This window comes from Dioscorea cayenensis, chromosome 2, assembly GCF_009730915.1.
Source record: "Dioscorea cayenensis subsp. rotundata cultivar TDr96_F1 chromosome 2, TDr96_F1_v2_PseudoChromosome.rev07_lg8_w22 25.fasta, whole genome shotgun sequence".
NCBI classification, from domain to species: Eukaryota; Viridiplantae; Streptophyta; class Magnoliopsida; order Dioscoreales; family Dioscoreaceae; genus Dioscorea; species Dioscorea cayenensis.
Window position 1 is genome coordinate 22,776,372 of NC_052472.1, and position 62,519 is coordinate 22,838,890.

At 36.6% G+C, this 62,519-nt stretch overlaps 7 protein-coding genes across 12 annotated transcripts; all 7 read left to right on the forward strand.

Moving 5' to 3' along the window:
- The first annotated feature begins 1,873 nt into the window (after positions 1-1,873).
- LOC120271267 (probable leucine-rich repeat receptor-like protein kinase At1g35710) lies at positions 1,874-5,401 on the forward strand. Its single transcript, XM_039278106.1, has 2 exons — positions 1,874-4,955; positions 5,122-5,401. The coding sequence occupies exon 1, from the start codon at positions 1,910-1,912 to the stop codon at positions 4,439-4,441; it is 2,532 nt and encodes an 843-aa protein (XP_039134040.1). The 5' UTR covers positions 1,874-1,909; the 3' UTR covers positions 4,442-4,955; positions 5,122-5,401.
- On the forward strand, positions 4,553-5,495 carry LOC120275175 (MDIS1-interacting receptor like kinase 2-like). Its single transcript, XM_039281698.1, has 2 exons — positions 4,553-4,955; positions 5,122-5,495. Exons 1-2 carry the CDS (start codon positions 4,553-4,555, stop codon positions 5,493-5,495), a joined length of 777 nt encoding a protein of 258 aa, XP_039137632.1.
- A 5,725-nt stretch (positions 5,496-11,220) lies between these two features.
- LOC120275924 (MDIS1-interacting receptor like kinase 2-like) lies at positions 11,221-17,217 on the forward strand. Of its 5 annotated transcripts, none has more exons than XR_005541178.1 (4): positions 11,221-14,439; positions 14,596-15,013; positions 16,169-16,309; positions 16,608-17,217. XR_005541178.1 is itself a non-coding variant. In XM_039282669.1 (3 exons), the coding sequence occupies exons 1-2, from the start codon at positions 11,460-11,462 to the stop codon at positions 14,979-14,981; spliced, it is 3,366 nt and encodes a 1,121-aa protein (XP_039138603.1). In that variant the 5' UTR covers positions 11,221-11,459; the 3' UTR covers positions 14,982-14,992; positions 15,349-15,408. The 5 variants fall into 5 exon arrangements, 1 of the variants encoding a protein (XP_039138603.1); XR_005541180.1 differs by having other exon boundaries at positions 16,172-16,309; XR_005541179.1 differs by having other exon boundaries at positions 14,596-14,992.
- Positions 17,218-22,618: 5,401 nt separating this feature from the next.
- Positions 22,619-25,565, forward strand: LOC120275959 (probable leucine-rich repeat receptor-like protein kinase At1g35710). Its single transcript, XM_039282701.1, has 2 exons — positions 22,619-23,779; positions 25,384-25,565. Exons 1-2 carry the CDS (start codon positions 22,650-22,652, stop codon positions 25,544-25,546), a joined length of 1,293 nt encoding a protein of 430 aa, XP_039138635.1. The 5' UTR covers positions 22,619-22,649; the 3' UTR covers positions 25,547-25,565.
- A 426-nt stretch (positions 25,566-25,991) lies between these two features.
- LOC120275945 (MDIS1-interacting receptor like kinase 2-like) lies at positions 25,992-28,183 on the forward strand. Of its 2 annotated transcripts, XM_039282691.1 has the most exons (4): positions 26,193-26,268; positions 26,379-27,006; positions 27,173-27,569; positions 27,937-28,183. In XM_039282691.1, the coding sequence occupies exons 1-3, from the start codon at positions 26,227-26,229 to the stop codon at positions 27,526-27,528; spliced, it is 1,026 nt and encodes a 341-aa protein (XP_039138625.1). In that variant the 5' UTR covers positions 26,193-26,226; the 3' UTR covers positions 27,529-27,569; positions 27,937-28,183. The 2 variants fall into 2 exon arrangements, with proteins under 2 accessions (XP_039138616.1, XP_039138625.1); XM_039282682.1 differs by having other exon boundaries at positions 25,992-27,006.
- A 9,076-nt stretch (positions 28,184-37,259) lies between these two features.
- On the forward strand, positions 37,260-40,339 carry LOC120275192 (MDIS1-interacting receptor like kinase 2-like). Its single transcript, XM_039281717.1, has 3 exons — positions 37,260-38,941; positions 39,644-39,804; positions 39,954-40,339. The coding sequence occupies exons 1-3, from the start codon at positions 37,260-37,262 to the stop codon at positions 40,337-40,339; spliced, it is 2,229 nt and encodes a 742-aa protein (XP_039137651.1).
- Positions 40,340-48,595: 8,256 nt separating this feature from the next.
- LOC120275201 (MDIS1-interacting receptor like kinase 2-like) lies at positions 48,596-49,973 on the forward strand. The gene is made up of 2 exons (XM_039281728.1): positions 48,596-49,568; positions 49,702-49,973. Exons 1-2 carry the CDS (start codon positions 48,596-48,598, stop codon positions 49,971-49,973), a joined length of 1,245 nt encoding a protein of 414 aa, XP_039137662.1.
- Positions 49,974-62,519: the final 12,546 nt, after the last annotated feature.

Here is a 62,519-nt window from a genome sequence, read left to right on the forward strand (position 1 = left end):
TAGCAGTCAACATGCAATGACATTGTGATCAATGGTGAATATAAAGAATTATTATCATTGAAGCTTTCAAGAGAGACATTAATTGAATATCTACATCTATCACTTCATTCATGGTACTCCAATTATATGTTTTTTGATGGATGTATTAACAATATGATGATGATGATTATTATTTCATGAGGTCCTGCTGTTACATGTCTCTTTTGTATATTTGTATATCATTGCCTCTGGGTTTGTAAGAAACGGTGGCAACTACTATTTTGTTGGCTTGAATTGTCACATTGAAAGTAAAAATAATTATTTGGATAATAGACGTAACTTATTATTATTATTATTATTATTAGGATAAATTATTTGAATAGTCACCTAATTATTCGTTTACTCCTATTTGAGTGATTAAATTATAAAAAATCTCAATTTGGTACCTTAACATTAGATTCACATTCAATTGGTTCTCTTGAGCCGACTCTGTTAACAGTGTGCTATTGTAGCATGTCACGTCATGCCCTTTTCTCGTATTAACATGTCACATGGACAAAAAAATCAAATTAAGTAAAAGACATTGCTGCAATCTATTGATAGGGGACGTAAATGTAAGTGCCGATGAAGTAGTAACAGTGTGCTATTGTAGCATGTCACGTCATGCCCTTTTCTCGTATTAACATGTCACATGGACAAAAAAATCAAATTAAGTAAAAGACATTGCTGCAATCTATTGATAGGGGACGTAAATGTGAAGTCTGCGTAAGTAGTAACGATGATAGCATAGCTGACAGGTATCGATTCACAGGGAAGATCGAAAATACTAGTACTAATTTTAAGCCTGAAAATTAGCTTAAATGAAAGTAGTGATGCATATGAACAAACTCAAAGGATTTGAACTTCTCACAACTCATGTGCCTTTTGTAGTGGAGGATCACAATTGTAACCTCAAGCCTGTCTCTCTGATTAATTTATGAAAAAAAAATATTACCGATAAAATGTAGTATTTTAATTGAAAATATTCTGCATAAATATGAACGTTTGACTTGGAAGTCTATGGTGATTGTGACTATTATGGCATGTTATTGTTGATCGCATTTCTGATTCTCATTCAAGCGAGAATATTCTACATAAATACGAACAATATGTGACCTGTAAATCTGTGGATGATTGTGACTACTGTGGCATGTTATTGTTGATCTCATCTATATAATTCTTATTCAAGGTCTTGATGCATTTTACACCGCATATATGACAATACAATTGAAGTCAAAATAATCTTTAATTCTTAATTAGCTAGATGTACAAACACTTATGAGTCTATGGATAAGTATCATCCGGTGAGTGACAAAGCGTCAACCAATGTAAGATATGGCTACAAAGAATTTTTATTTTCTTCCAACCTGGAACCTTGTCTTCCCTCAAAATCTTTTCTTACTGTGGCCGCTCTTCACAATCTTTAATTATTATGTTGTTTAATTTCATGGTAAAGCTTGTAAATTGAATCTCAAGGGGTTTTTTTAATTTATTTTTATTTTATTAACACTAGTGATAAACACTTCATTTACAGTTTATAGTCAAAGATCGATATATGTGCACTAATATGAAGTGCATCTGTATGCTCAACAATATTGTGGTCCTATCTTATATAGGTTTTGATCTTAGGTCTCTCCGAAATGAAAACCAGCCCCTTGAGAAATTAAAAATTAAAAATTAATCAATTCTGTTAACAACAATGTGACGGTGTCTAACACTGTGATTGAATGCTAACGATAATTAATGCTTATTTTTAAAATGATATTAATTATTATGTGAATTATCTTTCATTCTGTGATGCTATAAAAATTAAGGTGCTCAAGGCCCTATCTGCTAACAAAACCACAAGAAAATGTCTAGAGGCTTTCTAGGAATAACATATAGTTTCAAAATGGAATCACTGCTTCCCACAAAGTTCGCCACCTTCCCAACATTGATGATGATGGTGTTGCTTTCTTTGTTAGTACTACTCTTCTCCAATCTTTGTTTCCCTGTTTTCAACATGGCAGCAGCTTCAAAGATTGAATCCGAAGGGAAAGCTCTTCTTCAATGGAAGGCCACTCTTGAAATACAAGAACTTATTAACACCTGGACATCAAAGACCAGTCCATGCAATTGGACTGGAATCACATGCAGAAATGATGGCCATGGCAATGCAACAACCATCATCAGGGTCCAACTGGGACAGTTGGGACTAGAAGGGAAGCTGGAGTCTCTTGACTTCTCAGCTCTGCCATCACTCAGAGTTCTTGACCTCATTGACAACCATATGTACGGATTTATCCCTGCAGCCATTTCAGCTTTGTCCAAGCTCACCATCCTTGATCTCGGTAACAACAGTCTCACAGGCATCATCCCATCAGAGCTCGGTAATTTGACGAGGCTCAAGACCTTGTCTCTCCGTTATAATCAGATAAGTGGCTCTGTACCTCCTTCTTTTGGAAAGCTTCTGAACTTGCAATCAATTGACATCTCTGTAAATTTCTTAGTTGGTTCTATCCCTCTAGTGTTTGGAAACTTGACCAAACTCAATGCTTTATCCTTAGCAAAAAATAACCTCACTGGTTCCATTCCTCCAAACATAGGAAACCTAAGTGAACTTAACAAGTTAATCCTTTTTGAGAACCAATTGTACGGATCTATACCACGTTATATAGGAAATCTGATCAAACTTGAAAATGTTGCCCTCTCTGTGAATAACATAAATGGCCCCATTCCTACTGAAATTGGAAATCTAATGAACTTGAGAGTCTTTATGATATATAACAACCAAATAACTGGTCCCATCCCATATAGTTTTAAAAACTTAACAAAACTCGAATTATTTTTCCTAAGTGAAAACAACCTCAATGGCTCCATTCCTTACGAGATTGGGAATCTAGTAAACTTGATAAACCTTGACATATCTGTAAACCAAATAACTGGTCCCATCCCTCATGGAATTGGAAATCTAACAAAGCTTGATTCTTGTTACCTGTATAGTAATAACATAAATGGCTTCATTCCTAGTGAGATTGGGAATCTAATGAACTTGAAAAATTTTCAAATATCTGACAACCAAGTAACTGGTCCAATCCCACACAACATTGGAAATCTGACTAATCTTCAAACTTTTCACCTAGATAATAATAACATAAATGGCATCATTCACCCATCTCTTGGAAATTTGAAGGGTCTTACTGAAATGAAATTATTTAACAATCATCTCTTTGGTATAGTGCCTAATGAATTTGAGAACCTTACAAACTTAATTATCATTGACGTATTTAACAATAGCCTTTTTGGTAATCTACCGCCAAATTTGGCTAAAGGGGGTTTGCTTCAGCATCTTGCTTTAGGATATAACAATTTCCAAGGTCCCATTCCAATAAGTTTGAAAAAAGCAATAAACTTAGTTAGGGTCCGGCTTGAAAGAAACCAATTCACTGGAGATGTCTCTCAAAGCTTTGGTATTCATCCATATTTATATTATATTGATCTAAGCTTTAACAGATTGTCCGGCACTTTGTCACCGTCTTGGGGAGAATGCCTTAACTTGACAAGCCTTAAAATATCAGGAAATAGAATCAGTGGACAAATACCACTAGAAATCGTTCAATTGCCAAAGCTGCACCTACTTGACATCTCTTCTAATAATTTTGTGGGAAATATCCCGAAGGAGTTTGGTAAATCACCTTACATATTTCAGTTGAACATGTGCAACTATCATCTCACAGGAACCATACCACCAGAATTTGGGGGTCTATCTTTATTAGAAGTTCTAGATCTGTCAAGCAACAATCTGAGAGGAGAAATACCAATCCATTTGGAGAATTGCATTAAATTGAACTCACTCAACTTGAGTGATAATCAACTAAGTGGAGTGATCCCTTTTCAACTTGGTAATTTGAACTTGCATGATGTTCTAGACTTGAGCCACAATTTATTCATAGGAGAAATACCACAACAATTAAGCAAGTTAATGGAGTTGCGAGAGTTGAACTTATCACATAATGAATTGGTCGGTCCAATTCCATCTTCTTTCCAATCAATGATAGGCTTAATATCATTGGATTTGTCTTATAATTATTTGGAAGGTCCGGTTCCAGAGAGCCATTTCTTTCAAGCAGCTCCCCTTGAGTGGTTTACCCACAATAAAGGTTTATGTGGCCAAGTGCATGGTTTACCTCCGTGTCATCAATCTTGGTCAGCAAGTAAAGGTGATGAAGAGAAACAACATAAAATCATTATCTTAGTTGTTCCTTTGATATGTGGCATTTTACTTGTCTTATTTTTGATAATTGGAATATGCACATTGCTTTATTGTAAGAAAAAAAGATCCACTGTGAATGACACAAGTGAAGAATTTGATGGACATTTCTTCTCCATTTGGAGAGTTAGTCATGGCAAGGAAGCATATAAAGAGATCATTAGAGCAAAATAAAATTTTGATGAAAAGTATCAGATTGGTACCGGAGCTTGTAGTATAGTCTATAAAGCCACACTTTCATCAGGATTGACACTTGCTATCAAGAAAATTCAAAAAGAAGTCCAAATGAATGAGGAAGCTTTCCGAAATGAAATACAAGCATTAACTGAAATCCGGCATCGGAATATTGTGAGGTTTTATGGTTTCTGCTCTACAAATAAATTCAACTTTCTGGCATATGAATATATGGAGAGAGGAAGCCTGGGCACTAATCTAAGATCTGAACAAGGAGCAATGGATTTGGATTGGATCAAGAGAGTCAGCATTGTACGAGACATTGCTCAAGCTTTATCTTACTTGCATCATGCTTGTAATCCATCTATTGTTCATCGACATATAACGAGCAACAACATTCTTTTGGATGAAGAGTACAAGGCTTGTGTTGCGGACTTTGGTATTTCTCGATTACTAAAATCTAATTCTTCACATTGGAGTTTGCTTGCAGGCACATGTGGGTACATGGCACCAGGTATGTATGCATCTCTGAATCAATGTTATTGCTTTTTCTTTTCGAACTCTCTCATAATTAGGCCAATTGATTACTCAAGTGACTTGCTAGATTTATTAACCTTGTACATGAACAAATGATGGAGTGAACTAAACTATTACTATTTTTACTTGATGTCCATTTGCAGAGCTTGCCTATACAACGAGAGTGACTGGAAAATGTGACGTATATAGTTTCGGAATTGTAGCACTTGAAGTGATACATGGAACACATCCTGGGGATCTCCTAAGCAACTTATCATTAAGTATGCTAGTGAAAGATATGCTAGATTCACGTCTTCCCATTCATATTACTGATCAAGTGACCACAAACCAAGTGCTTTTGGTGATTTTGATAGCAATGCAGTGCATTGACACTGTTCCACAGGCTCGCCCTACAATGCAACAAGTATCTCAAAGGTTGTCTTCTCTAAAGTCTTTGCCAGCATGTGACAACTATTCTTTTCAAGCACTTACACTTGGTCACCTCATAAACTGTCACGCCCCGAACCTGGTGTGCTGACAAACGGCCGCAGACACACAGGACGGGGCTCAGTGAACCTACAAGGCCTCAAAACCTAACACAGACTAGGAGTAGAAATAAACTGACAGAATAACAAATAAGAGTACAACTTAAGGTTTACAACCAAACTCAAATACAAGGTAAATAAAAAAATACGACATGACCTACAAGGAGGTTCTTAACCAATAATACAAAGCGATGCAAAGACATAAGCATTAAGACATAAATCCCAAAGAAGACATCTCTGGAAGCCTTCTAAGATCCACGGGTCTCATCGCTCCTCGATCCGAAAGAGATTTAAATAAATCCATGAGCTCACTAGCCCGATAAGTAATCCAAAACAACTGAAAGCAAAGTTCAGGTTTGAAATTTGCACAAAAATGCAATAGCACAAAATAGTGTAAACAAAATCAAAAGGTAAAACAATAAATACAATATCCAAAGTATGTCTCCAAATTCACTGAAAGTGCCAAAGGTTATTTGTTTACCCTCGTGTGGCACTGAGCCGAAATAAGCGAAATCATTTATTTACCCTCGGTGACCCGAGACCCGAATAACAGTGGTCGTTGATTATTTCACCGAGCAGGACACGAGTGCGAAACTGTAGTCTCATTTTCCAAAATTACTTGTCGACAAGGTCAGGGTTTAACCCCCCACTGACAGGGTTGCATATTGTTCATTTGGAGACCAAAAATTCAGATACATTTCCAAGCCAAGAATACAGAATATACACAAGTATTTTCCAAAAATTCATCTAATAAAATAAAGTAGATAAATAAATAATGTAAAAGAAAATACTCACTTTTCCAAGCCTAAGCATGGTTCTCATTTTGGAGAAATAATAATAACATTTCACAAATATTTTCCTAAAATTTAAGAAAATAAAAGATTTACCAACAAAATAAAATACCACAAGTATAAATAATAGTGAAACCAATAAATAATTATCCAACCAAACTCAAGGATGAAATGCATGATTATTAATACAATAAAATACTAAAATTTGTAAAAATTCACGGTCTAATGTATCTCATCAATTGAAGAAAAATGATCCACCTAATTCCAAGATAACTAGAAAAATAATTTCAAGGGAAAGATTGACTAAAACAAGGATGCTAAAAATTTTAGGAAGAAGATAGGCAAGGACATAAAGGTAAGTGGATATTTAAGGGATAAATGTATAACCAAATAATAGATAGGTAATCCAAATTGATGTTAGGTGGACCAAGGATTCAAGCACTTAATAAATCTTAAGTTTTTTTTTTGTTATTGGGAATAAACAAGGTTACAAAAAGGATAATTACTTTGCCAAATATTTGGAAGTAACAAGGAAATAACATGTATAAGTTTTGGCAAATAAAAGCACTATGGTTCCAACTAAGTATAGAAACTTCTCTTCCTCTAAAAACACAAGACATAAATAGATGGCATTCTCACAATAATTTTTAAAGAATAAATGCAAATAAAATTTCAGAAATTTTACATGAAAATAAATCAAAACCACAAAATTTAAATACAAGAGTTTAAGGGATTACTTACTTGGTGATCTCCTAAATTCAAAAGAAATCCAAGATTATAGCTCAAGGTGATCCTATAATCCAAGGAAAACCAACCAAAATACATGAATACATATACACATGGAAACATACACAATATCATGGTTTTTAAATAGCATGCTAGTTCTACCCTCAAATATGGTCCAAAAAAAATCTCCACCATGCTTGGGTGAGCAAGAACTAAGCAACTTAACATTCATTAAACTAATGCCAAGGCCAAACCTTTCTCCAAACAAGGATGGTTAAGCACAAGCCTTTGAGCTAACACTAAGCTCCAAGGGTTTCAACAACAATTTTGAGCTATGAACTAAGAGAACAACAAGCATGAACAACTCCGAATTTAGTCATCAACAAGCCAAGGTTTCTAAATAAAAAGAGCTAACATGATAATCAACAAAACATGACAAGCTAATCAAAAGATAGATAAAAGTCATGGCTTTAGTTACCAAAAAACAACACTACCAAAAGAGTTTAACCAAGAAGGGCTAGGGCTTACTATGATGGCCGGAAAAGAGAGTGTTGAGAAGATAGCCAAGCTTCAAAAACCTTCCGTCTAGCAACCTCTCTTACAAGACAAAGGAATGAAGAAGAAGCACAAGAGGAGAAGAAAAACAATGAAGTTAAAAGGTTCAAATATCAAAGGCATAGATGTGATGGAACCCAAAAAATCCTCCGGGAATTCCTCATTCTAACAAAATTTTAATAGCAAGATGACAAGGAGAAGAAGGATTAAGGGAAAAAGAAAACAAATGATTAGCATCCTAAGCAAGGTTTAATGCATGGGCGGGGTCCACATCATTATCACTAGATTTGAGAGCAACTTGACAAAAGGATAGGGAATAAGTGGGGTAAACAATACTTTTTTTTTTTTTAAACTAATCAAGCTTTGGGCGGGGTCCACATAAACAATGCACAAGTGCATATTGATGATCAAGCCCAGGAATAATGGGAACTTAGGTACGATTAAGTCTCATCCTGCTAAGTTTCTTTAATTAGATGCACATCCCTACTTAATATCCAATATGACTAGCACCGTGTATTTATACTTCTTGTTTGATTGAAATTTTAGTATAGTTGCAAATATTTCAGTATCTGGTTGAACTTTAGCCATGCTTAACACTTAAAAAAAAAGTGCTTATATTTTAATCAACCTTTTGCTTTCGTCATGAGTGAAAAATTTCTCAAGCAAATCACATGAGTCAAAATATATCTTAGCTTGAATAACATCATGTAGACATACTTTTCCAATATAAATTTGCTTGTCTAAGTGTATAATAAGGTGAGAACTAATATTATATATTCTTGGTTTAATGCAGCTCATATTACTAGCGTCCCAAACATGGATATTGAATCTCTGTGCTTCACCTTTACCATTAAAAAGGCACAATCCTAGTTACTCAAGGGAGGGTAATCTGACCTTGAGTCTTCAAAGTAGTTCACTTTTGTGTTTGTTTGTCTTGGTCCTCCTCATCCTTGTTAGTTTGTGATGTTGTAATGAACTCTCCTTTTTATCTCCATTATCTTCTTCTACTGTAATTAACTCCCTTTTTATTTTAATAAAGCGGTTGTTCTATTTTAAAGAAAACATACATGTGAAGATTTTGTTTTTTTTTTGTTTTGTTTTGTTTTTGTTTGTTTTTTTTTTTGTTTTACATGTTAGTAGGGTTGTAAACTAGTAAACAAGTCAAGCTTGATCCTACTAGGTCCAATTCAAGATCTACTTGAAATTTTGAGATGAGTTTAAGCTTTATAGAGCCAAATAAGAGCAGCTTGATTGATTGATAATCCTAGCTAGCTATTTAGTTGACTATTCTACATTTCTCTTAATTCATCTCTTGCAGTTTCCTTCTGTTTTTGGAAAAAAATAAAAAAGAGATCCATGCCTTTATCCATTTAACTCGGAAGAAGTATGTTGTCTCTTTAAGTTTAAGTTTTCATTGGAAATCTTTTCTATTGAAGGTAACCTTCTTACAAATAATGCAAACCCTTACATGCTGTACATATTGAATTTAGCATGCTTTGCATTCATATTTTCCTTTGCATTTATATTTCCACTTAATGTACAAAGTGCCAGGAATTGTCAAGATTGTGGTTAACTATGCTGGCTAATTTAACTCTGAAACCATGCAAAGTTCATAATAAGAATTGTTGCCTTGAATTAACATTTTGAAAATAAAAATATTTATTTGGGAAATAGACTTGACTCTATTCAAATTTTCCAAATGATTCCTTATTCCTTTTTATTTTATTTTCTTTTCAGAAAATAAAAGAAACTTGTTTAGATTTCTTCAAACTATTTATTCAAATATATATATAAAAAAACTTGTTCAACTAATGGCTAATACTTCAGTGCTAGCTTTTATTTTGAACTATCATTACCTTGATAATGCACATCCAAGATTAGTGTTGCTCTTACCAATTTGCTTTGGTTCTAACTGTTGGGACGCAGTGGCTTAGGACCATAGTCCCACATCGCCTGTGGGAGACGCTTCCCTCTAGTTGATATACTACCACCAACCCTTCCCTGTAACTGCGGTTATGGAGAAGTTAGGGTGGTGGGTCCCTGTCTTAACACTAACAATCTCTAGGAGAGCTGTTTAACATGTTATTTGCTTGGAAATTTCTAAATTTCTTACTTCAGGTGGTACTGGGAGTTGAATTGCTTGGCCTTTCGAAGGTTTTGTCTTGGTTTGATTTACTACCAATTTATGTACAAGAGATGGAATAGTAGGTATATGTTAAAAGATAATGGCGAAATAAATTTTCTACCTATGTTATGACATATGGCATCCATAAAACTACCCCAAGTCCTGTGAGTAGTACTTTCTTCACATGTGCTATGTGTTAGTAAAGCATGAAATGTGTTGTGTATTTATTCATTACTTTGCTGTTTTGTGGCCTAGGTCTGCTGCCTGATTCATCCTGTTACCCTCTCTTTGTTTTTTATTTTCAATAAAGCATGGTTCATCCACTTTAATTTGTCCCCCCAAAAAAAAATGCTGCCTGAATCAAGATGCAAGTGGTGTTTTTTTGAGTTAAAATTTCTTAGCTTATGACTTGTATGTTTATATAGCTTCAAGCTAAGCAGTTCATTGGTGTGTTTATTCGTAATTACTTATAACCATTCGGAGGTTACCAAACTATTAATTACTATGAAGTTCATTGACTACAATTGCATCTGGCCACTCTGTGTGAACTAGAATTTGGGACTGATTTGCCAATCTTAGTGAAATTGTACAACCCCACTGTGATTAAAATCATATCTTAGAACACCACTTACATTGGCTAGGCTTAAGACAGAAAAATCCACTGAAAGAGAAATCCCGTCAATCAATAAGCTATCCAAGTTCTTCCCAAAATACAATTTAATATTTTATTCAGTACTTACAATGAAATGAAGAAGGCTAAGGAAGCTAGTTCTAGTGTGAAAATATAGCGTAAACACACAAATATTTTCTTTTATGAAAGATTAATTTGAAATGGATCTCAACATTTTATATATACATATATCATTCTCATAGGAGAGCTTGAGCATTGACATTTACCCCTTCATTCACGGCACTTAAGGGAATCGGCTTTTTCTATGCATTCAATGTTTGGGATTAACAACTAATATGATGACTGAATAAATTATTCAATATGAGATGAGATGAGATGTTGAAAGTATGTTTATACTATGCTGCTGCATGTTCTCTTGCATATTTTTATATCCTTACCTCTTGCTTTGCAACGACATATTCTTCATTTGAAAAAAAAAAAAAATGGTGGTGGCCACCACTGGTTGTTGTAGTGAATTGACAATTTGAAAATAAAACTATTATTTGGAAAATGATAGACTTGAATTGACAATTTGAATTGGCAGACTTTACTGAACAAATACTATAGACATGCTATGATCTACTCTACATATACACCTTTTGAAACTTGCTTTTTCTCTATTTATAGAGAAGTGAAAGTTCATGAATAATGACTATCACTGTGGCCTGTCATTTTGAACTTATCTCAAACTATGAAAGTCATGATCCATTTTATCCAAAATTGTTTATTTATCTATTTCCACCTGGATTGAGAAAACAAGAGAGAGAAAGAGAGAGGGGGAAAAATAATTAGTAAAACTAGTTGTCAACGATTTGGTTGTTATATATGTCTATCACTGTGTTTGAATGCTTCAATGCTTATCATTTCATGTCAGGCAATATATTTTAAGGATGGTGCAGACTAAATATGCTTCCATCTTTTAATATTAATAACTAAGGGAATTATCATTTATGCTACGATGATATAAAAGAGGTCCTTAAGCCCCTCCCAATAAAACCACAAGCACTTGTCTAGTGGCTTTCTAGGAATATATATAATTTCAACATGGAAATCATGGCTTCCCTCAAAGCTCACCACCATCCCAACATTGATGTTGTTAGTACTACTCTTCTCCAATCTTTGTTTTCCTGTATTCAATGTGGCAACAGCTTCAAAGATTGAATTCCAAGGGAGAGCTCTTCTTCAATGGAAGGCCACCCTTAAGACACAAGAACTTCTTAACACCTGGACAACAAAGATCAGTCCATGCAATTGGACTGGAATCACTTGCAGAAATGATGGCCATCTCATGCCAACCATCATTAAGCTCCAACTGAGAGATTTTTCACTAAAAGGGAAGCTGGAGACTCTCAACTTCACAGCTCTGCTATCACTCAGAGTTCTCGACCTTAATGGCAACCGTCTCCATGGATTTATTCCTGCAGCCATTTCAGTTCTCTCCAAGCTCATCATCCTTGATCTTGCTAACAACGGTCTCACAGGCATCATCCCATTAGAGCTTGGTAATTTGACAAGGCTCAAGACCTTGTGGCTCGCTACAAATCAGATAAGTGGTTCCATACCTCTTTCTTTTGGAAACTTGTTGAACCTGAATCGGTTAGCCATCTCCACAAATTCATTGGTTGGTTCCATTCCTTTAGAGTTTGGAAACTTGACCAAACTCAATATTTTATACTTATGGAGCAATAACTTCACTGGCTTCATCCCTCCTGAGATTGGATATATGGTGAATCTTAAGGAATTTGATATCTCTGGCAACAATATAACAGGCTCCATCCCTCCAAACATAGGAAACTTGACTAAGCTTGAAACTTTTAAGTTAGATATTAATAACATAAATGGCTTCATTCCTTTTGAGATCGGGAATCTAGTGAATTTGAAAATATTTGATATATCTTACAATCAAATAACTGGTCCCATCCCATATAGCACTAAAAACTTAACCAAGCTTGGAAGGTTTTACCTGCATGACAATAACATAAATGGCTCCATTCATGAGATTGGGAATCTAGTGAATTTAGGAAATTTTGACGTTTCTAATAACCAAATAATTGATTCTATCCCACCTAGCATTGGAAATCTAACAAATCTTGAATTGCTTTACCTATATGGCAATAACATTAGTGGCTTCATTCCTAGTGAGATTGGGAACCTAATAAACTTGATAGTACTCCAAATATCTGACAATCAATTAAGTGGTCCCATCCCACATGGCATTGGAAACTTGACCAGGCTTAAAATCTTTACCTTATATAACAATGAGATAAATGGCAAGATTCCTCTTTCTCTTGGAAGTTTGAAAAGTCTTGACCAATTAATATTACTTAACAATAATCTTTCTGGCTTATTACCCATTGAAATGGCTAATCTCACAAACTTAACTTATCTTCAATTATCCAACAACAACCTTTTTGGTAATCTACCACCAGATCTAGCCAAAGGAGGTTTACTTCAAGCTCTTGGTTTGAGTGACAATAATTTCCAAGGTCCCATTTCGATCAGTTTGAAAAATTCAACAAACTTAGTAAGGGTCCGGCTTGATAAGAATCAATTCACAGGAGATGTTTCTCAAAGCTTTGGAGTTCATCCATATTTGGTTTATATTGATTTAAGCTTTAACAAATTGTCTGGCACTTTATCACCATTTTGGGGAGCATGCCTCAACTTGACAAGCTTTAAAATATCAAGCAATAGAATCAGCGGACAAATACCACGGGAAATCGTTCAATTGCCAATGTTACAGATGCTTGACATCTCTTCCAACAATTTAGTGGGAAAAATTCCAAGGGGGTTGGGTAAGTCATCTTATATGTTTCACTTGAACATAAGCAATAATCAACTCATAGGAGCCATACCACCAGAATTTGGGGATCTATCTTCATTAGAAGTTCTAGATTTGTCAAGCAATAATTTGATTGGAGAAATACCAATACGGTTGGAGAATTGCATTAAATTGAGCACACTCAAGTTGAGCAATAATCTACTGAATGGCACCATCCCTTCACAATTTGGTAATTTAAATTTGCATGATGATCTAGACTTAAGTGACAATTTATTCACGGGAGAAATACCACCACAACTTAGCAAGCTAACGGAGTTGCAAGAGTTGAATCTATCACACAATCAGTTGGTTGGACACATTCCTTCTTCCTTTCTGTCAATGAGAAGCTTAACATTGTTGGATTTATCTTATAATTCTTTGGAAGGTCCGGTCCCAAAGAACCATTTCTTTCAAACAGCTCCCATTAAGTGGTTTACCCACAATAAGGGCTTATGTGGTCAAGTGCAAGGTTTGCCACTATGTGCTCAATCCCAGTCAACAAGTAGAGATGATGCAAAGAAACAACATAAAGTCAATATCTTGATTATTGTTTTGGCACTTGGCACTTTATTTATCTTATTTGTAATAAGTGGAATATTCACAGTGCGTTGTTATAAGAGAAAGAGATCCATTATAAATGACACAAGGGAAGAATTTGATGGCCATTTCTTCTCTATTTGGAGAGTCAATCAAGGAAAGGAAGCATACAAAGAGATCATTAGAGCGACAGAAAATTTCAGTGAAAAGTATCAGATCGGTACCGGAGCATCTAGCATAGTATACAAAGCATCACTATCATCAGGATTGACACTTGCTATTAAGAAAATTCAAGAAGAAGAAGCTCAAGTGAATGAGCAAGCTTTCCAAAATGAAATACAAGCATTAACTGAAATTCGGCATCGGAATATTGTGAGGTTTTATGGTTTCTGCTCTACAAATAAATTCAACTTCCTTGCATATGAGTATATGGAGAGAGGAAGCTTGAGTGCCACTTTGAGATCTGAAGAGAGGGCAATGGACCTGGATTGGATCAAGAGAGTCAGCATTATACAAGACATTGCTCAAGCTTTATCATATTTGCATCATGATTGTGCTCCACCTATCATTCATCGAGACATAACGAGCAACAACATTCTTCTCAATGAGGAGTACAAGGCTTGTATTTCAGACTTTGGTATTTCGAGATTGTTAAAACCTAGCTCATCACATTGGAGTTTACTTGCAGGCACCTATGGGTACATGGCACCAGGTATGTATGTATCTCTTGATTATTTTAATTATTTCTTCTATTCATATTCTCTTGTAATTAGATTTATTAGATTTACCAATGTTGAACATGAACATTAATGATGGAATATTGAACTGAACTATGACTAAACTTGACTTATTTTATTGCTATTTGCAGAGCTTGCCTATGTAATGAGAGTAACTGAAAAATGTGATGTATATAGTTTTGGGATTGTAGCACTTGAAGTGATACATGGGACACATCCTGGTGATCTCCTAAGCAACTTTTCATTGTGTATGTTGGTGAAAGATACCCTCGATCCACGCCTTCCACTTCATATAGCTGATCAAGTGATCACAAACCAAGTGCTTTCAGTGATTTTAGTAGCAATGCAGTGCATTAACAATGATCCACAGGCTCGCCCTACAATGCAACAAGTATCTCAAAGGTTGTCTTCTCCAAAGTTTTTGCCAGCAATTGACAACTATTCTTTTCAAGCACTTACACTTGATCACCTCATAAACTTTGTACAAGTGCATATTGATGATCAAGTGCATGAATAATGGGAACTTAGGTACGATTAAGTCTCATTCCGGTAAGTTTGTTTAATAAGATGCATATTCTTGCTCAATATCCAATATGACTATTACTGTGCATTATATTTCTTGTTTTTTAGAAATTTTAGTATAGTTGCAAATATTTCAGTATCTGGTAGAACTTTAGCCATGCTTATCACTAAAAGAAAAAAAAAGTGCTTATATTTTAATCAACCTTTTGCATTCGTCATGAGAGAAAAATTTCTCATGCAAATCACATTAGTTAAGATAAATCTTAGCTTGAACAACATTATATAGACTTCCAATATAAATTTGCTTGTCTAAGTATATAATAAGATGAGAACTAATATTATATATTCTTAGTTTAATGCAGCTCATATTACTAAGTGTCCCAAACATGGATGCTGAATCTCTGTGCTTCACCTTTACCAATGAAAAGGCACAATCCTAGTTACTCAGGGGATGATGATCTAACCTTGAGTTTTCAAAGCAGTCCATTTTTGTGTTTGTTTGTCTAGGTCCTCCTTGTCTTTGTTAGTTTGTGATGCTGTAATGAACTCTCCTTTTCATATTCATCATCTTGTACTGTTGTAATTAACTCCCTTTTTATTTTAATAATGTCAGGAAGAAGGGTCAAGTGATTTCTTTGAGGGTAATAACATCTCTTGTTCTACATCCCTAATGAGATCAGAAATCTTGAGCATCTAAACTACACTCATCACACAAACAATAGTATAGAAAGCTCTAGTCTTTCTAGCCTAGGTAACTTAAGCATGCTCTCTATGGGTTGTGGTTGTGCCTTTTCAGCAATGACATTTCTTGGCACATAGCTAATGAGATAGGATATCTTGTAATGTAATCTTTGTACAACTGTATGTAGATGAGAATTAAATAATAGTGTATGTAACATACCTCATGGCTTTGAAAATTTGATATCTCAGAAAGATTTGCACTTATCGAGCAATCCATTGTCGGTTTGGTTCTGCACACTTAACCAATAATAGTCATTCTGGTAACTTACCAACAGATTAGTTCAAGGGCAGATTGCTTGAATATCTTGCACCAGTGTATGATGATTCCCAGGATTCCCATTCTAAGAAGTTTGAAAACTCTACAAACTTAATCAGAATCCAATTTACTGTTCATTGATATAAGCCTTAACAGAATTTCTGGTATCTTATCGTTATCTGCAGCAGAATGTCTTGATTTGGCAAGTATCAAGTTCCCATGGAACTACATCTTCTGAGTTCAGACAATTACTAAAACTCCAACTACAACGGCTAGAACCCTCTTTCTATCCACTTGGTCAGCAAGATCACAAGGGAATTGATCAGGTTATCTTTCATTTCTTCTATCAACATTCAAGATAAATATTGCAAGAATTCCGGGATTTATTTTCATAGATCTGTCTCACAATCTTATACAAGATCCAATATATACCTGAAAGCTCTGTTTGCATGGTTCAATAACAAGAGAGGCCTTTGTGGTTGAATACACTGTATGATTTTCCGCTCTGATTAATAGCAATGTTTCAAACAAGCACCACAAAATCATTATCTTAGTTATCATCCTGACTACAAGCATTTTTTTTTTCTTTACTGCTAATTGTTGCATTCTCTGCTTCATTGCCAGAGGAAGAAACACACTTCAGTTGAAGTTGGTCAAGAGGTTAATAATGCAAGAGTCTTCTCAATATGGAACTTTGATGGAAAAGAAGCATCCAAAGAAAACATAAAATCAAGCAACAGAGAATTTTATTGAAAAATACTGCTATCTGTGTTGGATCTAGTGCTACTGTCTACAAATTGACATTTGCAGTGAAGAAAATTCAGAAAACACAAGACCAGGAAAATGAGCAAAAGCTTTCACAAATGAAATTCAAACATTAACTCAAATGTAAATTGTAAGGCTCATTGGTTTCTGCTCAACTATTGAGTTCAACTATATCATATACGTGTATATAGAGATTAGAGAGAGCAAGTGTAGGTGCCACTCTTAGGCCGGAAGGAGGTTTTGAGTTAAATTGGATGTAGAAAGTGAACCTTGTCAGAGACATTGATTAAGCTTTATCCTACTTGCATCATAATAGTTCTCCACCCATTTTTCACGGAGGCATCACAAGCAATGACATTCAGATTCTGCCATTTCTAAATGACTATAACCTGATTAATCTCATTGGAGAATGCTGGCAGGTGCACTTGGATACATGGCGCCAGTAATATCCATGGCCATTCTTCATTAACCCTATGCGGGGTATTGCTACGAGAAATTTCTTCTTCTTCTGTTTTTTTTTTATTTTTTTTATTTTATAAATATGACAAGCACTGCCTCAGAAGAGATTGTTAAAAAATGAACGGGTATTGTGGTGTACCAGTTACAGTGGCTTATCAATCACCTAGAAATTTATCAATCAAATAGTGTTACATGGGGTGATAAAAATTTGCCACATACACACACAGAAGATTTTTTTTTTTATATAAAAGTGGATAAACCACAAATTTATTGAAAATGAAACACAGCAAAGAAGTACAGTACAGATAGAAAGGGAAGTACAGAAACTCTCACCAGAGATGAGGCACAAGTACTACAAGATGCATAACAAGAAAAACAAAGAACGATAAGATAAAACAGCTATATATGAAGATGAAAGCCACCAACAAGGGGTACAGGTCAACAAAGCTGACAGTGGAGAACTCTACTCCAGAGCAGGATTAGGATCTGAATCGCCAGAAATGTTGGATTCCCTTGTGCTGATGAAGTTGATTGAGCGCTTGATTTTCTGAGTAGCCACAGCCAAAGACTGTTGTTGGTTAACATCGGTGGCTGAAAATCAGAAAAGTAGCATATTAGCAATTTTGAACATTAAAGAGTGAGTAGATGCAGCAGAAAATTGAAAAATGGGACAGAAGATTTTTAAGAATCATATAAATCTAATAAATTCTCGAAGAGCAATACAACATCTCAGAGAAATTAAGGACCCACCGATTGATATAAACAGTGCTGTAAATACTATATTGACCTAAGAACAGTGATAAATACTACTATTACAGTACTTCATCACAAAAGATTCAATTATACACTTTGCACATCATTGCATTTTTTTCCTTGGCCAGGAAACAAAGCACTGCTTTGGGCCGAAGGGAATGAGCTCGGCTGCTTCTCCTCCACACTTCTGGATTTTCTTCTCCGTGCCCGTTCCGCATGCGCTTCGCGCGCCATTGGCGCTTTGCTCTCCTCTTATTTTTCTTCATTGGACGGTTCGGTTCGGATGGACTTCGCCGTTCTTTCCCAACAAAAATAAAAAAAAAAAGGGCTGTATCACATCGAGATGTCGATTCGTTTTATGCCCCAAATGAGATTTCTTTTTTTCTTTTTTTTTTTTATAAAGCTAACTTATATAATTAAGAAGGGTAACCGAAAGATACGATGCATATAAGGTTTTTCGAGTGATACACTTGGGAGTGATTGATACATGGAATGCATCCCAGGGATCTTATATATATATATAAGTGCATTATTTTGCATGTTAGTAAAGTATCTTAATTTTTTTTATAACATTTACTAGTTGGATAACTCATGAGCAACACTATTTATCCTAAGAAGATGTGGGTTTGGATTTCCCAACAAAAAATAAAGATTAGACTCCTCATTTGAGAGCAAGTATTGAGGAGGTGGATAAAGCACAATACATTAAACAAAAAAGAGAGGAAACAAAAAAAGACGAAGTTAAAGATTTAATTTCTAGTAAATATATAACTAGGTAGTAGTTAATAATTCATTGGATAAAATTTTATGGATGTGCATGTAACAGAACTTTTATTGTCCCTATATGACGTTTGCCCCCATATGATAAACTATTTTGACAAAAGTGCACCATAATACTTACATGTTCCTTAACAATTTGTTAATGAGAAGACACTTGTTGTTTTTATAAATAAATAATAATTTTATACCTTCTATTAATAGTAATATTTTTAGAAATTACGTAACATGTTCCATATTTTTTATTTTATTATTTTTTAGTTTGATTGCTTAAGAAATTATCAACTGCAGCTTTTTCTTATGGCCTATAAATTAAAAAAAGCAGCTTTTTCTTATGGCCTATAAGTTAAAAAAAACTATTTTTTTAATAAAGTGGATAACTCATTAGGGGTAATTAATTCCCCTTCATTGTAGTGTTTCTCCAAAGAACTCAATTCATGAGATTCGCATAGGCAAATATATTTGCACATTCACTTGAGGTCATGTTCACAGTGCCTGTGCTCATTACTCAAATTCTTGAGAATTACACAGGGTGAGCACAACTGCATATGCATGAACAGTAATCATGTGCAACACGTATCTGAAATTTGAAGCCACATGGACAACATCATTGTCACTGTGCCCTACCATTTCTTATCTCTTCTTGGACTATATATTAAAGTCATGACAATAATTGAAGTGAACATATATAGCAATCACTCTTTAGTCTTTTCATGCACTTGCGCTTGGTCACTTGATTGATGGAAAGACAAACATGATGATCAAATGCATTAGTCTCTCACCTTTGGTGACTGCACCACCCTCACTCTTATTCATTTTTAATTTGTCGTCTTTTTTTTTTATTTTTAATTTGGTTCTGGTTACTCTTTTGTTTGTTGTATTTTTTTTTCAATAAATTGGTGATTCATTATTATTATTTTTTTAAAAAAAAAATTGTGTTAGTCGCACACTAGTGTTTTGGACCTCTTATTATTATTCAATAATTAGTATTTTTGCAAACCATAGGTTAAATATCTGGTCTTGAAATGAAGAATGTGAATGATGCAGGAGTGTTGCCTTATCCAACCTTTGAAAGAATTATTTTAATATTATTTATTCATTTATAATATGTAGATTAAATAATGTAGGTGACATATCCAATGAAATAATTTTGTAATTATTATATGATATTTTTTTTACCAAAAAAGAAAGAAATTTGTTCAGATTTGTTCAAACAAAATGTCTAAGGTTTCAGATTTATACCACAATTATATTTATAAAAAAACAACTATATATTTTTTTAGTTCTCAACAATGATTTAAAAATCGGACCGGACCGACCGGTTCAACAAGGAACCGGCAGATAAACTGGTCCGATTAGTGACATAAACCACTAAAGAACTGGACCGACTGGTTCAACCGGTTGGACCATACTGGCTAATTTATTAATTTAAATTATTTAATTGGTTTATTTATTTTATAATTAAAAACTTAAATAAAGTTAATAAACTCATTAACTTAGTCCAAATTTTAAAAAGGCAAAAAAATCAAAAAAATAAAAAGCAAGATGCATAAAGATATTAATTTATTATAATAACTTATAATTTTACACTAATCAATAATTAAATCATTAAAGTTAAAGTGTCAAACTAAACATTTGAAAGGTTTGGTTTTTATTTTTTAATTATTATTGTTGTTGTATACTTGTATACTTATATTTTATTTAATTCTTTATTTTTCAAATTTGTTGTATAGTTGTATCCTTATATATTTGTATTTTTGAAAAATTTTTAATTTTATGTAAAGTTGAGACTTTGTGATCTTATAAAGGTAATTTAACTTTGCAATATGTAATTTTGTATCTTTTTTTATTATTATTTTCTTATTTTTGAAATTATTTTTAATGTTTTTTAATTTTTAAATATTTATTTATTTGAAAAAATTAAATCCGGTTGAACCGGCCAGTTTAACCTGTTGGCTAACTGGGTTGACAACCGGTCCGGTTATTAAAACATTGGTTCTCAAATCTAAAGTTTTTCCCATATTGTATTTATTTATTTTGGGCTACACTAATAGTTGAAAGATGCACTAATACCTAGTTAAAGCTATTAATAAGTTACTTTTTTAAAATTCTTATTATATTTTTATTTTTTTAAAAAAAGTGGATGAACCACAATTGCATTAAAAAAAGAGATACAACAGTTCACATATATTATATTTAAATTATATTCGAATGTAAAAATTTAAAAGTATGCGGATTTAAAATATAAGAACGTCTTTTAGGTATTAAAAATTTAAAAAGTTTTTTTGACAAATTGGTGACAAGCACTTTTTTATTGTTTTTACATTGTGCTTGAGAAATTTTCGAACTCGAGACCTCCCAAACACAAGCAAAGTAAGAAACCACTAAGTTATGCCTTTGTTCTTCAATTTAAAATGTTTTAGATCATGTGAAACACAGAGGAGGAATTTTTATTCTTTTCATGAAAGAAATCATCTTTCATATAAAATATTGGTTGAATACTCTATTTAGTCTCTAATATAGTTAATTGGCTCATTTGCTCCCTCTAATATGATTTGTCTCTGTGAGATTCCTGTATTATAATATTTGGAAAATATAAGTCATTTTATCTAATATAATTTGTCCTTAGGAAGTCTCTATGATAACTTACATTTCTTAAATATTAAAATAAAATATCTTTTAAAAATAAATTATATTAGAGAGATTAATAAAACAAATTAGCTATATTAGAGGGACTGCATAAATTATTTCACTTAAAATATTTCTATGCGTGTTTTGGTTTGTGGGGTCAAATTGGATAGACTGATTTGTTGACTTGGGTCAAGCATAAGGTTTTTGGTTTGTGAAATATTATGAAAAAACATCTTTCGTTGGTTTTGGTCTTTGTTTAAAAGATGCGTTTGGTTTGTAGGGTAGAATAGGTTGGATTGATTTATTGACTTGACTCAAAAATAAAGATGGCAATAAGTGTATATTAAATTAATAAATTAAAGCCATGAGTGACACTTAAAATTTTGATATATATATCATCATTAAACTATGAACAGACTTATTATGATCTTTTTATTTTTTTAGCTGATATAAATTTATAAATATGTTATAAAATTAAGCCTGTTATGTTTAATGCAGTCACAATAATAAATAAATTTATATACTTAATGATGCCATTGTCTGATTTAATCCTAAATTAATTGGGTCAAATTTATACAATTAAACAAAAATTTTTACTCAAAAAATACTAAATAAATAAATGAATTTAAATACTAATGAAATAAATAATTATTTTTCTGAGTAAATTTCATTACAGGATATAATTTGTAGAGCAAAGTAAAGCAAAGGGAAATAAAAAATGAGGGGCCATTTTCAATAGAATATGACCAGTTATCAGTATTGTTAAAATCATTCTAATTGAAAAATCCTTCCAATCTAATTAGGGTTTTCAATTACTGTTAATAGAACCATCGGCCTAATGGCCTAGTGGTACCGGGTCCCCAAGAGTTTCATGGAGGTCGCGTGTTCGAGCCTTGCTCCACGCGATGCTTTGTGCTTGGGTGAAGGTGCTGTAGAGCGATGCTTTGGTGCTTGTTCTTGACTTCCCCCAGTGGGGGGACAGTGACGTTTATCGTCCCCGTATCATATCATGTAATAGAGTGAGACAATGTGATTGTCTCAAAAAAACAAAAGGCAAGATGTGACAATCAAGACTCGGTAGTCATAATTGTCTTTCGACCCTTTCCTAGCAATCAGTGTGATTAAATTCTAACAATAATTAATGCTTATTTTTAAAATGATATTAATTATTATATGAATTATCTTCCATTCTGTGATGCTATAAAAAGGTGCTCAAGGCCCTCGTGACAAAATCACAAGAACATGTCTAGAGGCTTTCTAGGAATAATATATAGTTTCAACATGAAATCATGGCTTCCCTCAAAGTTCACCACCTTCCCAACATTGATGATGATGATGGTGCTTTCATTGTTAGTACTGCTTTTCTCCAATCTCTGTTTCTCTGTTTTCAACATGGCAGCAGCTTCAAAGATTGAATCCCAAGGGAGAGCTCTTCTTCAATGGAAGACGGAGCTTGAAACACAAGAACTTCTTAACACCTGGACGTCAAAGACCAGTCCATGCAACTGGACTGGAATCACTTGCAGATATAATGGCCATCACATGGCAACCATCACCAGGGTCCAACTGGGAGGATTGGGACTGGAAGGGAAGCTGGTGACTCTCAACTTCTCAGCTCTGCCATCACTCAGAGTTCTCAATCTCAGTCACAACCATTTACATGGTTCCATCACTGCAGCCATTTCAGCTCTCTCTAAGCTCACCATCCTTGATCTTGGCGACAACAGTCTCACAGGCATCATCCCATCGGAGCTCGGTAATATGACAAGGCTCAAGACCTTGTGGCTCTCTGAGAATCAGATAAGTGGCTCCATACCTCCTTTTGGAAAGCTTTTGAACCTGATTTCGTTGGCCATCTTCAGAAATTTCATAGTTGGTCCCATCCCTCCAATGTTTGGGAACTTGACCAAACTCAATTTTTTATACATATGGAAAAATGACCTCACTGGCTCTATTCCTTGTCCGATTGGGAATCTAGTGAATTTGAGAGGCTTTGATATATCTAGCAACCAAATAACTGGTCCCATCCCACATAGCATTGGAAACCTAACAAAACTGCAAACTTTTTACCTTAATAGCAATAGCATAAATGGCTCAATTCCTTGTGAGGTTGGGAATCTAGTGAACTTAATAGGCTTTGATATATCCGAAAATCAATTTACTGGTCCCATCCCACATAGCATTGGAAACCTAACCAAGCTAGAAATTTTTGACCTAAGTAGCAATAAAATAACTGGCATCATTACTCCATCTCTTGGAAATTTGAAGGGTCTTACTAAATTAAAATTATTTAACAATCATCTCTTTGGTAAAGTGCCTAATGAATTTGAGAACCTTACAAACTTAATCATCCTCAACCTATTCAACAACAGCCTTTCTGGTCATCTACCACCAAATTTGGCAAAAGGAGGTTTACTTCAACGTCTTTTTTTTTTTTTTGAAAAAAGAGTGGATAAACCACTGATTTATTGAAGGAAAAGATAAAAGTACAAATAGGTAAGTCCTCTCACCAGAAGTGAGGAACATAGTACAGCTAAAAAACAGAGAAGCAGAAAGTAAATAAGAGTCTAAGCAGGCGGAAGATATCGTCTGGCATCTCAGGCCTGTCTAGAAATGTAGAAGGAGAACTACTCCTGGGCTGCATTGTGGTCGGAGCCGCTAGTAGGATTAGAGGTTCTAGCGCTATAGAAGTTGAGTGAGCGCTTGATTTTCTGTGATGCTTCATTGAGATTTTGTTGATACCTATCAGCAGCTGTAGAGAGCCAAGAGAGAAGCATATTAGCAGTTGTATAAATAATATTGAGATGCGAAGATGCAGTCAAATGAAATATGCGATTGTTTCTTTCGAGCCAAACGTTCCACAATATTGCACGGGAAGTGAGATCCCAGAGGATTCGGTGTTGAGGGGCTAAGGATGGTATCCAATTGGTCCACAGTAAGGGAATTATCTGTGTAAGAGAGTGTAATTCTAAAATTTGAGAAAAAAATGCCCAGATGCGTTTGGAGAAAACACAGTCGATGAAAAGATGTTGAAGATTCTCGGAGGCACTGTGGCAAAGGACACAGGTATCAGTGGAGTTTTGAAAGTTGTAACCTTTCTTGAAAAGATTTGCTAGAGTGAGGATTTTGTCCTCCCTAGCAAGCCAGCAGAAAAGAGTGATTTTTCTAGGGCAACGATTTTTCCAGAAAAAGGGGTAAAGCGAGCTGCGTATTCCACCATCAATGAAAAAATTATAAAAGGATTTGACTGTGAACTTGCCACTTTTTTCAAGGGTCTAAGTGTGGATATCATCATGAATATGAGAACAGTCAGGGATGATTTCAAGAAGAGCAGTTAACATATCAGGGGTGGAAGTGGAGAATAGAAGCTCAGGATTGTTTAGAAACTGGGAGAATTGCCTGATGGTAATCCAAGGGACAGTACAATCATGGAAGAGATCGGGCCAACAATCTTTTAAGTAAGATTCCAGTGTACAACGATCGGACCAAAGTGAAGTGTTAGAACCACTTCGATAGTTTTTCATGATACACGATCGAATGGGGGTAAAGTGGAGGTCACTCCCCGCCCAAAAAAAGGATTTATTTCGGGAGGAATGTGGGAAAGAATTCCATTAGTGTCATTTATAGAATAATTAGCATGGACAATTTTTGGCCCAATAGTCGCTTTGGGTTGTAGGATAATTTCCACCACCACTTTCCTAGTAAAGCGTTGTTGAAGGTCTGAAGGTTAAGGATTCCCCAGCCTTCCATTTCCCGCGGTCTGGTGATTCTGTTCCAGGCAATCAATCTGACTCCTTTGGGTCCCAGATCGGGGCCTTTCCAAAGAAAATCTCTCCGAATTTTGTCAATTTTTTTAATCACCCAAGCGGGTAGCTTGAAGACCGACATCCAATAAACAGGAACAGTGGATAGGACAGAGTTAATGAGTGTTAAGCGTCCACCAATGACATTAACCCAGAGGATTCGGTGTTGAGGGGCTAAGATCGGGGCCTTTCCAAAGAAAATCTCTCCGAATTTTACTTCAACGTCTTGCTTTGGGATACAATAATTTCCAAGGTCCTATTCCAATGAATTTTAAAAATTCGACAAATTTAGTCAGAGTTCAACTTGAAAGAAATCAATTTACTGGAGATATTTCTCAAAGCTTTTGGTGTTCATCCACACTTGGATTATATTGATCTAAGATTTAACAGATTGTCCGGCACTTTGTCACCATCTTGGGGAGAATGCCTTAACTTGACAAGCTTTAAAATATCAGGCAATAAAATCAGTGGACAAATACCATGGGAAATCTTTCAATTGCCGAAGTTGCACCTGCTTGACATCTCTTCTAATAATTTTGTGGGAAATATCCCAAGGGAATTTGGTAAATTATCTTACATATTTCAGTTGAACATGAGCAACAATCATCTCACAGGAACCATACCACCAGAATTTGGGGGTCTATCTTTATTAAAAGTTCTAGATATGTCAAGCAACTATCTGAGAGGAGAAATACGAATATAGTTGTTGAACTGCATTAAATTGAACTCACTCAAGTTGAGCGGTAATCAACTAAGTGGAGCGATCCCTTTTCAACTTGGTAATTTGAACTTGCATGACGTTCTAGACTTGAGCCACAATTTGTTAATAGGAGAAATGCCACAAGAATTACGCAAGTTAATGAAGTTGCGAGAGTTGAACTTATCGCACAATAAATTGGTTGGTCCAATTCCATCTTCTTTTCAATCAATGGCAGGGTTAATGTCATTGGATTTATCTTATAATTATTTGGAAGGTCTGATTCCAGAGAGCCATTTCTTTCAAGCAGCTCCCCTTCAATGGTTTACCCACAATAAAGGTTTATGTGGCCAAGTGCATGGTTTACCTCCGTGTTATCAATCTTGGTCAGCAAGTAAAGGTGATGAAGAGAAACAACATAAAATCATTATCTTAATTGTTTCTTTGATATGTGGCATTTTACTTATCTTATTTTTGATAATTGGAATATGTGCATTGCTTTATTGTAAGAAAAAAAGATCCACTGCGAATGATACAAGTGAAGAATTTGATGGGCATTTCTTCTCCATTTGGAGAGTTAGTCATGGCAAGGAAACATATAAAGAGATCATCAGAGTAACAGAAAATTTTGATGAAAAGTATCAGATTGGCACTGGAGCTTGTAGTATAGTCTATAAAGCCACACTATCATCAAGATTGACACTTGCTATCAAGAAAATTAAAATAGAAGTCCAAATGAATGAGGAAGCTTTCCGAAATGAAATACAAGTATTAACTGAAATTCGGCATCGGAATATTGTGAGGTTTTATGGTTTCTGCTCTACAAATGAATTCAACTTTCTTGCATATGAGTATATGGAGAGAGGAAGCCTCGGTACCAATCTAAGATCTGAACAGGGAGCAATGGAGTTGGATTGGATCAAGAGAGTCAGGATTGTACGAGACATTGCCCAAGCTTTATCTTACTTGCATCATGATTGTAATCCATCTATTGTTCATCGAGATATAACTAGCAACAACATTCTTTTGAATGAAGAGTACAAGGCTTGTGTTGCGGACTTTGGTATTTCTCGATTGCTAAAACCTAATTCTTCACATTGGAGTTTGCTTGCAGGCACATATGGGTACATGGCACCAGGTATGTATGCATCTTTGAATCAATGTTATTCCTTTTTCTATTCAAACTCTCTCATTATTAGACCAATTAATTACCCAAGTGACTTACTAAATTTATTAACCTTGTACATGAACAAATGATGGAGTGAACTAAACTATTACTATTTTTACTTGATTTGTATTTCCAGAGCTTGCCTATGTAATGAGAGTGACTGAAAAATGTGACGTATATAGTTTCGGAATTGTAGCACTTGAAGTGATACATGGAACACATCCTGGCGATCTCCTAAGCAACATATCATTGAGTATGCTAGTGAAAGATATGCTAGATTCACGTCTTCCCCTTCATAATACCGATCAAGTGACCACAAACCAAGTGCTTTTGGTGATTTTGATAGCAATGCAGTGCATCAACACCATTCCACAAGCTCGCCCTACAATGCTAGAAGTATCTCAAAGGTTGTCTTCTCCAAAGGCTTTGCCAACATCTAACAACCATTCTTATCAGGCACTTACACTTAATCACCTCGTAAATATTGTGTAAGTGCATATTGATGATCAAGCGCATGAATAATGGGAACTTAGGTATGATTAAGTCTCATTCCATTAAGTTTCTTTAATTAGATGCACATCCTCGCTTAATATACAATATGACTAGCACCATGCATTTATATTTCTTCTTTGATTGACATTTTAGTATTGTTGCAAATATTTCAGTATTTGGTTGAACTTTGGCCATGCTTATCACTAAAAGGAAAAAAAAAAAGGTGCTTATATTTTAATCAATCTTTCGCATTCGTCATGAGAGAAAATTTTCTTATGAAAATCACATCAGTCAAAATAAATCTTAGCTTGAATAACAGTATATAGACCTACTTTCCCCATATAAATTTGCTTGTCTAAGTGTATAATAAGATGAAAACTAATATTATATATTTTTGGTTTAATGCAGCTCATATTACTAAGCGTCCCAAACATGGATGTTGAATCTTTGTGCTTCACCTTTACCAATAAAAAGGCACAACCCTAGTTATTCAAGGGAGGGTGAGCTGACCTTGAGTCTTAAAAGTAGTTCACTTTTGTGTTTGTTTGTCTTGGTCCTCCTTAGCTTTGTTAGTTTGTGATATTGTAATGAGCTCTCCTTTTTATCTCCATTATCTAGTTCTACTGTAATTAACTCCCTTTTTATTTTATTAAAGCGGTTGTTCAATTTTAAAGAAAACATACATGCGAAATTTTTGAAAAAGATGGATAAACCACTACTAATTAAAAAGGAGCAAAAGTACACCAACCACTAGATGTGGTAAAAGTACAAAGAAAAAGAAAAACAACAAAACGGGCAGTAGGCCCCCAAACACACAAGCACTAGAAGCACCTAGCCATCGCCTGGAGCAATCGACTCCTCAGTAGCCCGAGTCTCACCAATATCCTGAACACGAGGACCAAGAAACTCCAAACTCCTTCTGACAGCGCTAATGTCATCCTCCATCTTTGCCCTAGGACCCTCTGCGATAGAAGAGCACCACGATAGCAACAAACGATCAGTTTTGACCATAATACTGTGAACATGCAAAGCAATTGCATTAAAAATACAATCATTCCTAGCAAGTCAGATATTCCAAATTATCGCTTTCGACACTAAGTCACCAAAAAGCCTCCTATCAACATGTAAACTAGAACGCCAATGACTCCAGAGATCCTCAATCGAAAGTGGCAAAGTAGGAAGTTGAAGAATTCGCGCGAAATAATCCCACAACTCGCTTTGTAAAAAGAACAATTCACGAACAAGTGGTCGTTGGTCTCGTAACCGGGCGTGACAAAAAGACACAAGTATCTCGTAGGCGCTCTGTTACATCTCCGCTCTTGCTAGATTGTCCAAGGTCAGGATTTTGTTTTTCCACACAAGCCAGTTGAAGAGGTTGATTTTTTTTGGGCACCCACCACGCCAAAAGAAACGCGAAATAGGGCAACGGAGCCCCCCATCAGTCAGGAATGAATAGAAGGACTTAACTGAGAACAACCCATTCCCATTGAATCTCCACCGTTTCTTATCCGCCGCCCCATGCTCAGAAGGTCGTAAACTAGCACTAATCTGCAATATCACATCATTCCCAGAAAAAGGGGGCTCGTCCAACCAATGGAGAAGCTCTTAGATCGTACCATTAGGGCAGTGACTGGCGCTGAAAAACTCCGGCCACAAGTTCATAGGGGCACAACCACTAATCCAACCGTCTTTCCAAAAAAGGGTCTCCCTACCGGTGACAACATCGTGAGTGAAACAATTCCTGAGAGCCGGCAAGCAGGACAACACCCCTGACCAAAAAAAGGAGATTCTACCAGACTGATTAGGCCACAACCAATTCCGAACTAAGCCGTAGTTGAATTGAATAATCTTAGCACCTCCCCAATTAGAATCCAACATGAATTTCACCCACCATTTACCAAGGAGAGCCTGATTGAAATTGGGTAGATCAAGAATACCCCAGCCTCCCTGATCACTCGGTCGACAAAGACTTTTCCAACTAACCAAACGGCAGCCCGGATGGTCAATATCCGGACCCGACCAAAGGAAATCCCTTCTAATACGGTCAATGTCCTTGATGACCCACCTCGGCAGCCGGAAGATGGACATCCAATATGTTGGGATAGCCGACAGTACCGAGTTCACCAAAGTAAGTCTCCCACCTAATGAGATATGACGCAACTTCCAAGATCCGAGTCTACGTCGCACTCTGAGGATAAGCCCTTCCCAATCTTGCCTACGCGGACGTCTCCCTGAAATTGGAATTCCCAAGTAGGTGACAGGAAGTAACCCTCTATTGCAGTGTAGCGTCCCCGCAGCGGCCCTATCAGGGAGCTCCCCCATTCTACAAGAGTAAAGACAGGTTTTAGAGAAGTTAGTTTCCAAACCTGACATCCCCTCAAATAAGTACAAAATCAGCTTGATGATCCTAAGATCCTCAAGACCCCCCGACGTCAGAATTAGCAGATCATCCGCATAGTGCAGATTGCATTTACTCCCAAAATCACCCAAAGGAACACCGACTAAAATTTTGGAGTTAAGAGCATGGTAAAACATCGCACTCAGTGCATCGGTCACCAAGATAAAAAGTAGCGGTGACAGAGGATCACCCTGTCGCAGCCCTCTTTTATATCTTATGTACCCATTCGGATTCCCATTGACCAGGATAGAAGCTTTTGACGAGCTCAGAAGACTTTTAATCCAACTAATCCATCTTCCCCCAAACCCCCGGGCATGCAAGAGATCCAAAAGAAAATCCCAATCCACGAGATCGAAAGCCTTAGCAAAATCCAATTTTAAAATATACCCTGGAAGCTTACGTTTATGTAAGCTAAAAATCAATTCCTCAGCTGTGGCAATATTATCAAGTATGCACCTACCCTTCAAAAAGGCCGACTGGTCCGAATCAACCAAAATGTTCATAAACCCACTAAGCCGAGACGCTAAAATTTTTGATAAAATTTTAAGCGTGGAGTTAATTAAACTAATGGGGCGGAAATCCCCAGGTGACTCCGGGGTGTCCACTTTGGGGATAAGCACAATATTCGCCCAGTTAATACGCTCTAAGTTAGCTGTCCCCCAATAGAAGTCCTGGCAGAGATGCAACAAGTCCAATTTAATTAACTCCCAAAATTGCCTAAAGAAATGGAGGGGAAACCCATCAGGTCCCGGAGCCTTATCCTTGCCTAAGGAAAAAACCGCAGCCTTGACCTCCTCCATCGAGAATGGTCTTTCTAACTGTGAAAGGTCGACCGAACTCCTATTCTCAAATAATTTCCCAAGGTCCACCAAGAAGCGAGTCGGCCGCTTGGATCCAAATTGTTGTTGGAAGCGAGCAACAAACTCCTTCCCAATATCTTTAGGATCCGAGAGCCTGTTACCATTTAGGCATAAACTAGGAATGAAATTCCTGTTCTTACGACCATTAGCCACCGCATGAAAGAAGCTAGTGTTTTCGTCGCCCTCTTTCAACCATTGTAACCTAGAGCGCTGCTTCCAATAGACTTCTTCTTGCTTACAAATAGTCAATAGATTATTCCTGACGTCCTCCTCATGTTTGAACTCCGCGGCTGACAGAGTCCTACTCTCTTTAGCAGAGTCCAGCTTGTCCAGCTCATTCAGCAGAGCCAGCTTCTTGAGCTTAATGGATCCAAAAGAGAACTTCGCCCAATGCCTCAGATGAAATTTGAGGTCCATCAACTTTTTAGCAAGAACAAAAGCGCCACAACCCTGCAGAGGCCGGTCCTCCCACCAATTTTTTACCAGCTCCCCAAAGCCCTCCACCGTGGACCAAGCAATCTCATACCTAAATGGTCGCGGTCTTGACCAGTGGTTTCCCAACTCCAGCCGAATGGGAACATGATCAGACCCCAGACGAGGCAGACTATTCTGGATCATTTTGGGGAAAAAATTCGCACAGTCACTATTAACAATAAATCTGTCCAGCTTAACCCAGGTTGGTTCAGCATGACCATTGGTCCAAGAAAATCTACGCCCAACTGCTGGGGGTTCCAGTAACTGGAGCTCATGAAGGAACAGATTCGCCTGTCTGATGTCATCCAAATTGGGAGGCCCACCAATTTTATCCTCCAGATCAAAAATGGCATTGAAGTCTCCACAAATAATCCACGGCATCCCAGGCGGGCTCACATTTAATCGAAGTTCCTCCCAGAACGCGAGCTTAAGCGATCTAGCATTTGGCCCATACACCGTAGTGCATCTCCAAGACAAATTCACATTTTTGGAATAGAATTCTACCGTTAAGGTGAAAGTGCCCCTCCAAATCAAAGAACCCAATAATAAAGCACTATTCCAACCGATAATAATCCCTCCGGCAGACCCGCGTGCCGGAACAAAACAGAACTGATCCAGACGATTTCCACCAATCTCCCTCCAAGTTCCAACAGAAACCTCTTCCAGTTTGGATTCTTGGATACAACAAATGTCAGCAAAATGCATGTTTAAAAAATCCTTCACTAGAAACCGCTTAGCAGGTTTCCCTAACCCCCTAACATTCCAAGTAACAATATTCATTAACCAACTACACTGAACGCTCCTCCAAGGAGGAAGCCGGCTCCCTCAACGGGGCTAAGCGCAAAAGTTCTAGTTGACGAATATGTTTCAAACATGCACTTTCATCAACAGTAAAAGAAATACCACAGGCATCACAATATTTAGCAAGTTGAGCATCATTCAAATCAGAAAATAAACAGGGTTTAGAGGATGTACCTTCTCCATCGATGCCCTACATAGCTTTCTTCTTGGATGATCTCGGGGGTTCCGCAATGAAGCCTGCCTCCTCATTGAAACGTGATGATGGTTTCTTCTTCCTCTAACTTTTCCTGATACCCCGGGATTTCTCCCCTGCCACCTCATCAGATCCACCATGCAAGTCTGGCAATAACACTTTAAGCTTCCTCTCAAACTCAGAGCTTGAGTCATCAGATTCATAAATACTGTCCGAGGTTGCGATCACAACAGAAGAGGAATGCACGTCCACTGGAGATAAGGGAACATCGGTCTCCACACTATCCGTTAGCAGAACACTGGGTCGCAAGGCCCACCCTCCTTCCAAGAAAACCCAGGAGAAACCAACCGGAGTAGGGAAGATAGGTCGAACCGATTCATCCCTAAAGTTAACCTTCTCCAAACCTGTTTCCTCAGTCCGCATGGAACCCGATTCATCACCAATCCCCGGCAAACTCCCTGTGATATTAAGTGGGGTTTCATCTTCCGGCCCAATAAAAGTCCCAGTCTCTCCATGATGATCCACACTTGATTCCTCCAAAAAAGAATCAACTACCAGCCCAGTACCCAAATCTCGGCTCGACACACTAGTATTAGGGACCACATTCAACTCCAATCTAATACCCTCTAACGGCCCATCATTCAAAGCAGGTCCATGTACCAAAGCTCCTTCAGTAATCTGATTAGCAATGAAACCTCGGCCCGGATCGCGGCCAACCTCACATAAGAGGATCGGGTCACAGCTATCCTGATTGATATACCAATCCTGGTCCACATAGCTCTCAGCTCCTTCCATTATGATTGGGTCCATCGCAGAAGGCCCACCAGGCTTCGTCAACTGCTCGCTCCCATCTTTAAAGATCAACTCATTACGTGAGTCAGCATGCATGCCTCTCCTTAACAGACGCACTTTCTCCTCAATCCTCGTATCCTCGGACCTGTGCGTCACACCACCTATCCCTCGTTTCTTATTGACCACCCGAAACTCGACACGATGGTGCTTGGAAACCTGGGCCACCCTGACAACGGGTCGTGAAAGATGACCCCGCTCGGAGGTCTGAGCCCTTACGCTACCTCCAGAATCCTCCTGTATCAGCTTAGGACCAACGGTCCGAAACCCCGAAGATCTCAGACGGTGGTTCACCGCCGGAGCTACACGGTGGGAGCCAAGCTCCACCACCCCATCCATGGTCTTCTTTCTCTCCTTGCTAGCATCCAACATCCCAGGATCCGTCGAACACACACCATGGGAGCTGAGCTCCACCGTAGTGTCGATTGCCAGGGGATCGCGTGTTCCCGCCCCCGACAAGGAAGCACCCCCCTGAGTCTCTGGACGGGAGCCAAGCTCAACCGGTCCGCACTCAGACGACCTAGCGCGCAACCCAGTCGATGACCCCATCACCTGTTTACCCTTCTCACATGCACCGATCGCATGGATGCTCCGTCGCTCACACCGGGTCTCAGCGGCTTCACCGATCGTCTCGCTAGTCCCATTCAGCGGCATCACAAATCTGCCAAGGTCCCTATTAAACTTCAAAATCAGGCCCTTCTCGCCAGTAATCAACACTGGGTATCTTCGCATACCCAGACTGAGATCCACAGCAAAAGGCAACGACACCCCCGCTCTCCGAAGAACCAACACCGATAGAAAAAACTTATGAGGAGTTGATGCCTGAGAAAAAGCAATTAGCTCGCCCACCGGTTGCACCACATCGGCAACAGTACCCCAGCTCCAGCCATGAAGTGGCAAATTCCAGAGATGCACCCATTGTCCATGGCCTGAAGCCCGGCCCTCCGCATCGATCTCCGCAGACCATGGTGCAAGACGCAAGGTACATGGCCCATCCTTAGTAGCAACCTTGAAATTACTAAGCTTGCAGACCTCCCGAACCTCTTCTCTACTTGCCAGCGGAATGAGGTAAGAACAATCATTGAGAGGGGTGATCGGGCCAGCAAGGTTCTTGTTGATAATAGACGGAGCCACTTCCAACATGCTCGAGGCGTTGACAAAACCATCCACCAGCGAAAGGACCGCAACTTTGGCCAGATCACCTCTCAAATTCTCATTCTCCGGAGTTAGTGAAATGGAGAGAGAGGCACGACTGGACCTCACCTCTGCCACCTTCTGCTCCACCGACTTCTGCAAGTTCACTTGCACTGGCCCCTGATCCTCGCCACGCACAGCATCCTCCTCCTTCGAGATAGACTTCTTCGACCTTACATGCAGGCTCTTGCGATTAGGACTGTGAACCACCGGACACCTCGCCGCCATATGCCCAACACAGGCACAGTGCAGACAAACGATCTGGTGCCGGCACTCTGCAGTACAATGAGTAGAACGGAAGCAGCGGCCGCAGGCAACCTCGTTGGGGGAGCGCTGACGTTTAGCGCCTGTCAGACGCGGACCTCCCTTCGACTCCATGGACCTCCGCGACTTGAGAACCAGCTTGTCTGCCCTCTTCGACGGTCGCGACTCTCCCGAAGACGCCGAACTAACCACCTGCACGAAAGAGCGTTTACATTCATCTGAGAGACCCTTACCAGCACCTACTTCATCTTTATCTCCGTCCCTACCGCCGCTAGCCCCTACGTCATCTTTATCTCCGTCCCTACCGCCGCCTTCACCACCGGAGCCTCCCCAGAGGTCGCGGAGGAGACTCATTTCTTTCGTGTGTTTGATGATAGAAGGATAAAATATTTTTACATGCGAAAATTTTGTTTTTTGTTTTGTTTTTTTTTTTGTTTTTGTTTTTTTTTTTACATGTTGGTAGGGTTGTAAACTAGTAAACAAGTCAAGCTTGATCCTACTAGGTCCAATTCAAGATTTACTTGAAATTTTGACATGAGTTTAAGCTTTATAGAGCCAAATAAGAGCAGCTCATGAGCCATTTGATTGATTGAAAATCCCAGCTAGCTATTTAGTTGATTATTCTACATTTCTATTAATTCGATCTCTTGCAGTTTCCTTCTGTTTTGGAAAGAAATAAAAAAGAGATCCATGCCTTTGTCCATTTAACTCAGAAGAAGTATGTTGTCTCTTTAAGTTTAACTTTTCATTGGAAATATTTTCTATTAAAGGTAACCTTCTTACAAATAATGCAAACCCTTACATGCTCTACATATTGAATTTAGCATGCTTTGCATTCATATTTTCCTTTGCATTTATATTTCTACTTAATGTACAAAGTGCCAGGAATTGTCAAGATTGTGGTTAACTATGCTGGCTAATTTAACTCTGAAACCATGCAAAGTTCATAATAAGAATTGTTGCCTTGAATTAACATTTTGAAAATAAAAATATTTATTTGGGAAATAGACTTGACTCTATTCAAATTTTCCAAATGATTCCTTCTTCCTTTTTATTTTATTTTCTTTTCAGAAAATAAAAGAAACTTGTTTAGATTTCTTCAAACTATTTATTCAAATATATATTTAAAAAAACTTGTTCAAACTAATGGCTAATACTTCAGTGCTAGCTTTTATTTTGAACTATCACTACCTTGATAATGCACATCCCCCTTTCAATGTAAACAAAGCTTACTACTCTAATTATGTAAAAAATATATGTGCTCTTCACTCATAACAGAGTAGAAGATTTCTTCTTGTTCTGTAAAACCAGTAAAGTATATACACCACCAATTACATAACTAAAGGTTTCATTACTCCTGCCTTCAAACTTGGCCAAGTACTGTCACAGATATTTTGGAAAAATTGAAGTTCTAATTAATTTTTGTCTGATCTTATTAATTGCTAGTAAACTACCTATCTTGCTTGATGATGACACGAGCCATGACAAGCTTATACTTTCACTTATATACATATACTCTCAATTTTAGCGCGACTTTCAACTACATAAACAATGTCAGGAAGAAGAGTCAAGTAATTTCTCTGAGGGTAATAGTAAAATCTCTTGCTCCCTCCCTAATGAGATCGATCAAATACCTTGAGCATCTGAACTACATTCATCATACAAGCAATAGTATAAAAAGTTCTATCCATTCTAGCCTAGGTAACTTAAGCATGCTATAGTGTGTAGCTAATGAGATCTCAGCAATGAGATTTCTGGACACATAGCTAATAATGATATATTGTAATGTAATCTTAGTACAATCCATGTATCTTAATGAGAATCAAATAACAGTGTACATACCTCATGGCATTGGAAATTTGAAATCTCCCAAAGATTTGCACTTATTGAGCAATCCATTGTCGGTTTGGTTCTGCATCCAATGGGAACCTTTACAAGTTTAATTTCTCCACAGTTAACCAATTATAGTCTTTCTGGTAACTTACCACAGCAGATTGCTTGAATATCTTGTATTAGCTAGTGCATGATGATTCCCAGATTGATATTAAGCTTTAACAGAATATACACACACACACACACATATATATATATATATATATATCTGGCATCTTTATTTCATCTTTATTTCATATTCATTTGTAGACTTGCAAGTCTTGCATGTAGAATGAACATAGTCTGCAATTTAATTACGTGGAAATGGACCATGAGTTAGTTGCACCAGATCATTTTCCAGGATGTTTTGGTTTTTAGTGGCCGGTAAGACTACTAGGCCCCATTTGATTACTCTTGGAACCTAAAATTATAAAAAAAGAAACCTAAAATTTCAGTCAATGTAAGTGGGAACTTACACTTGGAAAGAAACCACTACGAAGCTGAAGAGCAATATCATATTTTTTATTTTAAATGAAATTTTATTAACCTTTTCAAAATAATAATAATAATAATAATAATAATAATAATAATAATAAAAGACCACAAGGACCAAAAACGTAAAATTAGTATTTCTCATTGTCCGATTGTGAAGAAGTATTTTCATATGTATTTTGTGGTCATACCAAGAGTAATGCAACTGTAACTGCATGTCTTACATGATGATATAATGAAGCGAATCATCTTTCATCAGGAGGCTATAAAAAGGTTCCCAAGCCCCAACTAAAACCAAAAGCAACATTAACATATATATTATATATTTCAAAAGATGGAATCATGGCTTCCCTCAAAGTTCACTTCCATCCCAGCTGAAATATTGATGATAGTGTTGCTTTCACAGTTAGTACTTTTCTTCTCCAATCTTTGTTTCCCTGTTCCAATAATGGTCACTGCTTCAAAGGTTGAATCTCAAGGGAGAGCTCTTCTTCAATGGAAGGCCACCCTTGAAACAGAAGACCTCCTTCACACTTGGACGTCAACGGTCAGTCCATGCAACTGGACTGGAATCACATGCAGATATGATGGCCATCTCATGCTAACCATCACCAAAGTCCAACTACGAGAGTTGGGACTGGAAGGGAAGCTAGAGACTCTCAACTTCTCAGCTCTGCCATCACTCAGAATTCTTGACCTCAATGGCAACCATATACATGGATCCATCCCTGCAGCCATTTCAGCTCTCTCCAAGCTTACCACCCTTGATCTCTCTGTCAACAATCTTAGAGGCATCATTCCATCAGAGCTTGGTAATTTGACAAGGCTCAAGGCCTTGTGGCTCTCCCAGAATCAGATAAGTGGCTCCATACCTACTTCTTTTGGAAAGCTTCTAAATCTGAATTTATTAACCATCTCCAAAAATTTCTTAGTTGGTTCTATTCCTCCAGGGTTTGGAAACTTGACCAAAATCAAGGGTTTGTATCTATGGAGCAACAGACTCAGTGGCTCCATTCCTAATGAGATTGGGAATTTAGTGAGTTTAAATGCTTTCGACATATCTGACAACCAAATAACTGGATTAATCCCTCCATCACTTGGAAGTTTGAAAAGTCTTACAGGTTTGGCATTAAGTCATAATTATCTTTTTGGGAAGGTGCCCGATGAATTCGCAAACCTCACAAACTTAAACAATCTTCAATTAGTTAACGACAACCTTTCAGGTAATCTACCACAAGATTTGGCCAGAGGAGGTTTACTTAACAAACTTGCTTTGGCATATAATAATTTCCAAGGTCCCATTCCAACGAGTTTGAAAAATTCAACAAATTTAGTGAGAGTCCATCTTGAAAGAAACCAATTCACTGGAGAAGTCTCTGAAAGTTTTGGTGTTCATCCTTACTTGGATTATATTAATCTAAGCTTCAATAAATTGTCTGGCACACTATCACCATTTTGGGGGGCATGTGTTAATTTGACAAGCCTTGAAATATCAAGCAACATAATTAGCGGACTTATACCTTTAGAAATTGGCCGATTGCCAAAGCTACATCTACTCGACATCTCCTCCAATAATCTGGTGGGAAAGATCCCAAAAGAGTTTGGCAATTTATCTTATGTATTTCACCTAAACATGAGCAACAATCATCTCATAGGGATCATACCACCAGAATTTGGTGATCTATCTTCATTAGAAGTTCTAGATCTCTCAAGCAATAATTTGACAGGAGAAATACCAATACGGTTGGAGCATTGCCTTAAATTGAATTCACTCAAGTTCAGCAGTAATGAACTGAGTGGAGCCATCCCTTCCCAACTTGGTGATTTGAACTTGCATGATGTTCTAGACTTGAGTGACAATTTATTCACAGGAGAAATACCGCCACAACTTGGTAAGTTAATGATGTTGCAAGAGATGAATTTATCACATAATGATTTGGTTGGTGGCATTCCATCTTCTTTTCAATTAATGATGGGCTTAACATCATTTGATATATCTTATAATTCATTGGAAGGTCCAGTTCCAGAGAATCATTTCTTTGAGGCAGCTCCAATTAAGTGGTTTACCCATAACAAGGGCTTATGCGGTCAAGTGTATGGTTTGCCTCGTTGTTATCAATCCTCTTCAACAAGCAAAGGTGATGGAAAGAAATATCAAAAAGTCATTATCTTGATTGTTCTTCCCATATTTGCCACTTTATTTCTCTTACTCCTAATAGTTGCAATAACTTTGCTCCGTTACAAGAGAAAAAAACTCATGTCAAATGATTCAAATGAACATGTTGGTGGACAACATTGCTTCTCCATTTGGAATGTTAATCATGGGAAAGAAACATACAAAGAGATAATTCGAGCCACAGAGAATTTTGATAATAAGTATCAGATTGGTGCGGGAGCTTGTAGCATCGTCTATAAAGCAACACTATCTTCAGGAGAAACACTTGCTATTAAGAAATTTCATAAAGAAGAAAGTAGAGTGAATGAGCAAGCTTTCAAAAATGAAGTACAAGCATTAATTGAAATTCGACATCGGAATATTGTGAAGTTTTATGGTTTCTGCTCTACTAATAAATTCAGCTTTCTTGCATATAAGTATATGGAGAGAGGAAGCCTTGGTGCCACTCTTGGATCTGAACAGGGAGCAATGGAGTTAGATTGGATCAAGAGAGTCAGCATTGTACGAGACATTGCTCAAGCTTTATCTTACCTGCATCATGATTGTGCTCCACCTATCATCCATCGAGACTTAACAAGCAATAACATTCTTTTGGATGAGGAGCACAAGGCTTGTGTTTCAGACTTTGGTATTTCTAGAATGCTAAAACCCAACTCATCACATTGGAGTTTGCTTGTAGGCACCTATGGGTACATGGCACCAGGTATGTATATATTTCCTAATCATTTTAATTGTTTCTTCTATTCATATTCCCTTGCAATTAGATTTATTAGATTTATCAACCTCGAATATGAATGATGAGAGAGTATTGACCTGAACTACAACTAATCTTTGCTTTATTGGTATTTGTAGAGCTTGCCTATGTAATGAGGGTGACTGAAAAATGTGATGTATATAGCTTCGGGATTGTGGCACTTGAAGTGATACATGGAACACATCCTGGTGATCTCCTTAGCAACTTATCATTGTGCATGTTAGTGAAAGATATACTTGATCCACGTCTTCCACTTTATATAGCGATTCAAGTGATCACAAACCAAGTGCTTTCAGTGATTTCAATAGCAATGCAGTGCATTAACACTGATCCACAAGCTCGGCCTACAATGCAACAAGTATCTCAAAGGTTGTCTTCTCCAAAGTCTTTGCCAGCATCCAACATCTATCCTTTTGAAGCACTTACCCTTGATCACCTCATAAAGATCGCACAAACACATACTGATGATCAAGCCTTTGAGTAATGAGAACTTCGGAAAGGAATATATATATTTCTATTAAATATGGTATGTTCCCGCCTCAATCTCTCAATTTTCCAAGTTTCTTTAATTAAATACATGTCCTTGCTTGATATCCATTAGGACTGGCACCTTGCATTTATATTTCTTTTTTGGCTGAATTTATTGCATAGTTGCAAATATTTTAGTATCTCATTCAACCGTAGCCATGCTTATTACTAAGAAAATGTACTTCTTTCGTAATCAATCAACCTTTTGTATTCATTGCACATATATATATATATATATATATATCAATGGTAACCTTCTTAGGAATAATGCAAACTCTTCCATGCTCTTTATCTTGACTTGTATCATTTTTTGCATTCATATTTCTGTTTAGTATACAAAGTGCGCGAGAAACGTCAAGGTAGCTATTAACTATGCTGACCAATATATTTAACTTGGAACCATGCAAAGTTAACAATGAGTGTTGACCAGCTTGAATTAAAATTTTGAAAACAAAAATATCAATTTGGGAAATAGACTTGACTTTGTTCAAATGTTCCAAATGATTCCTTCTTCCTTTTCATTTTATTTTTTTTTTCAGGAAAAAAAAATTGTTTAAACTTGTTCAAACTAGAGCTCTACTAAGAGAAGCCTGGAGTTCCTAGATCTTCACATGGGTGACTTGCGAGCCCCTAGAGAGACAGACACTGACACCCACTCAAGCTGATTGGAGCAACTCTGTTGAGGATCTAGAGAGCCCCCCACCCCACCCACTCTTTGTTCTTTGTTGACAGTTAGCGTCTTCCAAGGGTTTTATCTTGTGTTTTGTTCTATTGTTGTTTTTTAGCTCCACTTCTAGTAGACATTTTTTACTGCATTGGCATTGTTACTTGCTGTTGTTGTTGTTGTTGTTGTTGTTGTTGTTGTTGTTGCTGTTGTTAAGTTTTTTATGGACTTTTATTGTTCCTCATGTTTTCTTTTAATTGTATTAGTTTATCCATTTTTAAAAATAATTATTGTTCAAACTATTTACTCAAGGAAAAAAAGACATGCTCAAACTAATGGCTAATCTCCCATATACTTCCAATTGTTGTTGTTGAGTTGTTTATGGGCATTTATTGTTCCTCATGTTTTCTTTTAATTATATTAGTTTATCCATATTTAAAAATAATTATTTTTCAAACCATTTACTCAAGGAAAAAAAAGACTTGCTCAAACTAATGGTTAATATTCAATTGCTAGTTTTAGTGTTGAACTATCACTTTCTTGATTGTGCATTCACCTTATGTGTGTTGGGACGCAGTGGTTAACCTGGTCCATAGTCCCACATCGCCTGTGAGAGCCAATCTCCCTAGCCTTATATATCCTAAGCCAATCCTTCCCTCTAACTGCAGTTATGGAGAAGTTAGGGTGGTGGGTCCCTGTATTAACAATGTGAATAGTAGTATTGTTCTTATGAATAATAGCACAATAAAAAATGAGCGCACCAACCAACCCCAGCTGCTCTTTTCTTTAGCAAGTACAAGTTTTTCCGACTGTTGTTGCCACTATTCATCAACCAAGTTATCATTGTCTCTTTCTATCTCTTGCTTTTCACCAATTACAGACATTCTACAGTTGACGTATTCCCTACATATATATGCATATACACTCTTCACTAATACGAGAGTAGAAATTTTCTTATGATTCTTCAGAGTAATCTACTCCACCTCCTTTGGAGTGATCTATGGAGTGATCTACTCCACCTCGATAGCTTGAGCAGGCATCATGTTACGCCATAGCGGATTTCATCAACTCAACTATTTTTTTTATTATTTTGATTTGTTTTGTACCTCTCTTGTCTGTTTGGTTTGTGAATGCATTATCTCTGGTGATTACCTCCTCTCGATGTTCTTCTATTTTGTGTCTGGTCATTTTACTATTTCTGTTGTTTGTTGATGCATTCTCCGCAAGTGTACGGATCATAATAAGTAATAAAAGGGATAGGGTTATCGAACTACAAAGACTGGACTTCTAGTACTAATTGCTCCTTTAATATCTAGTAGATCAAGAATTGGTTGGTAGAACAAATCACTAAACAAGAATTGTGTGAGTTTGGATAATTTTGTGAATTTTGATGATATTGAAAATTTTGCACATTTGGTGAGAAAAATATATAGAAATTTTGGAAAATTTTGAAAATTATTTGAAAAATTCTGAACTTGGGAAGATGGAGGGATATTTTATCCATAATAGAGTAAAAAATTTAAAGATGAGGAAGTGGAGAGGAATGTAAGTTTTATTTGAAAATGTGGGTGTATTTATAGAGATAACAAGTTTTAAAATTGAATTCTAACCATCGGATGATGTAACAGTTAAAACCTTTGATTTTTCTTAAAAAAATATTTAATTAAAAAATGGGTTCCCTTCTATTTGAATTTTAAAAAATAATAATTTAAAATAAAAGTAGGACCTACCAATTAGAGATGTTCTTAGATGCATGATTTTCCACAATGTTTTAGTTTTTATTAACTGGTAAGGACTAGTAGTTCCCATTTGATTATTCTATATAACAAACGGACAAAATTAAAATAAAATAAAATAAATTATAAAAAAAAGCTAAAAATTCAGCAATATCATATTTTTGGTTTTTTTAAATGAAATGATTATCCACCTTCTCAAAATAATAATTAAAAAAAACACAAGGAGTCAACCATTGGATAGCCCAATGGTATGACACCAAAGTATAAGGGGGAGGTCATGGGTTCAAATCCCTCCCCCGATAGTACTGTTCACCCGGGATTATTATACTATTCTCATACTGTACATACTGTACATCCGGGTTCCAGTATTGTTTAGTACTGTTTATATTCATATAAAAAAAAGGGCGCTTGTCGTCTATTATTCAAAAAAAAAAACAAGGATAAAAAATGTAAAATCTATATTTTTAATGCCCGATCATTAAGATATAATTTGTGGTTACTAGGTGGCTTAACGATCCCGTAGAAATTTACTATGTGGATAATACATAGGACAATTAGGTTCTGATACATAAATATGAATAATTTATTTAGATTTATTTAAACAAATGACTACGGTTTCAGGGCTAATGTCTTGAACTGTCAATATGTTGTAACCTTCATCTTTCAATATGAAGAAACTAATATCAAAATAGAACATTATTGTTGACTAGCTCTTGTCTTTGTTAATAAAAGACCCTGACTGCAAACAAGCATCTCTTCATCGATCCTAAAGAATACAATTCTTTCTACAAGTACATGAAACTCATGAGCTAGCTTGGAAGACCATGACCGTAAACAAGCATCATCCATTGATTTTAAAGAATGCAATTCTTAATTTCTACAAAGGCGCGAAACTCATGAACTAGCTTTCTGAAAAGAAAACCACCATACCTATATGTCGTTCCTGATATATCATTCTGATGCACCACTATATTTGTCAGTTGCCTTTGTAAAAAAAAACCAACTATTTTTTTTTTTGGTTCTCAAATCTGAAGTTTTTCTTTTCAAAGTTTATTTGTTTATTTTGGACTACATTAACAATTGAAATATGCATTAATAACTAGTCAAGTTAGCTTATGATCTTTATTTCCTTCCTTAATTGATGCTTTGAGCCAAGCTTATGTTTTCATTTAAAGATATCATTCTCCACAATTCAAATGTTCTATGAGCCATAATAATTAAGATTATGAGCATAATCTTTATTCACAACCTATAAAGTCAATCAAGAACAGAGGTATATATAGCCCACTAGTTTTTATGTGCCTTGCACTTGAAAGAAACTCGAGTTGGATCACTTAACTCACAAAATGTACATTAGACCCCACTATTCTTTCCCTTCATAATTACATGGTAAAGGAACTTTATCTCTAAGAGGTCTTCAAACCACTGTAACTATTGCACCTCCAGACCTGTCCCTTGACACCTCTTAAATGGGCATTTATCACATATTCATCAATAAAAAAACCCTATAAAGTCAGTCAATATATAAGAGTTGGGTTTCTCATGTAATTCATAACACAAATGACTCTATATATTTATTGTGAGACTCAAAATCTTGTGAACTCAGAAATCTTACCCAAATTTGATTTGCCTATTGTGGTTCTGATGAGGGGCGTATTGAGGAGCGAGCCTGTGTCTTTTTGTATAAAAGGGATATAGCCTAATAAGGGTATTCTGGTAATTTTTCAAGCGGTGGATCAAGTTTTGGTTTTTAAGGGTCTCACTTGAAGGAAAACGGGTCAACGAACACAAATCACTAGCTTTGCTTGTGAGTTATATCAAAATTTGGCCAAATTCCATCTTTTAGGCCTTAAAAACTCTAATTTTGCCATTTTAGTAATAATTGATGATTTCGTTATATCTTAGGATAGAAATCTCTGATTAGTGAGCCGTTTGTGGCAATAGTTTTTATTTTGATAGATCTTTTATTTCTTGCTGATATTTGAGAATTTACTATTTTTGGTAAATTTTTGAATTATCTCCTTTCATAGTGCTATTTCTCATCTATTTAATGTAAGCTTATGGGCAAGAGAAAATCAGTATGGTGATAATCATTTTTCTTGAGTAATAAGATTTTACTCTTCTCAATTCCTGGATATCTTTGATCAACAGGGTTTGGAAACTTGTTACCGGTCATTTGAAGGCGAATCAACGGGTTTCAAGTATATCACTGCATCGAGTTCAGTAGTTAGCCCTTGTATTTTTTCGTTGTAGGGATTTGGGGTTTGGTTGTACCTTTTGTTTTTAATAGAAATGGTTTATCCACCTTTGCAAAAAAAAAAAAATAATAATAAAAAAATAAAAATTTGACTTGCCTTAATATTTTAAAAAAATTAATGAATAATGATATGTTAATATAACAAAATCCCATCAACTTACTTGTTTGTATTTATTTCAATTTCTCATTGTTTCGTGTAAAGGCAATAAATAATAATTTTATTTTTATTATTATTATTATTATTATTATTATTATTATTATTATTATTTTGACAAAATAGACAAGCAATAAAGCAAAGGACAAACGAGTATGAAGGTGCACTAGTTACAGTGGCTTGATAAACCTCCTAGGGATTAAAACCCCCACCACACCATGCAACCCTAGAGAGGAGAAAGAGAGGTATTTCTCACACAGAAGTCTCACAGAAGATCCAAAATGTGAATTGTAATTTGAGAGGCTTGAATTTGAGATCTCTCAATCACAAGCATGAGTATTTATCATATTTCAACAAGAATTATATATATATTGAATATATTGAATATTTCAATATATATTTTAAAAGTGCATAACCAAAAAAAATAAAGTGGTTATATTGAATATTTTAAAATTATGAATATTAACCCAAATAATAAAACAAAGTATAAAGAAACTATGTACTCTTTTTCTCCTGTGTCTTCTTTTATCTCTTTCGTTGTCAATCTCGACTTAATTTAGTGGGCTGCTTTTTTTTACTCTCTTTTCTCCTATATTATTCCGGTTATATTGTAAGTTTTTAGTAATCACTTTATTTTCAATGAATATGATAAATATGTGGAAATAGACAATAATTTGAAACTATAAAAATAAAAATAAAATAGTTAATGGAATATATATATATAATGACAATGATTGGCGTTGAACTTGAATGTCCGTCCAATTATGAACTGGATGCAACAAATATTCTCGCCTATGTATCACACAACATGCACGTCTGATCTCACAGCTGTTTATCACCATGAGTTGCAGAACAAGCCAGATTCCACACCACGAAAACCAATTGGGTAGCCCTCCCCCAGTCCAATCAAACACTACACTACTGAAACTCTAAAATTAATTACATATATACTACCAAGGAATGATTAATATTGAAGAATAAACCGCAAATTTGCTGCACAAGATTATTTTCGACAATGTTTTGGTTTTGTTGACTAGAAAGGACACAAGGATTGCTCAAAATTCAGTCAATTATATATGAGAGTGGGAATATTTCGAAGATGCCACAAAGGACCACAGATATACGTAAAGCCAATCCTCGTTGCATGCTTTGCATGATAATGTCATTAAACGAATCATCTTGCATACTCATGAGGCTATAAAAAGTTCCCCACCCACTCGAAGATGCCACAAAGGACCACAGATATATGTAAAGCCAATCCTCATTGCATGCTTTGCATGTGATGATGTCATTAAAGGAATCATCTTCCATACTCATGAGGCTATAAAAAGGTCCCCAAGCCCCCAACTAAAACCAAAAGCAACATTAACATATATAATATATCTCAAAAGATGGAATATTCATGGCTTCTCTCAAAGTTCACAACCATCATCCCAAAAATATTGATGATATTGGTGCTTTCACAGTTAGTAATAATCTTCTCCAATCTTTGTTTCCCTGTTTTTAACATGGCAACGGCCTCAAAGATTGAATCCGAAGGGAGAGCTCTTCTTCAATGGAAGGCCGCCCTTAAAACACAAGAGCTCCTTAACACCTGGACATCAAAAATCAGTCCATGCAACTGGACTGGAATCACTTGCAGATATGATGACCATCTTATGCCAACCATCACCAGACTCCAACTACAACAGTTGGGACTAGAAGGGAAGCTGGAGACTCTCAACTTCTCAGCTCTGCCATCACTCCGAGTTCTCAACCTCAGTTATAACCATCTGCATGGATCCATCCCTGCAGCCATTTCAGCTCTCTCCAAGCTCACCATCCTTGATCTCGGCAACAACAATCTCACAGGCATCATCCCATCAGAGCTTGGTAATTTGACAAGGCTCAAGGTCTTGTGGCTCGATCAGAATCAGATAAGTGGCTCCATACCTCCTTCCTTTGGAAAGCTTTTAAACCTAATAAACTTGAGAGATTTTAAAATATCACATAACCAAATAACCGGTCCCATCCCATATACCATTGGAAACCTGACTAAGCTTCAAGCTTTATATATAGATAACAATAACATAAATAACTTCTTTCCTTATGAGATTGGGAATCTAGTAAATCTGAGATATTTTGTATTACATCAAAACCAAATAACTGGTCCCATCCCACACAGCATTGTAAACCTAACCAAGCTTGAAGTTTTTCTCCTAGCTAATAATAGCATAAATAGCTCCATTGTTTGTGAGATTGGGAATTTGGTGAACTTGAAATATTTTGAAATATCTCATAACCAAATAATTGGCCCCATCCCTCATAGCATAGGAAACCTAACCAAGCTTCAACTTTTTCTTCCACATCACAATAATATAGATGGTTCTATTCCTTGGGAAATTGGGAATATGGTAAACTTGATATATTTTGAAATGAGTGACAACAAAATAACTGGTTCCATCCCAAATTCCATTGGAAATCTAACTAAGCTTCAAATTTTTTATCTATATATCAATAACATAAATGGCTCAATTCCTTCTGAGATTGGAAATCTAGTGAACTTGAGAGATTTTGACATATTTGACAACCAATTAACTGGTTCCATCCCTCCTTCTCTTGGAAGTTTGACAAGTCTTACACAGTTATATTTAGACAACAATCATCTCTCAGGCATATTGCCTGATACAATGGCCAATCTTACAAATTTGATTGGTCTTGGATTGTTTAACAATAATCTTTTTGGTAATCTACCACCAGATTTGGCCAAAGGCGGTTTGCTTCAATATCTTGGTTTGTACCAAAATAATTTCCAAGGACCCATTCCGATAAGTTTGAAAAATTCAACAAAATTAGCTAGGGTCCGACTTGATGGAAACAACTTTACTGGAGATGTCTCTCAAAGCTTTGGTGTTCATCCACATTTGTATTATATTGATCTAAGCTTTAACAAATTGTCCGGAAATTTATCACCATCTTGGGGAGCATGTCCTAACTTGGCAAGCCTTAAAATATCAAACAATAGAATCAGCGGACAAATACCATTGGAAATCATTCATTTGCCCAAGCTGCAGTTACTTGACATCTCTTCCAATAATATGGTGGGAAAGATTCCAAGTGAGTTTGATAAATTATCTTTCATATTTCAGCTGCACATGAGCAACAATCATTTCACAGGAACAATACCACCAGAATTGGGGGGTCTATCTTTATTAGAAGTTCTAGATATGTCAAACAACAATCTGAGAGGAGAAATACCAATACAGTTGGAGAATTGCATTAAATTAAACTCGCTCAAGTTGAGTGGTAATCAACTAAGTGGAACGATCACTTTTCAACTTGGTAATTTGAACTTGCATGACGTTCTAAACTTGAGCCACAATTTATTCATAGGAGAAATACCACAACAACTAAGCAAGTTAATGGAGTTGCAAGAGTTGAACTTATCACATAATGAATTGGTTGGTCCAATTCCATCTTCTTTAATGACAAGCTTGATATCATTGGATTTATCTTATAATTCTCTGGAAGGTCCAGTTCCAGAGAGCCATTTCTTTCAAGTAGCTCCTCTTGTGTGGTTTACCCACAATAAAGGTTTATATGGCCAAGTGCATGGTTTACCTTTGTGTCATCAATCTTGGTCAGCAAGTAAAGGTGATGAAGAGAAGCAACATAAAATCATTATCTTAGGTGTTTCTTTGATATTTGGCATTTTATTTATCTTATTTTTGATAATTGGAATATGCACATTGCTTTATTATAAGAAAAAAAGATCCACTATAAATGACGCAAGTGAAGAATTTGATGGACATTTCTTCTCCATTTGGAGAGTTAGTGATGGCAAAGAAGCATATAAAGAGATCATTAGAGCAACAGAAAATTTTAATGAAAAGTATCATATTGGTACCGGAGCTTGTAGTATAGTCTATAAAGCCACACTATCATCAGGAGTGACACTTGCTATCAAGAAAATTCAAAAAGAAGAAGTCCAAATGAATGAGGAAGCTTTCGAAAATGAAATACAAGCATTAACTGAAATTCGGCATCGGAATATTGTGAGGTTTTATGGTTTCTGCTCTACAAATAAATTCAACTTTCTTGCATATGAGTATATGGTGAGAGGAAGCCTGTGCACCAATCTTAGATCTGAACAGGGAGCAATGGAGTTGGATTGGATCAAGAGAGTCAGCATTGTACGAGACATTGCTCAAGCTTTATCTTACTTGCATCATGATTGTAATCTACCTATTGTTCATCGAGATATAACGAGCAACAACATTCTTTTGGATGAAGAGTACAAGGCTTGTGTTGCGGACTTTGGTATTTCTCGACTGCTAAAATCTAATTCTTCACATTGGAGTTTCCTTGCAGGCACATACAGATACATGGCACCAGGTATATATCTATCCAGTTCTTAAGCATTTTAATTGTTTCTTTTATTCATACTCTCTTTTAATTAGATTTATCAACCTAGAATATGAACACTGATGGAGTATTGAATTAAACTTTGCTTTATTGGTATTTGCAGAGCTTTCCTATGTAATGAGAGTGACTGAAAAATGTGATGTATATAGTTTCGGAATTATAGCTCTTGAAATCATACACGGAACGCATCCTGTGGATCTCCTAAACAACTTATCATTAAGTATGCTAGTGAAAGATATGCTAGATCCACGTCTCCCCCTTCATGTAGCTGATAAAGTGACCACAAACCAAGTGCTTGCAGTGATTTTAACAGCAATGCAGTGCATCAATACTGATCCACAGTCTCGCCCTACAATAGAACTAGGATCTCAATGATTATCTTCTCCAAAGTCTTTACCAGCATCATCTAACATCTATTCTTTTCAAGCACTTACCCTTGATCACCTCATAAACATTGTATAAACACATATTGATGATCAAGCCATGAATAACGGGGAACTAAAGAAAGGAATATATATATATATATATATATATATCCTACTAAAGAAGGTATGATTTTATTCTCTCATTCTCCTTAGTTTATTTAATTAGATACACATCCTTGCTTAAGATTCACTAGGACCAGTACCTTGCATTAATATTTCTTATCTAATTGAATTTATTGTATATATAGTTGAAAATATTTCAATGTGTGGCTGAACTCTAACCATGCTTATTATTAAAAAAAAAGTGCTCATTTTTTTTATCAACCTTTTGTATTCATCACGAGAAAAAGTTTCTAAAGCAATCACATCGGTTTAAATAGATGTTAGCTTGCATAATATAGACTTATTATTCCAATATAAATTTGCTTGTTTAAGTGTATAATATGATTGAGAACTTATATTGAACATCTCTTGTTTAATGCAGCTCATATTAATTACTAAGCATCCCAAACTACCTCTTACTATCATCTTGGGAGAACATGTAAGGGTATAACTCACTTGTTATTTATTTATTTAGTTATTTCATTGAATAAAAAAATTTTATTAACCGAAAAACACTCAATTTTGTAAATCAAGTAAATAACAAATCAAAACATTTCCAAATTTAAATCATGAAAATTTCATATTTCATTTTTTTTAATTATTTGAAGAAGTAGCCCATCTAAAGATCAATATCTCGAGGCATCTCTGGCCGTTCAGTGCACATCGGACGGCTGAGACCTCTCCCGCTCATTTCCAAACTCACCCCCAAATCCAGAGCAGTGACCATCTTCAATACTTGTGATCTCAACCCGCAGTGCTTCGTCAACGAGGTCCTCAACACCACCGATGATCTCCTCGATGGGGCCTCCCAGGCCTCCTAGTCCTAACCCTCAAGTTACGGATGATCTCCTTGCACCATCTATTGATCTTTCTCTGTAATTCTTCATAACCCTAACGTTTGCACTTTTTGGATTTCTCAGGCAGGTTTCAATCATCACGGGATGTGGACAGAAGTAATCTGATGAGCTTGCCAAGGTATAAAATTTTTTTGCTCTGCCCGCATTATTCATAGATTTTTTAGATTTGTAGATGATTTAGTGTTTTGTTTGTGATTGTATGAAATGTTTGATTATTTTCAAGGATTATGAATGATTGATGATCAGAGTGTTTAGCATCATTTATGATCGCTGAACGATAGATAATTATGGTATTATACTTGATCTAAAATGGATGACAGTAGCAATTCATTATGCTGACGGTTTGTAGATTAATTCAACCACAAACAATGCTTCTGTTATGTCTGACGACGTGGATTAGCATTATGTGACAAGCCAAGAGGTGACATGACAAAGGAAGATGACGTGGCAATGATGACTTGACAAAAAGGAGAAGTGACTAAGATGATGATGTGGGTAAAGCTTGGTGACATGGCATATGAAGATATGAGGCTTATAAGATCATGATGGGAGACTATATTTAAAGAAATTCCTCTCAATGGTTCATGTGATGATTAACTAATTTTGAAAAGTGCATCAAGTTAGAATGATTTCTTCAAGAAGGGTAACTTTTATCTTAGGTATGATTGTATCTATCCTAGGTAAGATCCGGGATAATAAATCATATCTTTGGTAAAACTCCTTTTAGAAAAGATCTAGTTTTAAAAGAGAAGAATAATCTATTGTTTGGCAAAAATAGAAGATCATCATGGAGTGAAAGATAGTAAGAAGGCTAATTATGGGCGGAGCTATTCAAGGAGACAAATCATATACTAAAGATTGATTGAAAATTACTTGAGATATGATTGAAGATTTGAAGATCCAAGCATGGATGAATGGAGATCATGCTTGAAGATATTGAAGGCTAAATTTGAATGAGATAAGATCAAGTTTAGTAACAATATTTCCATAATTCAAATGAAGATCACATAGGAAGACCAAACTTCGGGAGATCTTCGGTGACCATCTTTGGTGAGATGGTTGCGTATGCCATGGTAGGTGCATTCCTCGGGAGAGGAGACCTACTGAAGTGACGTGAGGAAGAAAGCGGTTGCAGGTAGGAGGAGCTTGGGACGAGTCAATTGCTATGAAGCGGACTGAAGGAACCGGGAGGGTTAAAGGTGTCGCAAGTTCAGGTGCAACTGGCTAGAACTCACTTACCCTTAGTAAGGTAGGCAGTGTTGCAACTAGGTGTTTTAACATTTAACTTTGGAAAGTATCTAAGTTAAAAAGCAGCAGAGAATTCTAAAAGAGGAAGGATCAAGTGGATGTAGGTGCGTCTATATAAGATATCCTGCTTGAAGATTTAGGATGAGTCACGAGTGAGAGACCCTTTGGTGAGGGTTGAGGAAAATGGGCATCGGTCAATCTTAAGAAGGTATTCTTTGTCTTGAGTGAGTAAGAGAGTGTTGTACTCTTTATTCTATCATCTTTTTTAGTGGATTATTTCTCCGGGCTGGACCCCCCAGATGTAGGCAAGGTTGCGCCGAACTGGGTAACAAACTTGTGTGTCTTCTTACTCCTGCTTCATTGTGTGTGTGTGCTTCATATTCTTGTGAGTTTTTGAGTGATTCTCCTAAACACACTAACCCACCGGAACTATCAGATTTTTTATGGATCCGAAAGAAAAGAGATTTCAGTCAGTGAATACCATCAAATGCTTAATAACCTTCATATTGATAAAGGCTAACCATATTCTAATGCTTTGATCATGTTTATTTAATTATTTCATTTCATTTTATTTTCTTTTGCTTTTTTTTTAGGGTGTTAATACCTTCGCAACATAACCCAAGAAATTCTGAATAAGAGAATGAACATCTGGGAAAAGTTCTGTCTTCAACATTGTTTTGTTGTACCTAAGGGCTTCACACTATGATAAGCTGTAATTTTTCTATTTGAAAGGGGTAAGTTTCACAGGTGGCCACAAATGTTTTATTATTATAACGATGTGGCCACAAATGTTTTTTTTTATAACGTTGTGGCCACAAAACTATTCTCCGATCGCACTAATGGCCACAAATGTTTTTTTATAACGTTGTGACCATAAATGTTTCATTATTATAACGTTGTGGCGACAAAGGCTTCCTACGTGGATCATGTGTTTTGTGGCCACATCATCAACTTCGCCTGAAATAGCCCCTAAACATATCAATGTGGCCATCAGTGCAATCGGAGAATAGTTTTGTGGCCACAACATTATTAAAAAAACATTTGTGGCCATAGCGTTATAATGACGAAACATTTATGGCCTCCAGTGAAACTTAATTTCTCACTTGAATTCATTAAGAGAGAAGCATGTTGCTGTAAGTTTCTATCATTTGCTCATGTTTCCTTGGTTTCCTTCAACTCTGCTTCTCTGGAGACAATTGCAAATTTTCTTGGTTGGGAAAGAATCTTTAGAGCTTCACAAAGAGGTCCAAGATCTGGAAATCAGGCTTGCCTTAACAACAGTTATGATGCATCCCTTGCTGAGATGCTATTCCTATATGAGCAGAACTTGACTCATAAGATGTTTCAAGGTATAATTGCACTTCTAAACACCTAGTATATCATGTTGTGATACTGCTTTACTTGCTCTTTAGTTAGTAGTTTTTAATTAGAATGTTTCACCAAAGCATGTCAATGTTTCTCAAGATAATCTTGAAAACATTCTTTTGTTTGCTAAGATATCTTCCTCTATAACATTTTAAACCGTGGTAAATAAGTATATGTACTTCTACTAGTCATATTTCCTTTGCATGCGCCTCAGTTACTGACAAAACTAGTGGAGTCACTTGAGCTGCCTAAATAACAGTTTTGTGTTTTCCTTAGTCATGCTTGTTTCTTAGACTGGATAGCCATCCATGGTTCCCTCTTTTGTATGATATTGCATACAAAAAAGGCCTTAAGTGATTTTGCTTAAAATTTATTTTATTATTACCATGTCATATGTAAATCCTTTTCCTTGCTTTACCATAATTTGGCCAAATGACTTACTAGCTTTTCAGAGGTAAAGAAGGTGATATCAGTATTGAAATGAAAAGCTGATACCATGAAGATTAAAAGAATAAAAGAGATGGAACCTCTGATCGCAGGGAGAATAAGCTCACCAAGTAAGAGACTGCATGTGTTAGATAACCATGGTAATACATAATTTCATATGTTGCATACTGTTATCACCTGGAAATTATAGAAATTGAAGCCTAGAATATGATCCTGCTTGAAACCCCTACTTATTTTCAGATCTTTCTGCAAACCTTGATGATATTCTTCGAGTACTGTCTGTCTTGAAGAACATGTAGCAGTCAACATGCAAGGACATTATGGTGTGGTGCCATCTTCAGCTTATTTTTTTTGTAAATCTGTGCTTTATTGGATAGATGGATGCTACTTGAAAGCAAGTCTTGGCTCATCAAGATGACAAGTGGTGTCTATTAGAGTTAAAAAATTTTAACTTGTGACAGTCCTATTTTTTTAGTAGTTACAAGTTAAGTAGTTCATTGATGTTTTTTTTTTGTGATAAAAATGGATAAACCACAAATTTATAGATGATTGCTTGTAACCATTTGGAGGTTACCAAACTATCAATTAAGCTGAACAAAGAAAATGTCAAGATTGGGGTTAACTATGCCGTCTAATTTACCTCCAAAACCATGCAAAGTTCATAATGAGGACTGTTGGCTTAAATTAATATTTTGAAAATAAAAATATTTAATTGGGAAATATAAACTTTACTCAAATCTTCCAAATGATTACTTCTTGCTTTTTAATTAATATTTTTTTTTTCAGAAAATAAAAGAAACTTGTTTAGACTTTCTTAAAGCTAATGGCTAATGTTTCAATGCTAGCTTCAGTTTTGAACTATAACTATCCTGATTATGTATATTCACCTTTCAATATAAATAAAGCTAACTACTCTAATTATACCAATATAAATGTGCTCTTTAACTCATATCAGAGTAGATAATTTCTTATTGTTCTTTATTTCATATCGAAAGATATTAAGTTTCTGTTTACTTGTATTAATTGCAAGTGAGTCATCAATCTTGCTTGATGATATGAACCAAGACAAGCTTATATTTTCAATTAATCATTATGTCCTCTCAATTCTAGCATGACATTTAATTACATAAATAACTTAAGGAAGAAGGGTCAAGTAATTTCTTTGGGAGCAACAACATCTCTTATTACATACCTAATTAATCATGGGATCAGAAATCTTGTGCATCTGAACTAGATTCATTTTGCAAGCAATTGTATAAACGATTCTATTCCTTCTAGCCTAACTAATACCTAATGAGATAGGAATAGGATATCTTGTGATCTTCGTACAATTGCATGTAGATGAGAATCAAATAACAGTGTACATACCTCATAACATTGGAAATTTGAAATTTCCAAACGATTTGCACAATTGTATGTAGATGGGAATCAAATAACAGTGTACATACCTCATAACATTGGAAATTTGAAATTTCCAAACGATTTGCACAATTGTATGTAGATGAGAATCAAATAACAGTGTACATACCTCATAACATTGGAAATTTAAAATTTCCAAACGATTTGCACAATTGTATGTAGATGAGAATCAAATAACAGTGTACATACCTCATAACATTGGAAATTTGAAATTTCCAAACGATTTGTACAATTGTATGTAGATGAGAATCAAATACCAGTGTACATACCTCATAACATTGGAAATTTGAAATTTCCAAACGATTTGCACAATTGTATGTAGATGAGAATCAAATAACAGTGTACATACCTCATAACATTGGAAATTTGAAATTTCCAAACGATTTGCGCTTATCAAGCAATCCATTGTCGGTTTGGTTTCGCATCAAATGGGAACCCTCACAGTTACACAATAACTGCCTTTCTGGTAACTTACCAACAGATTAGTGGGGGAATTTTTTTGGTGGGATACCTTATTATGCTTGTGCTTCATTTTGAGCACCTTTTTTTAATTTGTATCAAAGTGAGCACTTTAATTTAATTTGCTTTCACAGGGAGGGCACTGTGGCTATTCCGGTGATTGAGAGCTGATGTGTCAACCGGAGATCTGACGTGGAAATTTAATTCCCACCTGACTTGCCCCCATGGAAAAGCCACGTGGACAACTTATCCACGTCACCCAATTCTAAGCCACGTGGACAACTTACCCCTTTCTTCTCCCTTCTACTCGTCTCCTTCGCGTTCGCTCACGAGAGAGCGTAGGTTGCCCCTAACTATCTCCCGCCGTCCCACCTTCTTCTCCTCCTTGTTTGCCGAAATAGAGCAGAGTTCCTAGAGAGAGTAGGCGGTGAGAAACCAGGGACGCAGAACACCTCCAGAGCGCACACCAAGATACCAAATTGACTGATCACCTAAAGCTAGGATAAAAAAGAGGGCAGAAGACTATGCTAAGAAGGAAAGATGCAGCTGAGAAAATTGGATTTTTCAATGGAAAGGTGAGCAAGAAATGAAAGAAAATCACTTGGAGCATATATGGAGCTGCAGGACATAACAAAAGGTTTCATGGACAACAGGTAATTTAATGATAGTAAACAAAAAGTTCCTTCTTGGTTTGTAATTCAAATCCAGACTTTGTATTCATCTCCGTGGAACTAACACTCGGCAATGGTGGCCATGGAGAACAACCCGGCCTTCAGAGAACATCTCTCGCCCCCAAGATGAGGGTGATTTAATCACATGCTATGAATTGAAGTCCAGCGAGTCCCTAATAATTACATTGTCCTTTGCAGGCTTATGACCCTATAAGTGGAATAGATCCACAAGTTTTGGAAGATCATTTGCAATTGGTAAGAATGTTGGTGGATCAATTTAATTTTACAATTTTGATCTTAATTTGTTATTTTATAAACTATCAGATTGATCACCTAATTGAATCACAATTCAGTGAAAAATTGATGCATCTCAAAATGCCCAATTAGAACCTTTATAGGTACTGATATTGAAATTTGGCACTACAGAAGTAGGACTAACTTGCAAACAATGGTGCTCAATTTTTTATGCTCTTCAATAATACTGGTATTAAATCACAAGACCAGGGATGCACACAATGTCGAAGAAAAGTAGGTCAAATTGAAAAAAACTTCAAACAAGGAGACGAGAAAAAAAGAATGCCACAAATTGCAGCTAATCCAGTTGAGATGGACCCGAGACTATCGTAGAACCACGGGCTCCCTACTGTAATCCCGAGTACAAAAGAAAACCATAGGTCAAAGACATTCTGCAAATTCAGAACTTGCAACAAAAAAGAGAAAACAATGGATTCCATAACCTACCAGAACTACTAACCAAAAAAGAATATGCTACTCTTGAATTTTGTGTTTAATTTTTGTAAGTATGTCGTATGGAATGCTTAAAGAGAATGTAAAGATGCTAATGATAATTTTGTTATGATGCAGTGTATGTAATTATGTTTAATTTTGTTTTAAAGAAAACCATAGGTCAAAGACATTCTGCAAACCAAGAAGGAACTTTTGTTTACTATCATTAAATTACCTGTTGTCCATGAAACCTTTTGTTATGTCCTGCAGCTCCACATATGCTGCAAGTGATTTTCTTTCCTTTCTTGCTCACCTTTCCATTGAAAAATCCAATTTTCCCAGTTGCATCTTTCCTTCTTAGCATAGTCTTCTTCCCTCTTTTTTTTATCCTAGCTTTAGGTGGTCAGTCAATTTGGTATCTTGGTGTGCGCTCTGGAGGTGTTCTGCGTCCCTGGTTTCTCACCGCCTACTCTCTCTGGGAACTCTGCTCTATTTCGGCAAACAAGGAGGAGAAGAAGGTGGACGGCGGGAGATAGTTAGGGCAACCTCTGCTCTCTCTGTGAACGAACGCGAAGGAGACGAAGTAGAAGGGAGAAGAAAGGGGTAAGTTGTCCACGTGGCTTAGAATTGGGTGACGTGGATAAGTTGTCCACGTGGCTTTTCCATGGGTGCAAGTCAGGTGGGAATTAAATTTCCACGTCAAATCTCCGGTTGACACATCAGCTCTCAATCACCGGAATAGCCACAGTGCCCTCCCTGTGAAAGCAAATTAAATTAAAGTGCTCACTTTGATACAAATTAAAAAAAGGTGCTCAAAATGAAGCACAAGCATAATAAGGTATCCCACCAAAAAAATTACCCCAGATTAGTGTATAATGATTACCAAGGTCCCATTGTAAGAAGTTTAAAAAGCATCTACAAAATTAATCAGAGTCCAACATGAAAGAAATCAATTTACTGGATATATCTCTAGAAGCTTTAAATGTTAAAATACAAAGCTCAGCAAAACAGTTGTTCCCCCAAATATAAATCCTCAACTTGCTGAAAAAGAAAAGATGTGGTGTGAATCTGATGCAGCGGTATATTCGAACTGTTGATTCGCACACGAATACCCAGTACAAGTCTTCAAAACCTGTTGATCAAAGATAGCCAGGAATTGGGAAAAGAGAGTAAATTTTAATACTCAAGAGAATCACTATTACAAAACTGATCCTACTCTCGCCCATAGGCTTACATTAAATACGAAAAATTAAAGATATGAAAATAATCCTAAAACGGAGATAATTCAAAAATATACCAAAAATGGTAAATTTTCAAATACCGGCAAGAAATAAAAGAGTTAACAAAATAAATGCTAATGCCATAAACAGCTTACAAATCAGAGATTTCTAGCCAAAAGAATAGCGAAATCAATTATTACTAAAAATAGCAAAATCAGGGTTTTCGAGGCCTAAACGATGGAATTTGGCCGAAATCATGCATGACACACGAGTTTGCGTAGCAAACTCATGACTTGTGTCCGTTGGCCCGTTTCCCATCAGACTAGGCCCAAGAAACCCAAAAACTCCACCGCCCGGCGAATTACTAAAATACCCTTATTACTTCGAGTCCCACTTCCGCATGAACGCCAAATGCCATCTCCTCAATACGGCCCGCATCAGAATCTAATACCAATGTTTGTAGTTACAATCTATAGATCATCAGCATAATGAATTGCACCTCCCATCAATCTCAGATTGAGTCTAATACCTATATAAAAAAAATCACCTTTTTCAAACAGTCACAAACAAAAAAACACTAATAAATCATCCAAAAAACTACAAAAAAATTGATAAATAATGTGGCAAAGATGAGGACTTTATACCTTGGCAAGCTCATCAGATTGCTTCTACCAACATTATCTGCATGATGAAAAGAAGCCTGCCTGAGGAATCAAAAAAGTGCAAAAGTTAGGGGGTGGGTTTTGATATGCGCGGGAGAACTCTCTGTTAGATATATATGTATGTATGTATACTTATACATGTATAGATGTATACTTGGGTATAGTTGTTCCTATATATGTAGACCTAAGGTCTTCTTCATTTCCATCTAGTTAATGAGAATTGTTCCACTCTCTCTTCATCTCTCTCTCTATCATGGTCATCTTCGTGTTTTTGGTTGTCGCTGCTTTGTTTTGCTCTCACCTCGAGAGCGGACTAAACTCACTGCCCAGTCTGTTTCTTGTGTTTTTCTTGGGTATAGTCTTGAGCATAAAGGTTATCATTGTTATGATCCTGTTACTTGTCGTATACGTATCTCTCGTGATGTCATTTTTGATGAGTCCACACCCTTCTATGTTTCTCCGTCTTCTACTGTGTCTCCCTCTTCCTCAGTTCCTTTATCATTCCTTTTCCCTACTCCTTCTTCTGAGGATGCTCCCCTTGTGTCTTTACCTCCTCCCGAGTTTCTTACTCACTCCACTCTTGACCCCCCCTCCTCCTTTATCTGTTGAGTCTCCTGCAGTGTCTTCCCCTTCTTCCTATCTTCCTCCTGCTTACCCGCCTGTTCGTTTCAGTTACCATCGTCGGGATCCCGCATCCTCTCCACATAGGCAAGGTCTCTCTGACGCCTCTCCTGTTGCCGATCCAGCTCCTGAGGTATCCTCCCACACTTACACTTTACGTGATCGCTCTACTTTACATCCTCCTGATTGTTATGCCTTTACTAGCACCAGTGTCTCAGATGTCTTTGAGCCAGATACCTACAGGGAAGCGGTTCGGTCACCTGAGTGGTGGACTGCCATGGCCGAGGAACTTGATGCTATGTCTCGGACTCACACATGGGATCTTGTCCCTCTACCTGCTCATGCTACTCCCATCACTTGTCGTTGGATCTATCGAGTGAAGACCCGCTCTGATGGATCTCTTGAGCACTATAAAGCGCGTCTTGTTGCTCGTGGCTTTCAGCAGGAGTATGGCCGTGACTATGAGGAGACTTTTGCTCCAGTGGCTCACATGCACACTGTGCGTACATTAGTTGCTGCTGCGGCTGTTCGTGGGTGGGTTCTTCATCAGCTTGATGTGAAGAACGCCTTTCTTCATGGGGAGTTAAAGGAGGAGGTTTACATGACTCCTCCTCCTAGCCTTCAGGTGTCTCCAGGGTTTTTTTGCCATCTTCGACGTGCTCTCTATGGTCTCAAACAGGCTCCACGTGCCTGGTTTGAGAGATTCAGCACCGTCGTTGAGGCTGCTGGTTTTACTCCGAGCATACATGATCCGGCAGTCTTCGTACATACTTCACCTCGAGGTCGTACCATTCTCCTTCTGTATGTAGATGATATGATCCTTACTAGGGATGATTCTGCTCATATTACCTTTGTGAAGCAGAAACTGTGTGAGACATTCTTGATGACTGATCTAGGTCCTCTTCGTTACTTCTTGGGCATTGAGATCACTTCCCATCCTGATGGCTATCGTTTATCTCAGCAGCGTTACACTCTAGATCTCCTTGCTCGATCTGGTTTAACAGATACTCGCACTGCTGCTACACCGATGGAGTTACATTTACAGCTTCATGCTTCTGATGGGATCCCATTATCTTATCCTTCTCGCTATCGCCATCTTGTTGGCAGTTTGGTATACTTGGCCGTCACACGTCCTGACATTTCTCATGTTGTTCACATTCTCAGTTAGTTTGTTGCGGCCCCCACTTCTGTTCACTATGGTCATCTTATCCGGGTGTTGCGCTATCTTCGGTAGCATCTGTCTCGCGTGGTCATTCTATTCACGTCGGTCCCACTCTTCGATTCTAAAGCTTATTCTGATGCTACGTGGGCTACCTCTCCTGATGATCGAGTTTCTGACACTGGCTACTGTATATTTCTTGGGTCTTCCCTTATTGTTTGGAAGACCAAGAAACAGAACACTGTTGCCAAGTCCAGTGCTGAGGCTGAGGTTCGTGCATTAGCGTCTACTGTCCAGGAGGTCCTTTGGCTTCGTTCGATTCTGCAGGATTTTGGTATACTGATCACTTCTCCTATTCCTGTTCACTGTGACAGTACTGGGGCGCTACAGATTGCTATAGATCCGGTCAAGCATGAGCTGACCAAACACATAGGTGTGGATGCCCACTTCACTCGATGTCATGTTCGTGCCCAGACTGTGTCACTTCACTATCTTCCTACAGAGGTCCAGGTGGCTGATTTGTTTACCAAAGCACAGATGCACGATCAACATCAATTCATGTTATCCAAACTCAAGACGCATGATCCGCCTTGAGTTTGAGGGGGGGTGTTAGATATGTATGTATGTATACTTAGACATGTATAGATGTATACTTGGGTATAGTTGTTCCTATATATGTAGACCTAAGGTCTTCTTCATTTCCATCTAGTTAATGAGAATTGTTCCACTCTCTCTTCATCTCTCTCTCTTCTCTCTCTCTATCACTCTCAACCGTCAGATGTGAATTTAACGGCCACATGTGCATCGAGATATGGATCGGGCTACTAGAAAATTTTCATAATTTTTTTTCTCTTTTTGTTCGGGAGGGGGGTCAAATGTAATTATCAAGAAAAAGAGGGTGTATCCGCAAAATATTCCTTGGCTTCCTTCATTGTTGGCTGAACAAAATACTTCCTTTTCCAACTCGGGAGATCAGTTTTGTATTCTTCTGTTATCAATAAAATAGCCTCAGTTGAGGTTCTTTCTAAAAAAATATGTGAGCTCTCTTTTGCATCCTCTTTCAATTCCTTATTGTTTTTGTGGTGATTGTTTTGTGTTCTCTTGATGTGATTCCTTTCTTTTGTGATGTTTTTGGTTCAAAGGGATAACAGCACTTTGAAGTCAATGGACCCAGAGCAATTGATGGAGTACATATATGGTCATCAAATGGTTGATTTCATTGCAGATTACTACAAAACCATTGAATCTTTCCCAGTTCGTAGCTAAGTTTAAGGTAAGCCTGAAGAGTTTAAAAAAAAAAAAAAAACTAGATTAAAGCACCTTCTTTTGCCGTTGATTAAATCCTCCATTTCCTTTTATGGCGATGCTGTTCCTGTTGACTTATAATCTGTGTTGACTTAAACAATTAAATCTTTAGGTAATAGACTGTGAAATTTGAAACCTTGCATCATTTTTTATTGTATAATCTTGCAGTTGGTCTGAAAAATGGTACCTTTATCCTCTGATTAGTGTTGCTCTTACCAATTTGCTTTGGTTCTAA

Bases quoted from the DNA above. Each gene is read 5' to 3' on its own strand.
- LOC120271267 (XM_039278106.1), top strand. From the start codon at position 1,910: ATGGAATCACTGCTTCCCACAAAGTTCGCCACCTTCCCAACATTGATG.
- LOC120275175 (XM_039281698.1), top strand. From the start codon at position 4,553: ATGAATGAGGAAGCTTTCCGAAATGAAATACAAGCATTAACTGAAATC. The intron at 4,956-5,121 runs GTATGTATGCAT...GTCCATTTGCAG, and splicing joins ATGTGGGTACATGGCACCAG to AGCTTGCCTATACAACGAGA.
- LOC120275924 (XM_039282669.1), top strand. From the start codon at position 11,460: ATGTTGTTAGTACTACTCTTCTCCAATCTTTGTTTTCCTGTATTCAAT. The intron at 14,440-14,595 runs GTATGTATGTAT...TGCTATTTGCAG, and splicing joins CTATGGGTACATGGCACCAG to AGCTTGCCTATGTAATGAGA.
- LOC120275959 (XM_039282701.1), top strand. From the start codon at position 22,650: ATGAAATCATGGCTTCCCTCAAAGTTCACCACCTTCCCAACATTGATG. The intron at 23,780-25,383 runs TTTACTTCAACG...ATCTCTCCGAAT, and splicing joins CCAAATTTGGCAAAAGGAGG to TTTACTTCAACGTCTTGCTT.
- LOC120275945 (XM_039282682.1), top strand. From the start codon at position 26,007: ATGCCACAAGAATTACGCAAGTTAATGAAGTTGCGAGAGTTGAACTTA. The intron at 27,007-27,172 runs GTATGTATGCAT...TTGTATTTCCAG, and splicing joins ATATGGGTACATGGCACCAG to AGCTTGCCTATGTAATGAGA.
- LOC120275192 (XM_039281717.1), top strand. From the start codon at position 37,260: ATGGAATCATGGCTTCCCTCAAAGTTCACTTCCATCCCAGCTGAAATA. The intron at 38,942-39,643 runs TCCAGTTCCAGA...CCTGCATCATGA, and splicing joins TCTTATAATTCATTGGAAGG to TTGTGCTCCACCTATCATCC. The intron at 39,805-39,953 runs GTATGTATATAT...TGGTATTTGTAG, and splicing joins CTATGGGTACATGGCACCAG to AGCTTGCCTATGTAATGAGG.
- LOC120275201 (XM_039281728.1), top strand. From the start codon at position 48,596: ATGGAGTTGCAAGAGTTGAACTTATCACATAATGAATTGGTTGGTCCA. The intron at 49,569-49,701 runs GTATATATCTAT...TGGTATTTGCAG, and splicing joins ATACAGATACATGGCACCAG to AGCTTTCCTATGTAATGAGA.